We start from the raw sequence: 62891 nt of genomic DNA, 5'->3' as shown, positions 1-62891 counted from the left end.
AATACTGTAAATGTAGTGTAAAGCAACCCATTCTGTGTGTTTCTGGACGTGAGCTGCCTGTCTCCTTCCCAGGGTGCCTTTATTGTCTGATTGCCCTGTTGAAGTGTGACAGTGCACTCCTGCACTTTTCCCTCCGTTAAACATTTGTTCCCAAGAGAATATTTGAGGTCCGAAATGCTTTCCTGGCTGTTTTCACTGTGACATTCCCTTGCAAGCCTCTCAGCCCCGTTGTTGTTGGGATAACCCATGTGTCAGAACTAAGTGGACACCAGGTTAATCCCACAGAACCCGTTTTCAGGGTTTGTATCCCAGCTCCTCCCTCAAGGTTCACTTTCTGCAAATTAAAGTTAATGACATCTACAACAACATCAGGAGTTTATCAGACCCAATTCCCGTTGCATTTTCCCAGCTTCACTGGAATCTTTTTATGGTCCTGATTCAAAGAATGATGGTTTCCGTAGGTTTTCCATCAGGTTTCACTCTGAAACGGTCACATCACTATGAAGGGGTTAAGAGTTGAGAGGGTCTGAGCCATCTTTTCTTTCCCCTGATTGCTTGCTGTCTTTATTTGTCTGCACAAGCCTTGCTAATTAATCCCCAGTGTTGAGATCCTCCAGCACGGGAACTTTTGCCCAAAGCTGCCCTGGGAACTGCTCGGTGACAGCAATATCAGCCTCTCTGCTTTGCAAATGCTTTTGTTTCCCATTGCTGTTTTCACCCTGCAACAATACTGTAAGTTTACTTTAAACTTTCACTTGTAAGATGTTCCGGGACCAGTGAATTTCTGGTATTTATATTAGGATTATTTATATTTTTAATCATTAACATTCTCTCGCTCCCCCAGCACCTATAGCACACCAAGCCTTGTGAAAATGATTGGTCAAAAATCAGGAGCAAGGAATTTGCTGGGAAGTCGATTTGGGCTTAAAAGCAACAGACAGTCTGTTGGTGGGTGTAACTTGAGAGAGAAGGTGCCAGCTGCCCTAAAATCCCAGACAAATCAGGTCCCAGAGGGGCTGAATTCTGCCAGTTGCTGGTCTGGGACACGTTCTTTGAGTGGCAGCAGTTTGTCAGAGATACCCAGGGTTTGTAGTGTGGCCACAGATAAGGACTGAAGTGGCTCAGAGGAGCGATAACGTTAATATTTCCCCTTATCCCGAGGCTTCCTATCCCGAGGAGTGGCTTTGCTTCCTTCCCAGCCGGTTTATGTGTTCCTTGCCAACACAGCACACCACAGAGGGTGGAGGTTTGCATCTGCCTCCCCAGATTGCAGAGGGTACCAGCTTCAATTCCCCTGATATGCTGCAGAATGACACAAGGAAGGGATTTTTGTCATTATCCGAGGTTACATAATCGAGATTTTGCCTCGGTGTAGCAAAGTATTTAAATAGATGCTCAACTGGATACACAGTGGCATTTTGATGTCTTTTCGAGCCTTGCTGAATTTAGATACTTTGAGCTGTTAGGATTTGTAAAATAGATTTGTTTGTTGAATATAATACGTATTATAATAGAGGGGGGGAAATATCTATTGACTGGCAGCACAAAGCTGTCTCCAGTGAAAGCAGCTCACATATCCGCGTGGATTTAAATGCAAATAGACCCGGGTGACAATCTCCGTCTGACGAGGCTGTGTGTAAAAGGCTCCTCTGGCAAGGTGCCAGTGCCCGAACATTGCCGAGGCTCCTGCTCTGCTCTGAGCCGGGGGGGAAAAGTGGGATGGGAGGGCGATGAGGAAGAGGGGATTTAGGAGCGGTGGGAGGGCAAGAGAATGAAGCTAAAATAGAGATGCTTGTGCCAGGAGGACATCTCGAGTCACTGACCAGCCTGTCGGGATTTCCCGCGCTGTGAGAACAACAGGGAACAGCCAGGGAGAAAGTGTCCATCGGCGAGAGCCGGAGAGCCCGGCCCGGGGCGCCCTGGGGAGGTTTTCCAGCCGTTTCTTGCAGGCGTTTTCACGGACGGGATTTTTTTTAATTTTTTTTTTTTTTTTAATAGTTCCTCGCTGCAACAGTTTTGTGCAGTGACGAATCGGGCGCGTTGGTTTCCAGCTGCACCCCGGAGGCAGTTTATTTTCTATTTCTAGTCTGGACTGAGGGCTTTTAAATAGATACCGTTTACTGGGGTTTTTTTCTCGTGGAAGTGCGCAGGAAAGCGAGTGCTGATGGCTGTGAGATGCAGCAGAGGGCCGGCGGCGGGGTCCTGGGGCGCGGAGCCCCCGCAGCGCTGGGAGGGGGCCGGAGGTGCGGGATCTGTCCCCTTTGTTGTTCGCTCACACGCGGTTCGCCGCAGCCCCGCGCGCCCCCGGCGCCGCTCCTAACTCAGGAAGCTGGAGACGACCAATAGCCGCCCGGGGTTTTGCTCCAGGAGCGGAGGCGGGATGTTAATCCCTGAAATTTTGGATTCCGGGGCGAGCGGGAGCGCCCGGAGCGCGCCGCGCGTCCCGGCCCGCGCAGAGGACACGCGCGGTGTTTTGTCCGCTCCGGATGCCCGTAGCCGCCCGCCGGGGCCATGGCGGGACGGTCGGCGCCGCTTCGGGAGACACCGAGAGAACTACAACTCCCGGCGTGCTCCGCGCCGCCGCGCACGCGCTCCGCGCCATCTTGGCACCCGCTCTTCCGTCTCCTCGCTGTCGCGAGGCGGCGGAGACTACAACTCCCGGCGTGCCCCGCGGCGCGCCCGCATGCGCAGCGCGCCGCTGCGCCATCTTGGCTCGGGGAAGCGCCGCCGCCACCGCCACCAAACAAACCGGAGCGCGGCCCCGGGAACGGGAGCGGAGGGTCCTGCCGCCGCCGCGCCTCCCATGAGCCGGGCACGGCCGGCCAGGTGGGTCCCGCGCCCCGCAGTGCTCCGCCGCGGGGGCACGGGTAGCTGCGCTCCCCCGGACGGCGCGGACCCGCCGCCCCCCCGAGCCCGGGGCAGCGCCCCGTCCGCGCCCGGCGCGGGCAGCAGCGCCCGCTCCCCCCTCCCTCCCTCCCTCCCTGCATGCTTCCCCCGAGCCCGGCGGGGCACAGCGCCCAGGGGCCGGGGAGGGCGGGCGGGGAGTGCCCGGGAGGCGCCCTGGTGGGAGACCGACCCTCCCTCCCTCCACCCGTCCGTCCGTCCTTCCGTCCAGCCCCGCGCTCGGAGCCGCGGCGGCGGCGCCCGGGCTTTTGTTCCCGGTGCCACCACCCCCCGCCCCCCGCCGTGCCGAGCTCCCGGCTCCTCTTTTCCCCTCCGTTCCCTCCGGTGCGGCGGGAGGCGCTCCCGCCCCGCCGCCCCCGGTCCGCGATGCGCTGGGGCCGGGAGGCGCTCCCGCCGTCGGTCGGTCGGTCGGTCGGTCGGTCGGTGTTTTCTGGGGGAAAGGGGCTGGCGTTGGCGCGCGGAAAGCGGGGATTTTCACGGTGCTTTTGCCACGCTGCCGTATAATGGGCTGGTGCAAAATGCGTGCCCCGGGGGCAAGGGGAGCGTGCGGGAGAGTTCCCGCAGTAGGTGCTTGTGCATAACGAGAGGGAGGAGGCTGAGCGGCGATCCTGGGAAGAGCCTCGAGGAGGAGGCGGGGAACTCGGTAAAAAGGCTCGGGCGATGATCTGAGCGAGAGGGTGTAGGAAGTCCGTACCCTCGGGAAACTGCCGGATTCCTGCGGGCCATTGCAAAGGATGGAGCGAGCGTGTCCGGGAGTCGAGAGCGGGCTGAGAGGAGCCCGCGTTCATCGGCTTGGGAAATCGATACGTTACGGACTTGGGCTCACAGCGTTTCTGTTCCTTTTCCAGCGAGGCTGAGCTGTGTGGGAGCACGGACGCGAGGGAAGGATGCCTGTGGTGTGGCCAACCCTGCTGGACCTCAGCAGGGATGAGTGCAAGAGGATCCTGCGCAAACTGGGTACAGTAAGATGCAATTTGTGGCTCTGTGTGTTTGCCCTTCTGAGATTTGCCTGCCTACTGCTTCCATGGAATAATACATCTACAGGCGACTTGCAAGCAGTGTCCTGCATCTTCCACGAGTCATTGGTTTGACAGCCCTGGCTCAAAATGTTAAAGTGAGGTTTGGTAGATACTCTCAGCCCCAGTAAAGTGAGTGGAGGGGAGTGGTTTTGGTTTGGTCCAATCTCTCGTGGATGTCCTGGTTGCAGTGTTGCACTGCTGAGGGTTTTTTTTGCCACTGTTATCATGCAACAAGATGCTCTGTGAGAGGAGAGTCTTTGGGGTTCTTTTTTGTTTTGTTTCCCCCCTCCCCTTCCCCCAGTTCTGTGTTTAGACGCCTTTTTGTACCCAAAAAGTATATCGTGGAACCCTGGCTTAACTGGCCCTGTAGGACTGAGTTCAAGTGTTAAAGTTACTACTGTGAAGACTTAAAACGGGGGGGGGAAGAAATGGTGCTGGTTTGTGACCTGCAGTGACACACGTCAGGGCAGGGGGAGAACCGTGTCCTGGCTCAGCTGCCACAGCCACAGGAGCTCTTTGCATTGTTTCAAATGCAGCTCAGTGTCTGAGCCCCCTGCCCAAGGCATGGGTACTGGGACGTGGTTTTGTGCTCTGCCCTCGTGGGTCTGTGTGTATGAGGAGAGATGCTTTTGTATTTTGCAAAGTAATAAAAACGTTTGCTCTTTCCTCAAGCATCCTCTTTTGGCTGGCACAGGAGAGAGAATCCTTTGTTAGACCTTTGATCAGATCCAGAACAGTTGGTTTGAGTTCTTGGGGCTGAGTTTATTTAATTAAGGGGGTTTCTTGCCAGTTAAACGATGCATAATACTAGAAGGAAAGAAAAAAAGCCTTAGATTTCTTTTGAGATTTCACTCTGAGGACCATGATGTTGGAGATGATGTCAGGAAGAAAGCTGAGCTCCCTCTGACTTCCTGTGACCATCAAGTGACAGCTTTTCCTGTTCTCATTTTGCTTGAATGCTCAGAGATGATGTGCTGTTTCCTAGCTGTGCCAAGGTTCCCACACGTCGTGAAGCCATCCACTTGATGTTTTGAGAGTTGAGAGTTTATTTTCCCACCCTTTGCCCTTTTAATTTCATTCCTTGGGAATGTGGGATGTGTGTTCTGTTGAAAGGGTGGCACAGATGTCACACTCAGCCCTGCAATAAGATGGGCATCTCTTAAGGTGACAGCCCTGAGCCTCAAGCAAGGCTCCAGAAGTACAAAAACGAGGAGCAAGTGCAGGATGCCAAAGGCTTTGGGCTGGATGTGCACTCCTGAGTTTTGTGACCGGAGCTGTGCTGGCCGGGAGCGCGGAAAAACCCTCCCCCCGAGCTGCCGGGTGTGCTGGCACAGCCCTGCCCTGCAGCTGAGCCAAGCAGGGCTGCAGCTACACCTCCCTCACTGACATAACCTGGGCCCACGGGAAGGGGAAAAAAATTTAAAAAAAGAATCCCTTTTATTTTTGTTCTGCTGGCACGAGCCGTGTCCCCACGAGGGGGCCCTGCCAGCGGGGCAGGGCTGAGGCAGAGCAGAGCAGCTCTCCCTGCAGACAGGCTGCAGGGCCCTGACCCTCACATCCAGCAGCATCCATCTGCTTCCCAGAGCCCTGCTTTCCCAGCTCTCAGCACAGCATCCCACTGGGCTGATGGTTCAGCAGCAGCGGGGTTACTCCAGCAGGAGTCGAGTAGGTGAGGCTGGGACACATCCCGGGGTGTGTGGTACCTGCTGCTGCTCCTGGTTATCACTGAGCTGGGTGATGGTGGCACCTCCCGCTGGAAATAATGATATTTCTTTGGGAAACCTGTTTTGGCTGGGTTTTGATGTGTTCTGTGTTGGAAAGAGAGCGCCCCAGTTAGTGATTGCTGCACGGACACAAACTGGTTAACAGCTCTCTGTAATCTTCACTACCTTCCAAAAGACCAGAATGTGTATTTTTAAAGCTCTAGTGTAGAGGATCTCTATTTATAATGCAGAAGGGGAAAAAAAAAGTCTATCCTTGCTAAATAATTATATGGTTGTGGCTGAGAATTACTTTAAGTTGTTAACAGAGGAAAATCATTAGTATCTTAAATATTGTAACATGCTTGTCTAAATAAATGTTGATATTAGTAATAATCATTGCATTAATTAGCAAATGTTTTATAACTGAAGCTTCAAATGCCTCTGTAGGTCACTCAGCATCCCTGTGCAGGCTGCATAGTTAACCAGAGTGACTCTGCTTTGTGTTCTGGCTGCTTAAGCAGGACAGGAGAGCAGGACTTCTTTTCAGCACAATTCCCTGATTTGATTTGTAAATTAGCTCTTTGGAATCCTGCACTGAAAGCTTTTCAGAACAGCATCAGTCTTTTCTTTTGCAGCAAACTTCAGAGGTGTGAGGTTTTGGCCTGCACCTTTTATTCCTGGTTTTGGTTAGCTGGGGTGTGCTGTGGGGCTGGTTTGGGTTGGCTGCTGAAATGGACGTGTCAAATGAGAGGCATCCAAAAGAATTTGTATTTCTGGTTTAAAGCAGGAGTTTTGATGAACGTTTCCTTGAACTGTGTGAAGCTGAGAATAGCAAGTTATTCTTTGGCCAGTTAGCAGGCTCCATTATTTGCATTAGGTGTATCTTCACCCTGCTCAGCAGGACAAAATTCAGAAGTTTCAGTGCCTTTTGCTGTTGTATTTTTTAGAACACTAACGGCATGACATCACAGTTACCTGGAATTACAGATTTCCTGTAAATCAGAGTTGTATTTTCGTGAGTTAGTCTTTGTGATGGCTCTAAGTTTCGGAAGAGCTGGATTGTTTCTTTTGAGAGCAGGTTTAATTCAGTGTATTGCATTCTTTTCAGGTGCAAGCAGTTGCACAAATCAAGTAAATGGGCATAAAAGATTATGATGATCGTATTTAACAAACTAAAGCTGATGTTCTCCATGCTAATTAAGGAAAGGCATTACCAAAAATCAAGTTGCTCTTTTGATAGTGTGTTTCTTTTCCAGGCCAAGCTTTGCTATGGAATTTGTAATAATGATGCATGTTAAAAGATTTCCTTCTCCTGCTCCTAGAGAATTCTGAGCTACTCTCCAAACTGGGGGACGGTTTCTTGAAGCTTTTTGCCTGAACTGTCAGCTCAGAGAGAGCTTGACATATTCACTTGGGTTTATAAACCAGATAATCCTCTGTGATGAGAGAGTTGTTTCACAGAAATGCTTCATGCTGCAGAGTAATTGACTGAGAGAGCTCTAACTCATCAATCTCTTTTGAAAAGCGCTAAATAATTGGAAGACATGTTCCTCTTAATGATTTTGAAAATTAATAGAATGCTGTCAGTAATGAGGAAAACAGTGTGTGTGTTTTTTCCCCTGTGCTGTGAGCATTAAATAGAGCCACCCTTTGCTCTCTCCCCTCAGAGCTGGAGGCCTATGCAGGTGTCATCAGTGCCTTACGTGCGCAGGGAGACCTCACGAAGGAGAAGAAGGATCTTCTGGGAGAACTCTCCAAAGTGCTTAGGTAACCCTGACCTCTTTAAACCAAGAGCCACGGCCTGTTTTCTTTCCTTTGGTGCTTTGTGGCAGTGTTAGAGGACTGCAGCCAGCTCCTGAGTGTGTGCTGGCTTGGGGTTCTGTCGAGGTAGGGCTCCAAGGTCTTGGAGCGCAGGGTGCCTCAAGAACGAAAGCTGCGTGTTCTGGGTGAATTTTTCTGCCATATCCTTTAAATTTATTGCTCCCATTAGGAGGTTGGATTCTGGCTGTTTTGCAGGGGTACCCTGTAAGCAGTAATGTTCTTTTTGTTCCTCAGTAATGTTTTGGAGCAATAATACAGTTCACCCTTTCTCCCTGTGACCGCGAAAGTTAAGTGACAATCTCTTGAACGTAAACGCCCGCTCCCTTTCCTCTCCGAGGCAGATTAATCATAAGTTTAATTCCAGCTGGAGTTTTTAGATAAATGTTCGTGTCTCTCCCCCTGACTGAAATAAATGGCTGGCTTTCCACAGCATTTCCACGGAGCGGCACCGCGCCGAGGTTCGGCGGGCGGTGAATGATGAACGGCTGACCACCATCGCACACAAGTGAGTCACGGGGCCTTGGTGCCCTGATTGCCACAAGCACCCCTTGGAAAAACCCATTAGGCCTCAGCTGAACGATGGGACTCTGAAGATCGATGGTGGTTTTAAGAACAGTAGTTAAAACAGCGTGTGGGTGAGAGAATTGCTGTGTCAGGTCTACATCAAGGACTAGAAGCAGTTCTCTAGTACAGTTAGATTTTGGATCTGAGGCTATCCCATGCACTGTACAAGTACAATGTAAGACACAGTCTGGTGGCATGAAAAGCCTTCTGTAAGACAGACCAGAGGAAACAGAGAAGTTCCTAAGCAGGATGAACATGTTTGCCTTATTACTCACTTCTTGGTTTGCCTTTAGTTTTATTTTAATCCGTTTGGAAAGGTTATGTTAAGAGGGACTTAGCTACCTAGGAAAGACAAAGGGAGGGGAAAGAGGTGGAAGAGATGAGTGGAAAGCAGTGCATCAGCACAGAGGGGAGAAATGGTCAGAGTAGAAAGGACCTCTGAGAGGTGCAGGGGAGCAAGAGAACAAGTAATTATGTCCCTTTGAGAGTTACTTAACAATCTTTAAGAAAGGGGAAAAAATAGCGAAAAATAAGCATGTAGTTGTCAAATCAGGGTTCTTTTCCTGAGTCGGGTTTTCTTTTTAAGTTAGTAGTTCTGGTCTTAGCATTTTACAGATCATGCATAGTTTGCCCTGAGGTGTTGCACTTCAGTGAGATGTTATAATCCAGACAAAGTGCAGTTGTGAAGTGCTGCTTCTCTTTATCTTTCCTGTGGTAATTCCTTGTGAGTGATGGTTGGTAATACAGTATTTGATTTCTATCATTCTTCAACTCATTAGGAAGGCTGACTTTGCTAGCTTTACTATATGGAATGTTTGTGCTCTCTATTGTTTGGTTTTAAAATGTATTTTTACCTCAGCTCATGAAGCTCCTTTTGTGCTGCATGAATATGTATGAAGAATGCTGAAGCATATAGAGATTTAACAACAGAGCAGATCCTGTGTGTTTTACAAACTAATTTGTAGTAGTTTTTGCTGCAACTTGCTTGCAATATTTCATGTGAGAAGTTGTTCTTCAGAATATATTAATATATTAGATGGGTTGATTTGCTTAAGAACACTACAGCATTGGAAAACAATTTACCATTTTGGTTTTGCTGATTTGACAAATGACTCGTGTAAAATAGTCACAAACAGAAACACTTCTCCACTTAGGTAAGAACAGCATTTTTAACAAACATTCTAGTTTATGTGTAAGTACTAAGGCAAGAGCAAGTGGTAGCAGGAGACAGGTTTCTGCTTAGGAAGATGCTCAGGGTGTATTTTAATAATTTCATGTTCTGTCGCCTTGTTTGGGACTACTTTGATAAGTCTTGAACTCTCCTGTTCAGCCAAAACAAGATTAGCATTAGAAGCTGAGGGCTTTTCCCTGTACCACAGTCCATTTCAGGAGTCTTATGAAATCTGTTGGGTTTCTAGGTATTGCTATCCAGAAGCAGAGGGTACCAACTCTGCCTGAATAGTAGCAAACCTAATGAGGGAGTTTGGGTGTGATGCCCACACACTTCTGAGCCCTGAAAAACAAAACAGTAAGAGAAGAATCACCTCTTCAGTTTAATGTGGGAGGTTTTCTGTGTCAGCTGAGGGAGGTGAGGGCCCTCATGAAACAAAGGAAGTTGAGCGTTAGTGCTGGAGTATGTCCTGAACTGCCTTTTAGACTTTCACCGTTGTGGGGAGGGGGTAAAAAGGTACTTAAGTAAGAGTCCTGAGCATTCAGAAACTGGGCAGAGACTCACGGGATGTGCCTTTCTGTTCAGCATGTCTGGACCCAACAGCTCCTCGGAGTGGTCCATCGAGGGCCGTCGCCTGGTGCCGCTGATGCCGCGGCTGGTGCCGCAGACGGCCTTCACCGTCACCGCCAACGCCGTGGCCAACGCCGCCGTGCAGCACAACTCCTCCCTGCCCCTGCCTGCAGACACCGGCAGCAAGGAAGGTGAGGGACACGGGGGACACTGCTGTGACCCGGGGGAGCGTGGAGATAACACGGCAGAAATCGCTGTTAGAGATCAAAGGGGTTATTTCAAGGCCGGGTTGGACGGGGCTTGGAGCAACCTGGGCCAGTGGAAGGTGTCCCTGCCCGTGGCAGGGGGTGGGACTGGATGAGCCTTATTAAAGTTCCTTCCAGCCCAAACCCTTCTGATTCTATGGTTCTATGGGAAAAAAAAAAAAAAAATCCCAGATCTTTCTTATTAAATGTTATTCACAGAAAATATAAAAAAACCCTTTTTTTTAAAGATACCTTTCCAGTATTCTGCAGCATAAATCTGGCAGCTTTGTGTTGGTGAGCATACTAGCAACTGAGACAAAAAAATCCCAGTTTGTCAGGAAATGAGGGGAACATTCACCGATTAACTTCTTCAGCTCTGTAAGCTTTAAAAACTTGTACCCGTGGCTTAAGATTTGGTGGAGTTCTGTAAGTGATCCAAGGCACTTCAGAACACTTTGTTTTAAGAATGTAAGTAGATTTTGGTGGAAGTCAAGAAAATGTTGGTTTGGTTTTTTGTTTGGTTGGTTGGTTTTGTTGTTTTTCAGATCAGACATACCAAGGTAACACTTTAAAAGGTTGTTTTCTGCTTTCCCTGTGCCTTTGAAATAACGGTGGTACACATTCCAGCTGGCTTGGCTGAACAGGCCTGAATTGTGCTTTATGCAACTGGAACATGTGTAACACTTCTTGGAAACAGGCTGTTTCATCCTGCTTTTGTGAGATACTGGATCACTGTATTATTACATATAAGCAATGGTTTAAAAAAGCTGATTAGCGAAATCAATCTTCCTTACCAAAGGAATATTTTGGTTGTTTCAGCTGGTGTACTGTTGGGGAGAGGCAACAGCACTTTTCTATCAGTTACAAGTCTGGATATGGTCATTTACAGAAAAGCAGAAAGATCAAAGCATTGAATTAATGCTAAAATAAAAAAGAACAAATTATGAAGTAAAACATCAGATTAATACCAAAAAAGCTCACATTGGCAGCACAGATTTCTGGGGGTGGGAGGAGGAGGGAGGTTAGATTTCTGTGTTGTCTTTGAAGGCCATGAGCTCCGTGGCCATGCTTAGCTCAAGCTGGGGAGCATTCCACAGTGCCAGGATTGCAGAGGCAGGAGTGGGGGTAGTGACCCCGTGAGTCTCTGGCTTCCATTTCGGTTGTTAACACAGCGATAGGATAATGGGATTCTGCACTGCAGTTATATGGAAGGTGTCTTTTCTCCTCTTCAGTGGTGGTTTGCTATTCCTACACAAGTACCACTTCAACCCCAACATCCACCCCAGTTCCAAGTGGCAGTGTAGCACCAGTGAAGTCCCCCAGGCCCGCCAGCCCAGCCTCCAGTGTAGTCGTCTTGCCAAGTGGAAGTGCTGTGTACGTCAAAAGTAAGTGATCCCAGCACCTGCTGCACCAGAGGGAAGGAAAGGGACAGTCTGGGGGCTGGAGCACAGGCTGAGTTAAACACTTGGACCCTGGGCAAGTCGCTGAAGGCCTCTGTGCCTTCGTTTAGGTCAAAGAATGAATTTATTGCTGCCCTTTTCCCGAGAAATTGTGTTCGGGATGAACCCGCTGGCAGCAGAATGCTGCAGGGAGCAGTAATGCTGCAAGGACGACAAGAGGGGAAGAGATTTTGAAAATAAAATATAGAAATTGCTGTATATCAGTGGATTTCTATTCCATCTTGTTGAGAACTTGTCTTTAAGGTGGCTCTGCTGGTTGCTTCTGCAGAGGACTTCCCTCTTCACTCTGCTTAAATAATCCATAGTATTCACTTACTTGAGTTAGAAGAGGTCCCTCCTTTCCACTTTCGCAGTTGACACAGACCTTTTTTTTTTTTTTTAGGATGCAATTTGGCAGGCATTTATGTGCTTACATATTGACTATGTCTGGCCATTTTGTGATTGATTTGGAAGTCAGTCTCAGTGAGACTTGCCTTCCTGGGCAGCTGTGAAGGCTTCATATGAATTCCAACCAGATTCCCATCTTCATGTATTTAAATTTGGAAATAGAAAGAGTCTTTTTTTTGTGTCCTGTGTGTCCCCTTCTTTGTTTGGCTAATAAATCAACTAGTTCTAAAAGCAGAGTGCAGCCTCATGTGTATGCCCTCAGTGTGCGTAGTTTATTTTACTAATAATTAAAATGTTTCCTTTAGTCCTTATTTGCTATCTGTCAAAATGACAAAGAAAGATTAACAGCGAAGGTTATAAGTGGTATTTTTATGCTTGCTGTGGTTATCTTTAATATTTTTAAAATTATTTCAGTCTTTCTGCTCTATGTGTGCATTTGTATAAGCTGCTAGCCAGTCAGAAATGTCACACTGTACTTAAATATAATGTTACCTGCCCACCACCATCCTTAGTGGCTGTGTCAGCCCAGGGAACCCATTGCATTAAGGTTCTTCTGATTTATGCACTAATCACTTGGCTTCAGTTTAAAGATTCAGAGGAGAATGTTCTTAACATCTTAAAAATTTAATGTAGACCTCTATTGAATTATTACATGGTAATGAGTATCAAACCAGTCTAGACACATGATAGAGGGTTGATCATTTTTATTCTGCCTGTCCCTAGATTTCATTTTCCCCCACTTTGTGTGCTTCGTTTTGTTGTTTTGTTTTTAAGAGATCACGTGTCTGTCAGAGTATGTTACATCAGTCCCATTAGTTTTCACAAAGCTGCTCAGGAGCAAATTTGGGAGGTGTGAGTTGTAGTCCTGCCTTTGGCACTGGTGTGTGGGGTGCCCTCTCCCCAGCCAGAGCCTCACTGAGCCATTAACCCCTCCCTGCCTCTGCTTCCTCACCTGTCAGGGCTGACTTACAGTGGACCTGGGTTACCTTTGAGCTGAATGCCTGTGCTTGACCTTGTACAAATGCAATTTCTAACGTGACATGAAAGGAAAAACGTTCCTGCAGAACCCCAGCAGTGAAAACAGGGGATGAAATGAGCTGTACTTAACATAAAATAATGCTCTGCTAGTTTAATCTTACTTTCTTACTTCTTGGTTGGTTGGTTGGTGGGTTGTTTGGGGTTTTTTTTGTGGTTGAGGACCACAAATAAATAGTTCTCTCTTCTGTATTTCTTGATGCCCCAGCAAAATAACAGCTGTGTCCTAACATTCCAGCTGCTTGTGGACTTTGGATTCAGATGGATTCAGAGGTTCTGAAACTCCTGCACATGTTCAGTGTGATTAGTGCACTCACAGTTATAAGTTTGCATAGTGCACTCACTATGTAAGGAATACTTAAAAGCCTGTCCATGATAAACCCTGAAGTCATGTAACCAAACCTCTCCTGTGTGGAGGGAGATCACCACGAGGCTGGTGCAGTAAACTGTGGTTAGAGTTTCCTTGTGCTGCTGCAGCCACAACTGAGGGCTGGAGTTCAAAACCAGCTCCAAACGAAGCCTTTGCTTCTCTTCCCTGGGTCAGGGTCCCTCTGTGGGCACGGCTGCTGGCCTTGGGGAGGGACCTGCAGAGGAGCTGGGGCTCCTGCTGGCACAGGAGCACATTCCTCAGAAGTTACCTGCTGTGCTACTGGGCACTTCCTTGGCCACGTTAATTCCTGCATCTTCACTTTTTGAATGCTTGAGTATTTAGTGATTTTAATTAGAGATTGGCCATAATTAGACCTTGACCCTAATTAGAGGTTGGCTGCCAAGCCAGTTTGCTCCAGTTACCAGCAGCAAGGCTACTTTTTGCTGTGATGGGGCTCTTTGTCTTCAAGCCCCAGGCACGGGGAACAGGATCTTCAGTTGTCTTCTGCACAAGCAGGATTGCATCTCTTCAGCTTCTCTCTGGTTGTTTGGGTTTCTTTTTTTAAACAGCGTGACACTGGTTAACATAAATCTCAGAATCACTGCCTTCAATGCTACCCACCAGCTGTAAGAATTTGGTTATTAAATTGTGTCTTTCTGTAATCTAGACCAACTTATGAACCTCTTGCCTACTTTGGAAAGTTTTGTTTGGGTTTAAGATCCATTAATCACGCTTTTATCCTTTACTGAGCTGAATATTGCAGCAGATTTTTTTTATATGTGTGCAGTAGATGCTTGTGAGGCAGAAGGAACTCTTTTGAGCCTGGGCTTGGTTTGTTTTTCATGGCTGTGTTTTATATCCGTTTTACATCTGTTGCTCAAAATGCACCAAAGAAGGGAAAAGCTGATAAAGTGAGGTTAAATCCTCATAGTTAAACTGAAAAAAGGATCTCAAGGTGCTGTATTGAGGTGAAAGGGAGAAGGGTACTGTAGGGATAAGCATGGCATGGAAGTAGGTGCAAAGGCTGAAATCAAGAAGACTGTAGGAGGATAAACTTTGCAGTTGCTGCAAACAAAACCACCACCACCAGCAATGCAGTGACAAGTTTTGAATTGAAATGTGCATGGCATTGTGCCAACCCTAACCCCTCATCAGTCAAACTTCTGGAGGCAGAATGAAATCCCTGTGCTGGCTCTTGTGTTCTTTGAATCTGTCAACCTGAGTGAAGTAACCCAGTAACTGAGCAGCTGGGGTTTTGGGGAGGGTTTGCCTCTGGTTCCTGGCACTGTGAGTGTGGTCTGTGCCAGGGACTAAGAGCGTCTGAGGTGTGATCCAGCTCGGTTGTGACCGTGAGATGTAATTTACCCTCTGTTCCTTTTTATCTCACTTGCGAGAGGGTGTCAGACTCCAGGAGTGTGTGGTGTTTTGGGAAGCACTGGGAGCTGCAGGCAGGGGCAGTGTAATTGAGCAGAAGTGTTTCTTTTCCAGGTGTCAGCTGCTCGGACGACGATGAAAAGCCCCGCAAAAGGCGGCGAACGAATTCCTCCAGCTCTTCCCCTGTGCTCCTGAAAGAAGTCCCGAAGGCAGTGACTCCTGTCACTAAAACTATCACAGTGCCTGTAAGTGGCAGCCCCAAAATGAGTAACATAATGCAGAGCATTGCCAACTCCCTGCCACCACACATGTCGCCTGTGAAAATAACCTTCACGAAGCCCTCGACGCAGACGACAAACACCACAACACAGAAGGTATGTGGGGGGAGCTGCCAAATGTTCCTCTGTTCTGCTTCTGTCAATGAGTAAGATGTGATGTTTGACTCTTCCTTTCTGTGAACTGTCTGGCTGGTTTTTAAGGATTGCCCTTGGGATAAGGTAATCCCTCGTTAAACCGAACCGAGAGAAAACCGAGCTCTTGTGTGACTTTAGTTCAGCTGTGTGTGAAAGGACCTGGATTGACAGCCGTGGAGACTGAAGCCCTCTTTTTATCCACAGAACAGGTACAGCACAGGCAGCGGGAGTGCAAGCTTCCCCCAGACTGCCCCAGCCATGTGCCTCAACCCTGACCTGAAGGGACCACTTCTAGGGATGAGAGGGGATTCAGTCTCCATGCTCATTCAATTCTTGGCCTCTCTGGTGAGACTGCCAGCAAGGTTGCCAGTTAGTACCCCTTGTGGTGTTGGGTTTTGTGATATGGACACTAGTCCACTGAGAACTGGATCACATAGGCCACTGAACAGCCTTCAGATGGTAACAACTGTTGGTCAAAGGTAATCTTTCTTATTTCTATTTTCCTTATTTATAATTATTCTTTGCAGTAGTAGCATTCCAGGAGAGATGGCATGGGCTTTCCCTTGCCAAGCTTTTTATCTAGAGGCTAGTTTCCTTGGCTCTATAAAGCATATTCTTGGAGCTGATCAAAGACTGGGGGGCTTTATTTTCCTTTCAGTACTAGTGTGCCATTTCTCATTCTGCATTAACAGTGGTCAAAATCAGTTGCATTATTTCAGCTGAGTGTGCCCAGCTTCCACCACGGTGCAGTGTGTGGGAAAGGTTTTCCCTGTTGAAGTTGTGTACTAGACTCAGATTTTTACGTGCCTAATCTATGGCACGACTATTTTCCCATGCTTTAGGAAGCATTTCAGATGTGTCTGTTTTTCTGTTCTTAAGATGTAAAAAAAAAAAGATGAATGGCTCAGACCAAGTTCATTCTTGGCACAGTTATTAATTAAGGCAGACTTCAGGGAGGGGGGTGTCTCTGTGGAGTTAATTTGGCCTCGATGCTGACAGACTGATGGTAGGCTGGCCACTAACAAGCATTTTTTTCCAACTGTGAGAGACTGACTGTTGAGCTCAAACCTTCACATGGTGTTTGTTCTATTAGTCTTAATTGTTTTATGACTCTCTTTGGATTAGCAGGTTCCCATGTCCCGATTTTTGGAAACTTTAAAACCAAGTAAGATGAACTGAAGTAGTGTGCAATAAAGGTCTTGCTCTCTCTGGCCTTTTCCCACTCCAGGGCTCTTCGATGCTTTCGTTTGATTCACTGTTCTATAAGTGTCCTTAATCAAATTTCATAGAAATCCACGAGTGAGCACAAACCATCCAGTAAATGTCCTGCATTGAGTGCAGCAAATCCACAGCTGCTGCAGGGCTTAACCACCCGTCCTGCTGCTCGTTAGGCTCATCTTTTGTGCACAAACAATTGTTTTGCCTTAAATGTCTGTAGGGTTGGATTAAGTATGGGTGTTATATATCATGGTAATTAAAGACAGAGAGTATTAAATCTCCAAAAGAATGGGCTGTTGGTGTTTGCTGCAGTTGTGCCTCTGCCTGTTCTGACACGGGAATTTTAGGGTTTGCTGTGCACAGTATTATCTGACTCCTACTAATCTGCAGTGACAGGAAACTCAGTGCTGGTTTGGTGAGGCAGCCAGGGCAGAGTTTGTATCTGAACTTGTCACACTGCCCTCTTTTGTTGGATTTAGATGTGCCAAAACATGTCACTGGATCGGTTTGGTGGCAGAAGTCCCCTTCCGTAGTTTTCAGTGGAATGTCAGACTTGTTCCCTCGTATCCAGCAGCACATTTCCAAGCTCTCTGTGAGCTCTTGGATATGAATGAAGGCCCTCGTCTCTCCATGGCAGCTTTTTGAATTGCTTTGACGTTTTAGTAGGGTGAAGGCAGATTTGTGGTAACAGCTAATAATGTCACAGCTCTGGTTCCTGGATTGTCTGATAATAAAGTCCCCCGTCCAGGACACAGAAGGAATCCAGTTAGTGAAGTTCCTGGCAGTCAGAGCCTTTATTTTTCAGGAACTGGGTTTGGATGTCTGTCAAAATGGAGCTGACAGGACTAATTTCAGTGTATGTTGGGAATTAGTTTTTACTGTAACAATTACAGTCAACAACAAAAAAGCCAACTTGATTTTTTTTTTTGTGTGTGTGTGTGTGTGTGTTAAAAGCCAAGCAGTCTCTGCTGTAAAACATGTCATGCAGTTTTGGTAGCCAAGAGAGATTCTTTTGATCCTTTCAACGTATACGTGAGAAAACAGTATTTCAGAAGTATGAAAGTTGTGATTTGAGCTTTTACATTTTTATCTGAATTTTGTTTTCTGGATGCACTTCACACATGAAGTTCACTGAACTTTGTTCCGCTGTGTTAATTTTGAGAGATGAAATGGCACAGAGAGACCCAAACCTGCTTAGTCATGGTACAGCAGTCACTGCTGAGCTGCAGTGCTTTACAGGCCCTACTCCTTGCATGATTAAATCATGTGTCTTTAAGTGATAGTCTTGGACTGGTGGTTTTTCTCTGTCCCTGAAGGAAGAAAATGGTCTTCAGGACTTTGATTGTGCCCAGATTCATTCTATGTGTCTGTACTCAGGAGAGATGCTGAACTTGCCCTGTTGCACTGTGGTTTATATTCACACTGACCTGCCTTTTGTAACTGCAGGGTGTCCTTTGACTGTATTCCTGAGTTAGTTACCCTGGGTGGAATGGAGCTGACCCTGAGTCAGACACCTGGGAGGTGTTTCTGGTATTAACTGGCAGTGTAGGGAACAGGTAAAGCTCCAGAGCCACATTTTCCCCTGCAGTTCTCCCACCAGAACCAAGCTGTGCCACGTTCAGCTCCTCTGCGTGGTTGTGGCCTAAGAGCAGTTTGAGAAGGGGGTTTTAATTAAATCCAGGTTGGGCAGAAGGCGAGATTAAGACTGATGCAAAGAAATGTTCTCCCTGGAAGGTGCAGGCACTGCTCAGGTGTGGGCAGCCTGCTCCAGGGGACAGTGAGGTTTTGGGTTTCCTCAGATCAGGACATGAAAGGCTGAGCTGAGGAGCAGAGACCATAAAACTGAGGCCTGGGGCAAAAGGAGAGGCAGAGGCAGCCATAGCCACGTGGGGAAATTTGCTGCTCTTACTCCACCCACGTGGTTATTGCCTTTTATTTTTGTCCTCCGTTTTTCTTTAAACAAATTATAAACTGCTCAATCTTTTGCTTAAGTGTATTTTTGCTGCCATTATCATATTATTTCTTTATCAGGCGAGGTTTCAGTAGTCCCTGGGTAGCAGTGTAAGGCTTTGTGTGTGAGCTGACCCAGGTTTCTTTGCTCCTCCTGTACTGTTTTGTTCTGTCTGCTCTTGTTACATGGAATCATTAATAAGTTGATATTTTCAAGGTTTTAATAAACTAAATTTTTATTGGAACAATTGCATTATTAAAATAATTTCTCAATACTCTTGCATGGTAAACTGAAGATATGTTGTATTTCTGTGCTTTTTTTCTATTTTAACTGTGTAAGTACAAGAAGGTACATATAAGTGGAATAAAAGTTTTCTTTATGTAAACTGTCCCCATAGTCAATAATAAATAATAATAAAGGCTTAGTTTCCTAGGTCAGCTGCTTAAGGACAGACCTCTTCCAATCTTGTCGTGAATTCTCTGGTTTTCTATGTCAGATCAGATTCATAGAGTTGTAATTGTAACTTGCACTGGGGTGATGTTTATTTTCTTCAAACAAATGGTTTTCAGGCATATAAGGAAGAATTTCTAGTTCCTGAGAGCACTAATTAGAGCAGAAAATGTTTCAAACCTCAACCATTTTTCTTGCACTGATGAAATATTGTTTACAGCCTTGTGGGTCAAAAATATTTCCCATTACTGGCTCAGCAAGTGCTTGTTAATTGTTAAGGAGAAAAACCCCATCACCTATTCTCTCTCATTGCCATTTCTTGCTATTTGTGCAAGGTTTGGGAGAATGGTGCTTGAATCTTGCTGAACCTCCATTCAGTTCCACTGAAAATGGGCTTCAGGCTTCCTGGCTCAGTATAATGAAGTCAAGCAGTTCGTTTCTGTCTGTTTGCCTTCAGACATGAGATAATGCTATTTTAATTGCACAGTAATGGTTTTCCTTAGAAAAAAATCCTTCTAATTTTGAGGAAATGTTTACCACCACTTCTTTAAAATAATTGAAACTTTCTGTTGCCAGCAAATGTGATTATGACACTCTTAAATGCTCTTAATAATCACGTATCTCTAAAACTAAATACACAGGCGGGCCCATAACTGCAATCTTAATGCTCCTAAACGCGTGCGAAGGACAAATGAATTTCCTGTTGTTCTTTTTTCTTTCTTCTTTCAGGTGATAATAGTAACCACCTCTCCAAGCTCAACTTTCGTACCCAACATCCTGTCCAAGTCCCACAACTATGCAGCAGTCACCAAGCTGGTCCCCACGTCGGTGATCGCCTCGACGACGCAGAAGCCGCCGGTGGTGATCACGGCGGCCCAGCCCTCGGTGGGCAGCAGCAGCAGCAGCTGCCCCGCTGCCCCCTGCACTGCCAGCACCATTGCTGTCACTGCTGTCGTGTCCTCCACGCCCTCCGTGGTCATGTCCACCGTGGCACAAGGTATGGCCCTGACTCTGCCTTTCCAGGGGGTCTTACCTGAGGGATTGCGCTTTGGAGAAGGACGCTTCGGGCAGTGTCACCTGGTGTGTGATGGGTAAAGCACAGGAGATGGGAGAGGAGTCTGCTGATGGAACTAAGCCAAGAGACTCCACAAAAGTTCTTGCTGAACTCTTTTTCCTCTTTACTTCGACAGTTAGTGTGCAGATCCTCTTTTCAGGGAGAACGTGGTGGGGCGGTGTGACATAGTTTTTGATCATTAAAACGCTGTAGCCTCCAAATGACTGGCTTTGAGAACTCCACCTGCTGCATGGAAGTGGATGTTTCCAATATTTGAAGGTGATTGCTTCTCGTAAAAGCCTGGTTTACAAAAACATGCAAAGTTAACATCAAAGAAATACAACTTGAGTTTAACACGCCCAGATGACAATTATGAAAGGTAGAGAAGCGTTTACATCTCGTTATCTGTGTATTTTATCAGCACGTCAGTTCTAAAGTCCTTTATAATTAAGGCCTGAGTGGGCCTGATTAAAATTTCCAGGTTTCTGATTTCAAGTTGCAGCTGTGTGTGCCAGCTGGACTGTTCAGCTTCACAGCCACCAGCTAACCTTTGAAAGGGAAGCTGGGAGTGAATGAAGGGATCTTAATGAGCAGCACTTAAAAACCCCCCACCTGACAGTGACAAGTGTCACATCACAGTTTTTCCTGGCTCGTGTTTTCCATTCTTGTTCCACACTACAAAACTGGGTAACCATATCAAGGCTGAGGAGGTATTTTCCTTCCATATTGCTTCTATTAATATAATCAGATACTAATCCACAGAGCAGAAGGGCTTACAGCAGACTGTTGAAACCATTGATTTTTAGTTGGGTTTGCTTGTGGAAGAGACTTTAATTCTAAAATACAGTAGGTGGAGCATCTCTGTAACAGTTTTTTTCCAGCTGTCAGTGTCAGTGCAGAAGATGCTGGTGAAACATTTTGGGACATAAACTGATAATCCCTCCCAATGTAAAGAAAGTTAAACTCCCTTGCCTCCTGACGGAGCGGTTCTGCCACGTGGGAGCTTTGTTCCCTCGCAGATCCCCGTGCCTTTTCCAGCAGCAAAGCCAGTTGGAACACACAGTTATTCTGGGGGTGGCAGTGTCTGTCTTTGGCGATGCACTGCTCACTCTGCCCCGTCTGCTCTCCCGCAGGTGTGTCCACATCAGCCATCAAGGTGGCCTCCACCCGGCTGCCCTCCCCGAAGGCTCTGGTGGGCAGCCCCTCGCAGCTCCTGGCGCAGTTCCCCAAGCAGCACCCGCAGCCTCCCAAGCAGCAGCTGCACCAGGTCCCGCCGGCCCAGCAGCAGCAGCAGCAGCTGGTGCCCTCCTCGGGGGCCCAGCAGCAGCCCCAGCAGGCCCAGCTGCCCCCCGGCATCAAGCCCACCATTCAGATCAAGCAGGAATCAGGTAGTGGGGGCTGCTCTGGGGTCGTGTCGGTGAGCTGTGGCCGCGGGTCCTGCCCACGCTGTGCACGGGGAGCTGGATGATCTCTGAGCGCAGCGCTGGGCTCTGACCTGGGCAGGAGGAGATGTTTGCATGTGTGCAGCCAACGGTCACTGAAGAATTCGGTTCTTTCATTCTCCTTGTTTGGTTCAGGTGTTACAGACCATGTTTTGTCTCTAGGGGTTGAGAGGTATGTAAATGACTTCAAAAGTAATGTGATTGGCAGCCTGGAAGAGACCAGTTTGCTGAAGATCCAGGAGCTGTTCAACTGTATCAACTGGAAAAAGAAGTTAATCCATGTTTTAATTCTTTTCTTTGGTCCAGAAATCAAACCCTACTTTTGAGGTACTTGTCAAAACAAATACAATTAGATCTGGAAGTTGGACTGGATCCTTTTTGTAACACTGATTCATTCAGCTGACTTTGGGCAAGTCATGTAATCTTTCTTCCTTGGCTTTTCTCTGCAGTGGCATACAGTTCTTATCTCAGTAAGAAGTAATGCTTGCAAAGTTACCCACTTCTAAAGGAAGAAATGCTATAAAAGTGCAAAGTATTTTTATATACATATTAACATAAAATTAGTATTTTGTATTGATCATGTCAGTAAAATTACCATTTTATAGTCATACTGTTTAGATCCAAGAATTAATATAGACCATAGAAGGAAAAAATAAACAGAGCTACTTCTGTCCTTTGATAAAACTTCCTTAAGGATTCTAGGACCATTGCTTGAGGAAAAAATAGCTGCTAATGAAGGCAGATAAAAGGCTTCCATCCTCCCATCACTGAACAATATTTGATCAATAAGAGCTTCACTCCTTGTCTTCTCCCATGGGTTTAGGCTCAGTGTGCTTTTTAGTTAAAAGTTTCTTTAGAAATACCATTTTTTAAGCCCGGTTCCTTTTGGCTTCAAGGTAACCAATAAATCAAGAGGAAAGAGAACAGTTTACTTAAAATAACCTTCCCTAGCCAGTGTCACAGTTGCTTCCTTACAGTCACTGATGCTCCTTGTGCAAAAGGCTTTTTTTTAATTTGTTCAGGGTGGCAAAGTTTGTCTAGACTAATTAAGACCCATTAGGATTTACAGACTAAATTGTTGAAGAATTACTTCACTTTTAGATGGTTCATTATATATGAACCAATTCAGTCTTGACTGCAACCTGTTGGCTCCTGGGAAACATTCTTCTTTTTGAATCGTGGACCAGGAAAAGTTTAAAAATTACATCAAGCAAAGCAATGATGGTATGGAATCCTATGCCTCAGTGGGAGTAGCTAGGAATTGAAACAGGCACTTGAAAGGCAAAGATGATGGCTGCCTTGGTGTTTGCAAAACAAACAAAAAAACCCCAAACCCAAGCAAAGAAAACCCAGCCCCCAGAAATGAAATCATTCTTTTTCAGGATCAAGAATACATGGGCTCAGAACTGAAGCCTTGTGGGGCTACTTGCCCGCTGGGCCTTGGTCTGAGAAAGCATTTCAGAGAGTAACTTATCGTGCCTGTATTTTAACAGTGACTTTCTCCTTTCCTAGGTGTTAAAATAATCACTCAGCAGGTGCAGCCCAGTAAAATCCTTCCCAAACCAGTTACAGCGACCTTGCCCAGCAGTAGCAATTCACCCATTATGGTGGTTAGCAGTAATGGGACTATCATGACAACTAAACTGGGCACTACTCCCACTGGTAAGTTCTGGCTCTGAGAAGGGAAGGGAGGGTAAACCCAGGCATCCAGGTGACCAGGCATGGCTCAGTAGGGTTAAAAACCCCCACTTCTCTCTCCTGAGCAGGAAAGCACAACAGCACATTCACACTCCTGCTGTTATTTATTCTACGTCAGGATTTGTGCACTGAGGGCTCTTTTACTCCTCTTGTGATCTTTGAATTGCTACACAAAAATATCATTGTTCCTTCCCCACTGGGGTTTTTTAAAGGAAGTTTTCTTTCAGCTTCTGCAGATACTTTGCACTTCTGTAGCACGTTATATTCCAAAATTTACATTGATTTAACTCCAGCAGACAGGTCAGCATCATTCCTGTTTTACATATATGGGCTTTAAAAAACAGGTGACTTGCTCACAGTCCTGCAGTGAATTTATAGAAAGGCCAGTAAATTGACATTTCAACTCCCAGTGTTTTTCTGGGCATCTAATTGTATTTGTGTTTGTGATTGATTAAAGATCAGAAATAATGCAGGCTGTTCAGATTGTAAACTTGCATGAGGAAAACTTGAAAGGCAGTTTATCCTGGTTTTCAGAAAACTTATTTCCTGGTTTTTTTTTAGCATGGGTTGGGAATATTCCAGTAATAGAAATGTTAAGGTTGGAAAAGCCCTCTGAGATTACCAAGTCCGACCACTGACCCAACACCACCATGTTCCCATTAAACCCTGTCCCAAGGGCCACATCCACATGCCTTTGGAGCACTCCCAGGGGTGGGGATTCCAGCACTTCCCTGGGCAGCCTGTTCCAATGCCTGACCACCCTTTCCACGAGCAGTTTTTTCGTAGCATCCAACCTGAACCTGAACCTCCCCTGGTGCAACTTGAGGCCATCTCCTCTTGTCCTTAGCATAAACTAGGGGTTCGTGTTCTTTTTATGGCTTTTCAGGTACCTCACAGGTACATTCTTGAATTCATTTTAAAAAAATAGCAGTTTTGCAGTTTATTTAGTTGGTAAAACATGTATTGTGCACACGTCTTTCTCGCTATAACAAACTGTTTTGCTCTGTGATCTTTACCCGTTAAGTGTGCTATCTGCAGCAGTACAAGCAGAATGGAATTGCAGTGTTTGTGGAGCTGCTGACTTACGATTTTTGAGCAAGTTTCTTATGTGGACTCTGTTGTGTTTCCATCCAGAAAAGGACTGTTTCTGAAAAAACGGCATTTTTAGCGTGTTAGGTTTCTTTTGTGCTGCTGTGTGCTAAGTGCATAGAATCGCATCATCATGGTAAATTTTGTTTTTCTCTAAGAGTGTTATTTAGAGCAGTCATTGGTGCTCTTTGTAAACAGTCTGTCCTGTAAGAGGAGTGTCTTTCTTGATAGGGAGGGATGAGTTTTAGAAGTGCAATCAGGTGCCTGACTCTTGGGCTTCTAAGGGAGCACAAGGCAAAAACACTGGCAGAATCCAGACATCTATTGAGAATTACAGCCTTAGGCACAAGGACATGAATTAAAATAAGGCAGTCGTGGAACATTTGTTAAAATACTTCAGAAGACTGGGATGTTAATTTAAAGTTGGTATAAAAAAGCTACTAAAGAATCGCGAAGGGTGGCAACAGGCCGCAGTGTGGGATCTCTCTGAACAAATCTGATGGTTTTGTTGGGTTTTTTTTCCCTAAACTAACTTATTTTTCCACAAATGGCTGGCAGAGGATCGTGTTCTAACAGCGAACTTTCCCCTTCTCTCTTTCCAACAGGCACTCCAGCGACGTACACCCGGCCCACCGTGAGCCCGTCCCTGGGGGCTCGCATGGCTGGCACGCCAGGGGCTGCCACCTACGTCAAAACCACCAGTGGCAGCATCATCACCGTGGTCCCAAAGTCCCTGGCCACTCTGGGAGGGAAGATTATCAGCAGTAACATTGTCTCTGGTAGGCATACGAGTACCTTGATATTAAGACTTACTGCAGAAATAACTTTAGGCCTGCTCTGGTTGTCCGGTGGGTTCCGTGCTGAAATCATTGCTAGGAACTTTACTGGAGAATTCAGAAGAAAAATAGCTGAGCATGAAGAGGAAAGGAATAGGTAGAAGTTGTGAAGGTGAAGTGTTCTCAAGGATGGCAGCAGTTCTTATGTTTGTGAGGGAAGCCTGGGAGGAACAGGGAAATGTGGGGTGGGACTGCTGTGCTGTACAGTGGGCAGAAAGGTTAGAAAACACCATTGGCCCCAGTTTAAGGCATTTTATAATCTTGATGCTGCCCTTCTCTGTTCTGCTGCGTGTCCAAAGAACCAGAATAAAAATGAACTGTATATGTTAAGTTCAGCTGTGCAGTCTCCACCTTATTTGGTATTTTATCAGTGTCAGCCTGTCCTTCCTTCAGCCCACGTTCTAACTTAAGCTTTTCCTCCCAGCTTCGTGCAGACCCTGCTGCTTATTTTTGTTAGTCTGCTGACCAGCCTGGGTTCTCTGCCAGTTCCAGGCTGGCACAGGGTGCCCAGAGCAGCTGTGGCTGCCCCACATCTGGAAGTGTCCAAGGCCAGGTTGGACAGGGCTTGGAGCAACCTGGGCTAGTGGAAGGTGTCCCTGCCCATGGCAGGGGGTGGAACTGGATGATCTTAAAGGTTCCCTTCCAACCCAGACCATTCTGGGACTCTCCAGCCTCTAAAGATAGGGTTTCTTTAGGACCAGGTCCAAGCACACTTATACCAGTAACAATTTCTTAGCATATGTTTTGGACTTTAGCTTTGCTTAGCAAAGACCTGACCTGGCCCCTGCCAGCTCCAGTCCCTGGAAAGTGCTGCACAAGCTATCCAGGAAACCCACTGTGAGCTGGAATCTGGCAGAGGTACCTCAGTTTTTTCAGGTCTTGATTTCTACAAAATCATATATAGGGATGCTGCAGCAGTTCTTTGGGAGCAAGTGACTTTTTTTTAGCCTGTTGTGGGTATGATGAGTTGTTAAGATGATTTCTAGGTCTACTAGTGAATTTATACACAAGTGCAAGTATCATTCTCCTGAGCACCAGCTAATGTGGGGAAAGCTGTGACTGATCCTGATGAGGATAATAAGGATTCCCATTCCAGATGAGGCTGGCTTCTTGTGCTTGTCAGGTTTAAATACAGTGATTCCTCTGTAGCTCCCTGACTTCCACAGTGAAGGGGAATACACAAAATGGGATAACCTGCACACTGTTTCTTTTCCCGCAAAAATTTAGGAACCACAACCAAAATCACCACCATTCCAATGACATCCAAACCCAATGTGATTGTTGTGCAAAAGACTACTGGGAAAGGAACTACAATCCAAGGGCTTCCAGGCAAGAACGTTGTGACGACGCTGCTGAACGCGGGGGTAAGTGAGGCTCTGGCTGCCCCTGAGCCAGGTGAGCCGTGTGTGCTGCTGCATCCCTGCTGCCCAGGGCTCTCTGGAAAGCCCACTGCATGAGCTCCTTAACAGACCCAGCAGGCCTGGGTGTCAGGGCTGTTTGGGAGGCCACTGTGGGCCACAGGGTGGGATTCTGTGCTTAAAGCCAGCTGGGAATGTTTTCAGAGTTAAAGGAAAATAGAAATTTTTGAACTCGCCTTTTTTTCCCTTTGTGATGCTGAAGTGATGAAGTAGATGAACATTACTGGAATCTTCCCCTGTTTGTGCTCTAGTGAGGACCAGAGTCCTGGGTTATAAACTTGCATCCCCAACTGTTTATATTAAAGAGGCAGAAATAAATTGTGCCTTCCCAGCAGGGGAACCCCCTTTCAGTGTATGTGGTGTGTGACACTGTACCATCCTGTACCTGAGCATTGTACTGTCCTGAATTATTTTTTGGATAACCTGACACGTGTACTAAGAGTAAAATCCAGTTTCCAGCATCACCTGAGTTCACCTCTAAGTACTAGTAAATGAAAATAATGAATGTTCCTACATTGAACTGTGAGATTTAATGCATTTAATGTAACATTTTAAAGGCTGCTTAGTAGCAGAACTACAGAGGTTTTTTTCTAAACCTTTTAGGATTTATTTTTTTTTTTTAAATTTTGAACTTTCCTGATTTTCAGAATTCAAGATGTATTTTCAGACAAGTGGAAATCTTATTTTGTTACACAATAGGAACTAGGAGTATGGGAGGATATTTCTGAAACAAGTATGTTTTTTGGGATTTCCTCCTATTTGGTGGATATTGGTAGGAATATTAGGAGAACTGGCAACTAATGTTGTTACTCATTTGGTTTGTTACTCTGCAGAGCTTAAAAAAAGCACGTTCAGTGTCTTTGCTCTTAAGCTATCAGGAGTCTGTTCATATGTCAGCACTATTCCATAGTCAGATGATTCCTGTGGCACAGCTGTGAATCTGCATTTGTTGATGAAGTGAACTTTGTTTAAAAGAAGTCCATGTGTAATTAATGTCTTGGCCCTGAGGATAATACAAAAATCTATATTTAAATAATTCCCTTTTAGAATCTCAGTTCAAGTTTTGTAGATGTCTCCCCACAGTCAGTGTTAATAGAAATTAGAGGTTTTCAAAAACATTTGTGAAAGATTTGAGGAAAGTTCCAGCTCACGTAAACTCTTTGAAGCAACTTCAAAAAAACTTCTCAGTGTCTTTTAGTTACTCCTTTTTATTCACCCCTTCAGAGCTGTTCAGAAGGTAAAGTAATGGAGAAGGGGTTTTGGTAGCTTTTTCCGTTCAAAGCTGTAGGTTCTTTTGTTCTTGGTCTTCTGCTGTATTTTGTCTCAAGTAAGTCTAGTTGCAGCAGCAAGTTTATTTCATGGTACACACACTCATCTATAACTGTATTTTTTTTTTTAGAGAAGTGGGTCTCACTGAACAGTTTCATAAAGTTAACCTGTAAACTTTGGCTTCTCTACAGGGGGAGAAAACTATTCAGGCAGTGCCAGCAGGAGCAAAACCTGCTATCATCACTGCCACAAGACCCATCACAAAAATGATTGTTACACAGCCCAAAGGAATAGGGTCCACGGTCCAGCCAGCCACCAAAATCATCCCAACTAAAATTGTTTATGGGCAGCAAGGGAAAACGCAGGTACAGTGAGGACCCATTTCTGTCTTGGAATGTACCCCTCCATTTTAATGGGAAGTAAATCATTTTTCACTGTGTTGCCTCATTTGTTGCAGGATTAATACATGTCTGTGGGGAATGAGACTCAGTGGTGGAACGAGGTGGCCTTGATTCTGAGTTCTCGAGCAGCGTTTGCATTTGTTGGCTCTTTCTGGAGGCCTGAGCAAACCAAAAGGATTTGCTAAGCCTGTTCCAGAGCTGAAACTGCCTGGTCATGGCTCTCGGTGCCTCTTTAAGTCTGACAGATAATGGTTAGATCCTGGGAAGTAAAGATGCACAGTCTGGACATAGGTCATCCATTAAATCTGAGGTTTTATTGAAGTTTATTTTCTGCTCAGTGTCTGTTCAGGTTGTCCCTGCAACCTTGTGTGGTTGATGGGGCTGAATACACAGAGTCAGGCTCATTTCTGGGTGCTTTCAGTTTCAGCTTTTTCTCTGGCTGCACTTAGTGTTTAAAAGAATTAAACTTTTATCAGATATAACGTGTTGTGTGCCTGATAGTTCAGGACTGGATTTCCTGTGGAGGTGCTTGTCCTTCCCAGTGCAGTGCATGTCCCAGCTCACTTGCACAGCTTTCTCTTACCACACCAGAGTAGTATCTAGTCCTGAAAAATGACTCTTTAGTGGTTTATTTTGTTAAGACTTCAAATTACCGAGTGAGAAGTGCATTCTTGTGCATTGCCATTTACTTGGGCTTTGTGGTTTAATAATCAGTTGCTGAATTTAGAGGTAGATTTGTGAGTAATGTGGATGTTATGTAGGTGGTGCAGCCAGGTCTGTTGGTGGCACCCTGTGCTCTGATTGCTCAGACCCCTCTTCTCGAGTGCTCTGACTGTACACAAATGTATCTGTGTGATCAGGTCCTGATCAAACCAAAGCCAGTGACGTTCCAGGCCACGGTGGTGAGCGAGCAGACCAGGCAGCTGGTGACTGAGACGTTGCAGCAGGCATCCAGGGTGGCAGAGACAGGAACCCCAGCTCTGCCAGAGGTGAAGGAGGAACCACAGACCTACACCGACAGCAGCTCCTCGTCCACAGAGTCCTCCCAGAGCTCTCAAGGTGTGTTGGTGTCACAGAAAACCCCGAGGGGACTGTCCCCAAGGAGTCACATAACTCTGTGTCTCCTACCAGCACAGGTTTTCACCCAGCCTGTTACACCAAAATGCCGTTGTGCCCTTATTTTTTTGTTTATCTTTCTTCTGAGCTGCTTCCTGTGCACTGGCATTTCTCCTGAAAAGTGGACACAGCAATTCCTTGCTGGGCTCCAGCTTGTCACACAAGGCCCCCTGTTCCCTGTGTCTGGGGGTCTGCCAGGGGACAGGCAGTGTAGCAGGTTTTGGGGTTATTTTGGCAGTTCTGGTTTTCCCTGTGTGACAGCATCTCTGCTGCATGACTGACAGCTGCCACGGGACAGCACAGAGTCTGGTCCTTTTATAAATGCACATGCATGTGCACCAGGACATGGATCAGACATGCAGTCCCGATGGGAATGCTGCCCTGGCTTCAAGCCATGGCACAGGTGCAGCTCTGTGTGTGGAAGAGGAGCATAAATAATAGGGCATAAACAGCACCCAGCCTCTGGTTGGAAGTGACCAGAGGATGTGTCACTGCAGCAAATAAAAGCAAATGTCTCAGAGAATCCTTTGGACCTCTTCTGTATAATTCTGTGACTGTTGGTCTATACTGCCATTTTAAGTGAATTTTAAGAAGTTTTGAAGATATAAACAACTTATCAAAATTTAGGAGCCATTAATTCAGAATGCTGAATGCATGTTGATCACCTGAACTGCTAAAACCTTGTGAAAAAAACTAGTTCAATCCAAGGCAAATTCAACATACAAAGAAAAGAAACCTTCTGAACTTTGATTTTTGGAACAAAGTCTTTTGAAAAAAAACTAAGGTACAGGATTTTTTTTCTGGAAATCGTTCATAACATCAGCAGTGTTTTACTTCAAGAGTCAATTGTAATAGAAACTAGTGTGGCAGAATCAGAGTGTGCATCCTTGGCAGGGGGCAAAATTCTAATGAATAACTTAGTATAATTTTAAACTGCTTTAAAGCAAGAAGTCAGACAGGAGACCTCCAGCCCAAAATGGTTCTGGCACAGGTTGCCCAGAGAAGCTGTGGCTGCCCCATCCCTGGAAGTGTCCAAGGCCAGGTTGGACAGGTCCTGGAGAAACCTGAGCTGGTGGAAGGTGTCCCTGCCCATGGAAGGGGGTGGCACTGGATGAGGTTTAAGGTCCCTCCCAACCCAAACCATTCCATGACTCTGTGATGTGCCTTTGTTCTTTAACAAACAGATTCTCAGCCTGTGGTCCATGTGATTGCTTCAAGAAGTCAAGACTGGTCAGAACATGAAATTGCTGTGGACACAAGCCCTACAATAATTTACCAGGATGTATCCAGTGAATCTCAGTCAGCTACTTCCACAATAAAAGCTTTGCTGGAACTTCAGCAGACAACAGGTCTGAAAACCCATGAGATTGTCTAGGATAACTTCAAAGGTTATTTTTTGCTTAAGCAGCCCTTTGTAATAAGTTTTGTAATTGAAAAGCACCTCTCTTGAATCAGCTTGATTCCTTTCTTCTTATCCTGTATCAGAGTTTGTTTGCATGTATTTGGTGCATCTGTTCTCTGGTGTTCGTGATCTGTTTAATTAAACTGGTGCATTTACATTGGAGGTTTGTTTTATTATGGAGGTTTATGTGTTAGAGGCTGACTTAATGTTTTTCTGCTGAAGCAGTGAAGGAGAAGTTGGACTCGAAGCCAAGGCAGCCCACCATTGACCTGAGCCAGATGGCTGTCCCAATCCAGATGACTCAAGAAAAGAGGCATTCCCCAGAAAGTCCTTCAATTGCTGTTGTAGAGTCAGAATTAGTGGCTGAATATATCACAACTGGTAAGTGTGTGTCTAAGGCAGTGTGATGGGGGGTTTGCAGTTGAAGTCTGGGGACTTAATTTTGGAGTTTTCTCACAATAGGTTTCATTTCGTGTTTTCACTGTAGTTTTCTGTAGAGGAAATGAGTCTTGTCTTCCATTCTTGAGACCCTGTGAGGGGACAGAGATTGTATCTGCTTTGCTGGGCCATAAGGGAACATGTTTCTAACTGATACAAAGGGTTGTTGCTTTAAGACATCACGGTTGAATAGATTTTCTGGTCCCTGGATGAAGAAGACAGACTGTCCCACTTGTCTTAAAGGAAAATGTCCAGTAAGGACAAAGTGGAAGGTGAAGTTACAGGAACTGTATCCTGTTTTTTGTACATATTGAGAGGAGTCAGACATTGAGTTAAAACCCATTTAGTCCTGAGTTAAAGCCAGGTGTGCATTTAGCATGCTGATGTGGTCCCCAGTTTCTTCATTTGCTAGAAAGCTTTAAACTGATAAATTTGCACTTTAAATAATTCAAATTCTGGTTGGAATTCAGTGCTTAACTTTTTAAACTCCTGACTCCTCCTATCTGGACATCCATTTTGTGTAAGTCCTTGTCTCTCTGATGCTCCCCAACATTAGGTGTGAGCCACTTCATGAGAGGATCAAATTGCCTGTTTTCCATTTTAATTTCTCTAAGTCCACACTGTTGGTCTCCCTCCCTGCTTTCTTTGGAGAAGGAAAGCAGAAGCGTGTTGAAAATCCACATTGAATAGAGGAATAAATAAAACTTAATTGTACTGAATTGTTTAGGTACATATCTAACTCCAGTGGTTTTAGTGCTAAATGTCTAATCTGATATTTTGCTCTGTGCTTCCTCCCCTCGCTTCCATCCCTTGTACGGCCTAAATTTGTGTGAAACTGGAGCTGGGGAGGATGTTATTGTTATTCTTCTAAATAACACTTACTGTATCTGCTACGATTCTGAATGTTTGAGTCCTGCTCCCTCGGATCTCTCTTAAAACAAACTCCAAAGCACAACAAATAACTGCCTGCTAACTGGAGAGCACTTTTCCTTCCCTGGCACGGATGTTGTGCATTGAGCACATGGTCAAGGTTCCAGTTTTTGACAGGTCTTGCTGTGCAAGTTGATGTAAAATAGGGCCTTTGGCAGGCAGGATGGGGAGTTGCAGTCAGTGTCTTTGTCCTTTTCTGCAGCTTAGAAGCCACGCAAAGTACAAAAGCTGAGAACTTCCTGGAGATGTCACTGTTTGAAACACTGGGAGTTTTGTAAACATTGATTGGAAATCTGGGAATCTCCCAGAGGATTGCAGGCTGCTGTGGGCAGAGGAGCAGCAGGTTCTGCTGCAGCACAAAAGTGTTTATTTTGCTCTTAGATTTTTGTCCCTTCCCCCAGTTTCTGTGAACACTGCCAGGGAATGCAGGTCATTGAGTGTTTCTTCTTTTTTAATTTGTGCTTCTCTGGATTTACCCACAGAGCTGTATTCTCTGCTAAAAATTCAGCAGTAAGATAGTAAAGAGTCTGTAGTGTGGTGTGAAGTGTCCTGCGTGCCCCTGGACCACAGGATTAGGCACACTGCAGTCCCTGTGGGAGCTGGGATTCGGCGTGTGCTTCCTCCTGAGGTGAAGGGAGCACTTCACACGTCTCAGTGTCACCATTTCTTGTCTGTCTGCAGACTCAGGAAGACAACACTGTATTGGTTCACATTCGGAAGAATATCTACACAACCATATAGGTTAGAAACTTTACTTTTAAATTAAGTTTTCAATTGCTTAGGAACTGTTGGGAGGTGTCCAGGATGAATCTGGCACAGCATGCAGGCCGGTATTGATATAATCCATCTCCTTTCTTGGAGTGAGAAAGGAAAATTGCCATATTAATTCAAAATATGACCTTCCTTTTAACAATCAGGAAGGTCACTAGAAACTTTTTAATTTTAAGTTATGCTACAACTGAATTTACAACTTTTTGCTTCTTCTCCTTCAGTTATGAACTATTTTGTAACTAAGATATAAAGCAAATATTTGCCTATTAATATGGACAGGTATAAAGTGATTTGGATTCATATCAGTGACTGCAATATAGAATGGTTTGTTTGGGTTTTTTTCTCAGCAGCATGTAGTTTTTCTGTCGATCCCCTGTTTAATTACAGACCCACACCACAACTCTGTAACTCATGCTGGATCTGTTCTCAGAAGTGACACAGACCTGTGACAAGGTCATGTCGGATCAGCCTCGCTCATTTTCATAATTTCATAATTTCAAATATTTTCTACGTGTTAATCTTCCAGATTTAGCCTGTGCTCTGGAGGGTCTTTTGTGCAGTTTCCCAGTGGCAGAAATTCAGTGAGCAAGGCTTGCTGTTCTTAATTGCAGTCAATTGTGGAGGTGCTTTTACCAGCATAAAACCAGAATTAACTCGTGCTCTGCATGTTATGCTGGTGCTGTACAAAGAACCCAGCTGACAATGCAGCATAAGCAGAGTCGGTGTGTTGGGAGAGGGAGGCCAGAGGAGCTTTGGACCGAGCGTGGTGACTCAGGAAACAGAGAGCAAAGCAGCCCCCCAGGAGGTTTCTCAGAGTAGCTGTGCCCCTCGAGGCCGGAGCAAAGGGACCTTTCCCGCTCCTCCGTGCTGCCAGCTGAGGCTGGAGTGCCAGCTGAGGCTGGAGTGGCCTGGTGCAGCCCTGAGGAGGCTCTGGAGGAGTGGCACTGACCTCTTTGCTTGCAGTGAGCCATCGGCAGCCCCCGGCGCCGGCACAGCCCCCGCGGACCCTCCTGCAGCACGTGGCGCAGTCGCAGACGGCAACGCAGACCTCTGTGGTGGTGAAATCCATCCCCGCCTCCTCCACGGGCGCCATCACCCACATCATGCAGCAGGTTGGAGCCTTTCTTTTCCCAGCAGTCTGTACACAGCAGCAGGCTCTGTGAATTGTACAGGACCGGGGCTTGTTCTGGGTCGATGTGTCGTGTTGCTGCCACCAAAAATGTTCGGTGTACGGGCGAGTTAGTAACTGTAGGATTACCTTGATGGCCTGAAGGAAGGCAGGTTTAGATTAGATAGTGGGAAGAAATTCTTTACTACAAGGGTGGGGAGGCCCTGGCACAGGTTGCCCAGAGAAGCTGTGGCTGCCCCATCCCTGGAAGTGTTCAAGGCCAGGTTGGACAGGGCTTGGAGCAGCCTGGGCTAGTGGCAGGTGTCCCTGCCCATGGCAGGGGGTGGAATGGGATGAGTTTAAAGGTCCCTCCTAGCCCAAACCATTCTGTGACTGTGTTTTGGTGGTGAGGGTGGTGGTTGTGTTGCAGGGGCCTGGACTCTTCAGCTGATGGTGGCAGTGCAGGGGAGGAGGGCTGAGCAGAACCTGGGCAGTACCCAGAGCACACACTGTCCCTGCCGTCTGAGGGCTTCAGCTGGTGAAAAGGCAAACTTCTCTGAATCAGAAGTCAGATGGTATTTAGATCAGTACCATGAGGATCCCAAACACTTCAAACAAACACTGCAGCTTGTGGTGAAGTCTTACTGAAGCCACTCCTTTGCCTTTGGTCAGGACGTGCTCAACTCTGCAGTGCTTTAAGCTCTGGGCACTTCAGCTGTGCTGCAGAACAGTTCTGTGTTGGGGTTCCAAACCCCTGTCGGGGTGGATTTCCATGGGTGTTGGAGGAGACTGCTTCCTACTTGCTGAGGCCACCTTTATCCTGTGGTGTTCAAAGTGTAGAGTGTAGGTTGCTCACTCCCTCAAATCCCTCAGAAAATCAGATGTTTGTGTGACACCCAAGAAAAATTGCAGTTTGGAGAAAGGAAGGAGAAGGGAGGATCTCTGCTGAAACAAGGTAGACTGTAGGCCTATGGGGACCTGCAGAGGAAATCATGGATAAGATGACTAGGCTTTCAAAAGGCAGAGTAAAAATTGTGCAGAGAGACTCTGGTTTGAACATGGAGCTATTGGTTCAGCTGCCTACTACTCCCTGCTGCTTCATGTCCACCTGCCAGGCAACCCTGGGGGGCTTTGAACCTCAGCCTGACTCAAGTGAGGTGTACAAAACCCCCCTGAAGATTAGTGATGCAGTTAACGTTCTCACCTAGAGATGTACCACAGTTTAACATGATAAAATTAGCTATTTCTTGCATATGTATTGTGGAATCTCCATGTAATAGTATCTTTGTATGCACGAATTGGGAGCCTGTGATGGCAAAATAAGTTAAAGTACTCCATTTGAAACATCAAAAACTATTTCTAGATTGTGCATTCTTACATCTTCACTAACTTGCTCTAACTTCTTCTCCTTAAGGCCTTAAGCAGTCACACTGCATTTACGAAACACAGTGAACAACTTGGGACCGAGGAGGGAGAAGTGGAAGAGATGGACACCTTAGATCCTCAGACTGGCCTGTTTTACAGATCTGCCCTGACACAGTCCCAGGCACAAAAGCAGCAGAAACTGAGTCAGCCACAGCTGGAACAGACTCAACTGCAAGTGAAAACTCTGCAGTGCTTCCAGACCAAGCAGAAGCAGACAATCCACCTGCAGGCCGACCAGATCCAGCACAAACTCCCGCAAATGCCCCAGCTTTCCATAAGGCATCAAAAGCTAACCCCCCTGCAGCAGGAGCAAGCACAGAGCAAACCAGATGCACAGCACCCCCCCCACCACATGATGGCCAAAGAGAGGCAACTCCCCACCTTAGTGGCACAGCCACAGCAAACTGTAGTGCAGGTGCTGGCAGTAAAAACCACGCAGCAGCTGCCCAAACTGCAGCAGGCACCAACGGCACAAAAAATCTACGTGCAACCCCAGCCCCCCCCGAGCCCAGTGCAGCTCCCTGCCTCTTCAGACAAGCAGCCAGCGAGCCAGGTAACGGAATATTGATAGCATGCACGTCCTGCTGGTCAGGCAAAACCACCCAGCCAGCCCTGGGCTGTGTAGCAGTGTTTTGTCCTGGCACGAGAACTCCTCGTTCCGCTGGTGTCCATGGCCAGAAGGTTGGCACTAGGGAAGAGCAGCACATGTTACAGGGGAAAGATCCATAGAGCTCACAAACGTGTTTTGTTGGACAGTTCTTATTGATTTCAGCCACCACTGGTGCATGGAGTTCGTCCCGTTATTTTCTTTTAATTTGTAGGTGTGACACGTTACTAATTTCCATATTCCCATAGCACTTTTTATTTCTGTGGAAGTGAAGACTGCAGTCTCCTAAGGCTCTCCATTGTTCCTCTTCCTTTGTAGTTTACATCTTCCTGAAGTTATATGGCTTTCATGTACAGGAGTAATTTGATTTTCCTTGGGAGGGAAAAATGTAAAGACTGAGGAACATGGAAAAAAAAATGTATTTTAACTAACTCCAGAAAGGTACAATTTTAATTTTTTTTTTTTTTTGGCCCTTTCAGGAATACATGTGAAAACTAGAGGCTTTAGCAGACATCCCATGGGGCTGTAAATCCCAAAGGAAAATGAGGCTGCTGTGGTGTTATACTGCTACAATCCTTACCTAGCAGCCTAAGAAGCTGCTTTTCCCCAGGCTTCAATTAACTGTCGCCCTATCATTTCTAGTTCCTTTGTTAAAACACTGAGTTTCAACTGTCTTCCTAACAGCAAGTATGTTGTTCGTGCCACCCTGTCCTCGGAAATACTGGTTAGGTTTTCAATAAGAAAAGATTAACTGTGATATGCACAACAAAAATTTGATTTTCAGGTGCAACATCCAACTCTAATGCAAGGATCCACTGTTACAGAGCTAACTCTCGGGGGGTGCCAGGCTCCCGTGGTTGCAGAGGTAGCAGGTGGCAGTGGGGTGCCCCAGCTGGCACTGCCGGTTACCAGCCCTGTTTCCCATGCAGGCACCCCCGGAGGCAGCAGTAGCAGATATTTTGAGAGTGTCTGTGGTGGAAGCTCCCACTGATGCAAACATAGAGCACACGGTAGTGGATCCCCCAGACCAGGCCACGTCCACTAGTAAAGTCTCTAGTGAAGCAGAGTCGTCACCTTGTCCCCAGGTGCCTCGGGTGGCTGCTCTAGGGACGACGGCAACAACCTCCACCCCCCAGCCACAGCCCCGGACAGAGCCCAGCCCAGCCCCTCCTGCTGCCGCTCCCGCCGAGGCACAGGGAGTGCCCCCAACAAACCAGTTCGTGCACATTCAGAACCTCTCACAGAAGAAAGCTGAAGAGAGCTCCTCGGAGGTCGTCGTCCAGGTAAGGGGAGGGCAGAGCCAATGAGGCAGAGGGTTGAGCGGAGCAAACTCGTGGCTGATGGGGTGGCAGCCAGGGGATGATGTTTGAGTGGGTTTGGGTTCTTTTTCTACTCTTACACTTGTAATGGATTGCTACTTCAGAGTGTGTCGTTGTTCTTAAATTGGAGTTTCTCTAGCACTGCATCCTCAGTGTCTTCCTCCTTCTGTTAAAACAACCAAGCTCATCTCATTTTACAAAGTACTTTCATTTGAGATGGGTAAAAATGTGGCCTTCGACACCTAGTACAGGACTGTGTTCTAGAGTCTTTTGTAATTTCTATTAATGTTACCTCTGAGTATAAAATTAGTACAAAAAATGGCATGGTGGAGTTTTACTTACTGGGAAAGTTTAGCAAATAAGGTCTGAATTCAAAAGGGAGCTTTTTAACTTCACTTATGACCAGACTTACCACTTCTGAGATTAAATGATTGTTGATCTTCGGCCTATATGCCTTGAGTTATTGCTTAACTGATGCTTGATATTTTCATTGATTCTGCTGTCTTAAATATGATGTTTTATGTTGTAATAAGTTGTCTGAATGTCAACTAAAATACAGAATTCTTCTGAGTGGTATAATATGGATATAAGTAATAGCTGACACAGCCTATGCTCACACAAATGAGAGGTGGATTGAAATGGTTGTATTGTGTATCATTTGTGTTACAGTGAAAATGCTGCTGATGTGGGAAACAATTTGTGTACAGAGGTCTCAAATTTTTCGTGCTACTTTGTAAAATCTTCACTGGGGCTGACTAACTTCTCTGTGGTAGAAATCATCGTTTTTGTACTGTATCATAGTCCTCCTTTCCCTAAATAGGCAAAAGCAGATTTCTGTTTTACTTCAGACCTGTATGTTTTGAGAACCTGTCCTGTTTATCCACGTGGCACCCAATGAGCTCTTTCAAAAGGCAAATACTGCCCGGAATTTCAGTTGTATGAAGTTGTAGATTTCACTTCTAGAACCTGGGAAAGTATAAACAGAAATAAATAGATATAAATAATAACAATAGGTTAGAAATAAACAGCTGTGGTGTTTCCAGAGCCTCTGTGCTGCTGCAGCCCTGAGCAGGGCTGGAGCTTGTATTGAGTTTAGTACAGAAAACAGAGTTAGTCATCCCAGGGCACCTGGACAGTGCTCACACAGGATTCTTGGGGTGTCCTGTGCAGGGCCAGGAGTTGGACTCAGTGATCCTTGTGAGTCTCCTCTAACCCAGGACATCAGAATGGCTTGTCTGAAAAAGATAAGGACAAGATAAGGCTGAAGAAAGTATTCTCTCTGCTTTGGGTTTGGGGAGCGGTGGAGGATGGGCATTGGTTATGCTGTCACAGACCTTTAGGGAAGATCAAAGGCCAGGATCAGGGCCTGAAGAGGAAGATCATTCAAATTTTACCTTTCACAATCCAGTGAAAGGATGCTTTGAAGCCTTAGCTGGGGAAAACTGCCCTTGGAAACCAAATAACCTTTTTCCCCGAGTGCCTGTGCTCGCACAGACGCCTTTACCTGTCCAAACCGTTTGCTAAACTTGGATGTTTTCTTTCTTTCAGACTATCCCTCACTATTCCATCCCTTGTCACTCCAGCTCCAACGTGGTGGTGGAACCCAGCGGGCTCCTGGAGCTCAACAACTTCACCAGTCAGCGCCTGGATGACGAGGAGACGGCGATGGAGCAGGATGGGGACAGTGGCCCCGAGGATGGCCCCGAGCCCAGCCCCTCCCGGAGCTCTGCTGAGCAATCCTGAGCAACTGGGACGCTGGAGTGCACTTTAGAATGTCTTGGGATTCTGAGGATCCAAGATGCCCTCGTGTTGTGATGTCCTGGAGCACTTTGCCCGTTAGAGTTGTTCGTTGGACCCTCGGAGCATCGGTGTGTTTTAACAAGACGGCGTCGCAGAAGCTGCGTCTTCAGAACTGTTTCCAAAAGAAAATAAAAAAAAGAGAAGAAAAGATGTAGTTCCCAAGATTCAGTAAAGCTGTGACAGTGGAATGTACTCCTGCTCAAACACCACACTGCAGCAAACTCTGCAGCTCGAGCTCTGGAAGCCCTTCCCCAGATACTGAAACAGCTCCCAGGGAGAAGGGGTCGTCACTTTGCCGGGTCCTTTCCTTGAGAAAAACACCATCAAAAAAAAGGAGAGAAAACATTTAATAAATGCTTGTATTTTCAAACAGCATGTGAGAGAAGACTAGTGTCTCTGACAGTGCTGGAATTTTGGAATTGGTCAGCTTTCTTGCTCACTTAGAGATAAGATTTGGTTTGGGGTTTTTTTTTCGTAAGACTAAAAATATATTTTTTTTAAATTCTTGTTGGTGAATGTTTGGAAATAAGCAAAATCACTAACTGACAGAAAAGTGGATTTGCTGGTGGATTTTGTTTTCACGCTTTACAAGAAGTAGGGCGATGGTATATGAGGCATTTCTTTTGCCATAAGTGCACAAAATGCTCATCTACTCCAGTTAATCTTTGATTATTTATTAAAGTGAGGCCAAGTTGTTGAAAAAGTTCCTGTGAAACAGGCAGTTGTGTTAATTCTGATACAAACTGAGTGGGGGGGGTGTCTTTTGCTATAAATCAGTTTTTCAAAACTGGGGATAAGTGGTTCAACGTCTTTCCAAGTTGAACCTTGTGACTTTAGAAGTGATGTAAGGCTTTTAAAACTCTGTATTTTACTCTTACACGCTGTTCTTAAAGTTTAACCGTTTGGGGAGTTTAAAAGCTTAAATGGGCATACAGGGGCAGGTTTCCAAAATGAGCCTTATGCCTTGGCTCGTTGAAGCAATACATTGGGGCTTGTGACAGTTCCAGGTCACAGAGACAGGTTTGGGTTCAGAGGGGAGGAGAGAACCAGTTTTAATGCGTTCTGGTAATCAAGACTTTTTTTTTTTTTTTTTTCCAAATGTGTATAAAACCACGTTTTTAACTGTTTTGTATAGATTTCATTATAAATAACTAAGCATTTTACGAGTTTGCCATATCATTTAATTGTACATACGTCTGGAAGCCTAACTGCCCACGGTTTGGTGCTCAAGTACTACTGTAAGTAGATCTCATCCAAAGTCTAATACAGCTCTTTGCCTCAGTCTTTTTTTTTTTTTAAGCTGTGATTTTACTGTTGATATGGTAGTAAAGGTCAAATTCCAGCTGGAGTAACTCAAAGGAAAAAATACAAACCCTAAACCCCATTTATCTCACTTGTCCTGAGTATCCACCTGTGTTAGAACGCACAGTAACCCCTAGGTGGGGCTCTTGGTTTTCACCTAACCTCTGTCATCTTAGAAATTAAGTCACTGTGACTTTCATATACTTTTTTTTTCCCCTTCCGTTTTCTTATTCCATCAGCACTAGTTCCAAAATAAGGTAGTTTAATATGGTAGAGAAGTGTCCTGATAAATTCAACGTGCAAATACTGGAATAATGGGTTACAAAATAATGATTTCTGTGTTACCTTTATGTTGAAATGGGTGTTGGTTTGGTTTCTGCTGCCCAGGAAGGGTCTGTAGTTGTCCATCCCCAGCTGGGAGAAGCCCAAAGCAGGTGACACACGGTTCTTCTGGCTTGTATCAGATTTTCAGGGTCACCTGGGCTCTTGCAGGGCTTCAGGTGTCCCTGACAAATCCAGGACTGGAAGGCCATGAGAATATTAGAGAAAGTAAGATTTCTCTGAAGTGCTTATGCCCAGGAACATTCCTTGCATCCCAGTTTCAGTTCTGGTGAAGGTGTGTGTGCTCTCCCCAGCCAAAACCAGGTGCTAAGACATGGCCTGAGGTGAATTAACACCTGATGCTCTCACTCCACTGTGGAGTTCTGCTCCAGTTTATTCTGATATTTTGTGCCAGGCCTTTTTTACCTCTTTAGGAGTGCCTGGAGCAAAGATATGAACAACTGCAGTGAACTATTTGACAGTTCCTTGAAGGCACCAAAGCTTCTCCTGTTGGTGTGAGAAGTGACTGATTCCAGGTTGGCAGGTTGGAGCACGTGCTGGGGGTGTCTGGGGCTGGTGGCACAAATTTAGAAGAAGGGCCTTTGGTGATCAGTGTGTTCATTCTTGAGACTCCTCTCCTGCTGCTTTCCCAAACTGGAGCTGTGTTTTGGGTGTTCTCTTTATTGAATTTGTCTGCTTCAGCACTTCACCATATGAATACCTTTAATAATAAGGAATATACAAGAGGAGCTAATATTTAGGGCCAATATTTTAATTCTTTTCCCTAGTTACTTGATTTTTGATAATGACTGGAGGAAGGCATCCTTGGAGCATTTGGCCTTCTCCCCTTTCCATGAGCTCCAGGCATCACTGCCTTCTCCTTGCCCTGCCTGGCAGATGTGCAGCTTTTTCCAACCTGCCCCTGGGACACTGACTTCATCCTGCAGCCCTGAACCAGCCCCTCACAGCCCTATAAATATCCCTGAGCTGCTAAAAATACATCAGTGTGCAAGGTAACATTTCCATAGCCCATCCCCTGACAAGCTGCATCTTCATTCCTGAAATGAATCTGATTTCCCTCCTTGGAAGAGAACAAAGGGTAGGGATGGCGGTGATAATTTTTTGGTATCAGGAAGTTGGACAGAACACATGACTAAATAAATGGGATTTTTTAAAAAAAATCAAAACCTACCCAAGAACATTTAAAAAATTAAAACTCAGGGAAACTTAAGACCACGTGCCTTTGTTTCTAATGCATAAGTAGTTCCTGAAGTCTCAGGGTTTCCCAGGAGAATGTGGGTGTCATCCCCACAGGTGCACTGCAAAGGCAGGTGGTTTCAGCTGGGCACTGTTCAATCCAGAGGAGACTGATCATAATTTAAGGTAATGAACTAGAAAAATCACACTGCTTTGGGGTTCGTCTGTGCTGCAGAAAACTATTTTTAGGCTCTGTGTGTGTCTGTGCTGGGCTCAGGACTTTCTCCTTTCCTCAGGTTGGATGTAAACCATGAGGAAAGTTTGCCAACAGCCTGTGCAAAGTGTCCTTCCTTTGGGACTGAGTTTCTGGAGTGCTGTAAATGGGAAAATGGTGCCTGGGAACTTGCTCACTGTTTCTAGACAAAAGGGTCTTTGGATTATTTGGTGCAGGAAAGATATGGAGAAGTTTTTAAGCACTGTGGACTGAAGAGTAACCACATGGTCTGGAATCATCTTTGAAGCCCAGGACTGCCCACGGCAGGGGGTTGAAATGATGATCTCTGAGGTCCTTTCCAAGCCAAACCATTCAGTGGCTCTGTGCTGACTGTTAGAATTGTCCAACAAACACTGCTCCAGATCAGACCCTACTCAAAACTCCCTGTGACTTTAGTTTTGCCTAGTGCTTGGCCTCTTTTGAAAAGCAGGGGGTTTTCTAGTTATTTTTTTAATGGCATCTCAGTGTTTTTGTCAGCTTTCCATCTCTGACTTCCCTGGAGAGAGAGGGAAGTTCCTCACAAGAAGCTTCTCGGTGCCCAAGACCTGAATACAGCCAGGGGCTGGGAACGGCTCTTTGTGCCCACACGTGATCTCTGGGGCTGGCAGGAACCTCTGGAGATCATCTGGTCCAACCCTCTTGCTCCAGGCAGGGTCAGACTGCTCAGGGCCGTGTCCATCTGGGTTTTTGGAAATCTCCCATGATGGAAACTCAACCACCTGTTCCAGTGTTTGCCCACCCACACATTATTTTTTCTTTTTTCCTGGTCTGTGCTGTGTTTTCTGGGTTTTGCCCTTGGTTTGTTTTGGACATGAGATAGAAATACTATCTTGGTCTGAGAAGAGGTTGACAGCAGCATGAGAACAGGCCACAAGGAAGTAGCACAAATTTAGTCAGAACAAAGTGTTGTAGCTGCAGTGTTCCCAGAAATAGGGAGATTTGTTTTCCTCTCCCGACTTTTAACTGGTGTGTTGTCCCTGCAGCCACTTCTGGACTGCAGAGACACCAGGCACTAACAAAACATTCTGTCAGCTCTCACTTTCTAGGAGTCCTTCATGTTGAAAAAGTAAATTGCTTTGCCAAAATAATACAACTTGATTATAACGGGAGTGAGAAGAGGCGGCTGTGTGGGACAGACTGACCCTTCCAGGGGTGCCTCCTCTCCGACCCACGAGCCCCGGGGCTGTGTTTGTGTTCCGTGGGTGCTGAAGGACTGAGCTGAGTTGGGAATCAAAGGTGTGACCCCAGCCTGTGCCCCTCAAAAACACACAACTGCTGACGGAAAACACAAATCAAAGGGCAGGTGTCTGTGCTGGATGTCACCTGCATGGGGACATCTCCAGGGACGAGGCTTCTCCAGCTGTGCAGTGAGGAGGCATAAACAGCCCCGTGCAGATGTTCCACTGAACCTCAGCTGGAACAGCCCAAACTGCATCCCCCTGTGAGCAGCTTCCTGTGAACAACCAGAACACTTCTGCACTCCTGTTTGCTGCAGTTCGGGCTGTGCTGCTTCAGGATCTCCTGACTAAGGAAATAGCTCAAAAAAAAAAAAATCAAGTTACTGTCAGAAAACCCCAAAATTCTTGGATCCGATCGTGCTGTGTACCATGACATTATAAGTGTGAATCCTTCACTGTGAGAGGGAATTCTTCACTGTGGGGTTGGAACTGGGTGATCTTTAAGGTCCCTTCCAACCCAAATGATTCCGTGAGTCAGCCGGAATAGAAAAATTATGCTTTTTACCAGTCTGCTTTCAGTTCCTTATTCTGCTCTTCACGTGTCTCTCTGCTCTGCTTTTACAGGTGGACTTTTTAAATTAGACTTCTAAGCACAAAAACCTTTAGCTGAAGCAAGGGAGACAGTGCTGGACCCAGGTGACTGGAACATCACCCAGCAACGCTCCTTCTTGTGCCAGTACTGAACAGCCAGTCTAAAATCCACAAGGGAGTGCTTTTGTGGTGGGGAAAATGCGCTCAGATGGAGGGAAGCACAGCTGGAAAACTCTGGCTTCCTGGTGGAGAAGGATGCAGGAATCCTTTTCATGTAGCCTGTGGCAAAACCCCCCCATGAATGGCTGGAGTGACCCATATCTTGCCTCTCCTCGGGGCCATCCCACTGCTGTCCCTCCTGAGCTGACCAGCAGTGCTGTGCAGTGAGAGCTCTGCCTCAGCTTGGGCCAGATATGATGAGAATGGGGTTTTTTCCCCCGGTGGAAAACTGTTACAATAACAAGGTGATTTGGGAGGTGTGTTTGTGATGCTTGTGATGTGGCAGCTGGGGACAGGGTTCGGTGCTGAACACTCTGGTGCTGAGTTAACAGTTGGACTCGATGATCTTGGGGGTCTTTTTCCAGCCCTAATGATTCTGTGATTGGTGTTTCTCTTGTCCTCAGGCCTTTCCTCTCCAATTAACCCCGGCAGGTTGCTGAGCAGTTCCTCCCTTGGGGAAGGCAGGCCTTTGTGGTGAAGAGGCTGAGCAGGGCTGGCATCATCGTGGTCAGACAGTCTCTCTGACCCCAGGCTGAGAAACCACTTGCTCTGCTCTTTGCCTTGGCTCCCCCAGCCCTTGGCCATTCCCTGCTCCCCAGGGGAGCGTGAAGAGAAAATCCGTTTGGGATTCTGAGTTGCTTGGATACTGTGTGGACTGAGGGCGAAATAAAAATCATGTCAATAGAAAAATGCATCTTCTGGAGTCCCCCCCTCCCCAGTCTCCTGCCCCCCTCACCTAATTAACCAACTGCTGTGTCTTTCCTTGGGGCAGTTTTTGTCATCCCGAGCTGCTGCTCACCCCGTGTCCTCACTCAGCAGTTCTCCACAGGGCCCTGCAACTTCTGTCCCTAACTGGTGTGGCTTCCATTTGGCAAATCATCCCTCTTCCAGCACGATTCCTCCCTCCCCTGCAAGGTCCCTGGGTGGTGCCTGAAGGGCAGGACCCAGCTGCCATCCCCTTCCAGGGCTTTCCCCACACTGGCTGCTCCTCAGAAGAAGCCCGTGGTGTTGAGAATGAGGTGTGCTCATTCTTAGCCTTATTTTGCTATTAGATTACATGTTATTTATATATAGAGAGATTATCCATCTATCTGTAAGCTTTATTGCTTCCTTTGAGTCCAAGTTTACGAGTTAGGCTGAGGAATCCATGGAAGTCACAGCTGTGACTGTGCAGATGCAGCCATGCAGTGATGTCCAGGGTGTGTGAAGTGTTTGGCAGGGTCAGGCTGAGGTGTTTTGACTGGGTTTAAAGGGAACCTACATCCATCAATCCATGCTGCTGGCAGTAGAGCTGCACTAGTTGAAACCTGCTTTCGAGCTTTGGTTCTGGTTAATTAATTATGTGCTGAGATTTGTTTTTCAAATGAGAAGGAAATTACTTGTTTCCCCAGGTTTGCAGCACTTCTGGCAATTTTATATATACATAAATGCATATATATTTCAATGGTGGGTATCAGCTAATGGGTAGTTCATTGAAAACACGTGACAACAATTCCTTTCTTCTCCCCTGGCAGCAGAACTCACATGGCTCCACAACAATGATGCTGAGATGCTCTGAGGAGCATTCACAGCAACTGGACCTTATTAGCTGCTGCTAACACCCATTTTCCTCCCTCCTGGCCCCAGCACTAAGGCTGCACTTGCAAAGCCAGAGTCCTTCTTCCCTCGGGAGGAATACAGGGATACTGGGAACAGACACACATTCTGACTTCAGTTCCCAAGGAAAGGCAGCCCAGGTGCTGAGTTCATGTGCAAGACAGGGCAGCTGCTGTCATGTGCTGAGCTGTTTGCTGAGGGTGGCTGGGCAAGCCCTGAGTCTCATTGCAGGGATGGAGTTTTTTGGGCTGGAACTTGCTTCAGTGAGGGGGGCATATTTTGAGCTGCCTTTCCCTTTATTCCAAAACGATCTTCCTACTACGAAGAAAGTCCAGGGGTACCACTTCAGTGACTGTAACAGAACCGAGGGTCAGCCTGGATCGTTCTGAATTCTCAAAAGCCACTTTCCTCTTTTCCCATTCCCTGAGTTATGGCAGTACACATGGTGCCAGTACCTAGCATGTGCTCCCAGGATCCTGTCTGCACGGGCACAGCTCTCCCAGAGAGCCAGGCAGGGTCAGGGCATGGTCCTGAAGGGGCCATGTGGTTGTCAAGGCCTTGACTGTTACCACAACCATCCCTGTCAGTGCAAGGCAGCAAGAGGTGATGCTCCACAGAGCTGAGCACGTGTCCCACAGTGTGTTCCTCCTGGGTGGAGGTGATGAAGCAAAACTCAGCTGTTTGCTCAAATGGAGCTGCAAATCGTAATTCCTTCATACTGCAAAGCAAAATCTCACTTGAAAATCATGGGATCACAGAATGGTTCGGGTTGGAAGCAGCATTAAAGCCCATCTCATTCCCACCCCCTGCCATGGGCAGGGACACCTTCCACTGTCCCAGGTTGCTCCAACCTGGCCTTGGACACTTCCAGGGATGGGGCAGCCACAGCTTCTCTGGGCAGCCTGTGCTAGGGCCTCCCCGCCCTCACAGCCAAAGATTTCTTCCTAATATCCAATCTAAATCTACCCTCTTTCATCTTAAAGCTAAATCCATGTCACTTGGTTCTTTGTTTTAGGCTTTTAACGGTTAACTTCACATCTTAGCTGGTCTTCCTCATCCTCTTGCAGCTGATCATAAATACACTGCAGGGAATTCCATTTAGTAGATAACCTTTGTAGGGTGGCTTAGATGTGAACAGTATTTTATAGATTACAGATAAGACACACTCCCTGTCTAGGAGGCTTTGAAATCTGATGTAGTTGAGTCAAACATATGGAAGAACATGAGAAAATATTTCTTCACAAGGATTATCTGAGGTTGCCAGGGATTAGAAAAGAGGAGTGCTGCTTGGAGAGCTGAATTTTAAGCAGTGCTTTGAAGAAAAGAGGACATTTGGCAGATGAGCACAGGGAAAGGGCAAAGGCACAAGGCCAAGAATGTGAAGAGATAAAAGAAATTAGATGAGAAGATAGAGATAAGCCATTGCACTGTGGAATAATAGTCTGGATCTTGGTCCCAGCAGGGAGAGCCCCAGTTATGAAGGTCAGGGAGCAGTACAGGTAGAAAAGGAGAGGTCTTAGGACAGCTGTGTTTGTAACTTCAATTGTGTGATTGAGCACTGTGTGAGGGGTTGGTCTCCAAGAGGGAAGTGTGGACTTGGGAACGAAAGAAAAGGAGCGAGTGAAGTGCTGCAGCAAGGACAGGGAAGGAGGAAAAAGAGTCAAAGATCTGGGAGTTGAAGGTGGAGAGGTGGGATCTGGGAGGAAAACGTGTTCATTTCTGGGGAAAAAAAAAAAGTGTGTTTGAAATGCAGGTTCTGGTAGTGAGAGCTCCCTGTGGGTATGTCAGGATCGAGGGGGAAGAGAGGTCAAAGCCCAGTGCTGAGGTTCACTCGGGGGCTGTGTGGCAGCAGAAGCACAGATGAAATACTTCAGCAGAGAAGAGGGATAGAGGGAAACACAGAGGACCAAAAACCTGCCCGGACACAGGATGTGAGAAATGCCCTGGTTTAGCAATAGAAGTGCAGAGAGGATGAGTGTCTCCAGCAGCACAAACGGAACAGAGCAGAGCTACCAGGAGGTGGGTGGATGACAGACAAAAATAAGGAAACACATAAAGAAAGAGTTAGGAAGACAGCTTTTTTTTTTCCCCTTTTTTTTTTTTTCTGTCTGTGCTTGGTGCAACAATTCCCAGAAAAAAAAATGGGTGTAGAAAAATAACAGCCTTCCACGAGCCAAAATTTGATTATGAGTGGAAAAACAAACTCTTCTAACAGCAGCTGCTGTTTTATATGTGGGCCGTAAAGTACATAGTATTATGAAACTTGGAATAATATTTAGCAACTACAGTAATCTAGTTAATTTTTTAATATATTTTCTCTTACATCCTGTTTATAAGATGTCCCTGAGCATCTGCAATACTACAGAGATGTATTGTCACGACAAGGTGATTAGAGGAGATTGTTTGCTTGGGGTGGTGGTGATTAATTGGAGTTTGATTTACAGTCTAGAAAATAAGGGGAGCACGTTAACACTTTGGTTGATGGGTCCTCAGCTAGTCCAAGCTGACCTGGGTCATTTGAAGCCTAAACTCTGGTCTGCCTTTCTGTTCTTGGTTTTAATCAAAATCATGTCATTTTACAATACCTTGTAATTTATTTACCTATCTGGTCTATGGGTTTTTGGCATTATTTATACCGTGGTTTATTTCAGTGACGTTACCCAAAGCGTATAAATCAAGTCTGGAATTTGACTTGAGTGTTTCTAAAAAAACCTGGTGGTATTTTACCCTCAGAGGTTCTGAGCCCGGAAGTCTGAAGGGAGCAGGGAATCGGGAGAGGGAGTCAGGAGGGGGCTGGGTCCGAGTCCAGCGCAGATTTAGCAGGTTACAGAGTTTTCCTCAGCAACCATTCCCATGCAGGGATGTCCTAGAAGTCTGTGCCTGCCTGAGGAATCTCATGCTGCCTGTGGGATTTGGGGCCGGGCCAAGTGCTTGCAGGAGTGCCTGAGGGATTGCAGGATTCCCACGTGGGCAGGAGGGACAGACTCCCTTTCCCACCCACCTGAGCAGCTTCTTGGAGGCCGAGAGGGGCAGGTCACCAACGAGCTCAGCAGGGTGGGCACAGCTTGGAGCCACTTTCCAGGCTGGGGCAGCTGATCCTGTCACTTCTTGCAGCAAAAGCAGCAGAACCAGAGCGAGAGCAGAGGCTCAGTCCGGGTCTCACCCGAACACCTCGGTGTGGAGCAGGGACACCCTGCGTGGCCACAGCCTCCCTTCCACTCGTCCTGCACACAGACAAGAGGCTTCTTTCCCAAGACTGGCTTGGCTGCTTCCAGCAGCTCCAACTTTCTTCGGGAAGAAGGGCAGGGAGGGTGTGGGGGAGTGGGACCCCCACCCTGCTCCGTGTGTGCAGCAGTAGCAGGGAGTGTCTGTGCCAGCAGCCAAAGGACCTGTTCCCCTGGGCTGTGGGGGTGTGCAGGAGCCGGGCCAAAACCAACAACCCCAGAAACACAACAATTAGCACACGCACAATTAAACCTTCCTGCCTAAAATACCAGCTCAGAGCACGTATTTACCTACTCATGCTTCCTACTAAAAATAAACAGATTAAAGTCACAAACCTCCTGTGTGAGTAGGTGGGGGAAAAAACACCACATGTGAAGTGTAGCATGTGATATAAATTGCTCTGTGCAGCGTGCCCGGGCTCCCTTCCCACCTCACCCTCCTTGCAGCAGTTTGGATTGAGTCGCTGGACAATTCTTGCCAACAAATACCAGGACAGCGTGTCTGGTTTGTGTCTGTGTTGTTATCAATTATCCACAGCCACTGCAGCCATGTTTCCAGGCAGAAGTTATCAGAAATTCTTCCCTTTTTTTGTTTTTTTGGGGGGTTTTTGTGGTTTTTTTGTTTGCTTGTTTGTTTTCCAGTGTTTGTTTGCAGGAGGCCCCCGGGGCACCAGAGTAGGGCTCAGGTCCTAAGTCTGTAGTAAAATGTTGGCATTTCTGTGATTCTTTTCCCTGAAGCCACAAGCATTGTTCCTGGTAGGCTCAGGAAATTACTCTGGACACTCCCTTTCTTCTGGGTGTGAGTTGCACGTGAACTGTCCCACCCCAGAGCCCCGTTATTCCTGTCCCCTGAGCGTGCCTGGGTAACTCATCCCAAGGCTGTGCCCACACCAGCAAACTGGACTTGCCCATGACTGCCCTGCAGCACTGACACCAGCTGGCCCTGACAGCCCCTGGCCACACTGCTGAAGGCTATTTCTCACCAAAACATGGTGTCTGAGCATCCTGTGCTGTTTGCCAGGCTGTGCTTAGTGGCACTTGAGGAGAGGGCTGGTTCTGAGTCCTCGTGGTGTCTGGTTTACTGGAGAGATGATGCCTGAAAGCCTGGACTGGGTTGGGTATTAATTGCCACAAGGTATTTGCTTATCTTCCAGAGTTTTTTGACACTCTACAGTTTCTTCAGAAATTGGGCAGTCCCTTATATTGTTCTTATTGTCTAGAGAAAAGGCTCCATATTAGATTGGCCCACAATCCTTCAAAGTCCTTGAAACTTCATCAAGACCAAGCTGCATCTTCCCATCCTACTGCAAAATCCCTTTTCCTTCCACATTCTTTTTCGAGTATGGATTTGGGGAACAAGCTCGGGCATCCAGGCATTAACTCAGTGTCATCTTCTCTTGGATCCCTGCTTCACTGAGGATGTAAATTCTTCTGCTCTTTGTCCCCATGGACATTTTTAGAGATACTACCTTGGTGCACCCACACAACCTGCACAGAGCAGCAACTGCATGAAAGCCCACGTTGTGCACCACAAATTGTTGCTGTCAGTGTCCCCTGGATGAAGGTTATGGCTCTCTCCACTTGCCTTGAACATTTTGTGGTTGTTACATGCCCTTTTCTTAAAAACTCCATACAGGACCACTGTTAGATTTTATTTTTTTTTTAATGAGATGAGAAATTCTTTGTGGTTTATTTTGTCAGCAGCAAGAAAATAGGTAACAGATCTCTGAGTTGAAAACTAAAATGAAAAATCCATCATGCAGCAAAAAGAGCTTTGAATAATATCTTCCAGACTAACTCCAAGAAAGGCAAATAGATCCCCTGTTTCTTAAGTGACCCACAGCCCTGAACATCTGTCCCAAAATATTCAGGCTCCAGACTGCCAGCAAAAGAAGGACTGGAGGTTGAGGGCTTGACCTTCCTGAAGAAACTGTACGTGGCCAAAAAAGCCTTTGGCTGAAAGGCTGACTGGGGGATGGATGAAGGTTCACCCCAGAGCAGAAAGGGCTGCCAGTGGTTTGTTCAGATGTGACGTTTAAACTGGAGATTTATTGAGAGGGTTTTGTTTGTTTGTTTTGTTTTGCTGTTCCTTCTCTTTGCAAGGTTGAAACTCGTCCAGTAACACTCTGTCTCAGTGTTTTACGTGCACTGTCAGACACTTACAGAAACCGACCAAGCAAACAAACAAACAAGCAGACTAAGTTTAGACTCAGCCGGTTTGTAAAGACAGGAGGTGGACTGGGCATCATCTCTTGGCAAACTTTCAGCTGAGATGAAACAGAACAAAAACCAAAGAGCTGTTTTCCTTAGCTGCTGCCAGCATTTTTGTATTTCCACCAGCTTCACTGGGCACCAAGCGGACACCAAATTTGGAGAGTGTCATTTCCAGCACGGCGCAGGATGTGTGACTCCCCTGGGCAGGCCGTGTCTGTGGGGAGTGTTGGACCTCGTGGTCTTTAACTAAACACAGGTGAAGCTCTGAGTTTATTCATGAGGGCTGGGATTACTTCAGCTGTCATCACGGAACAGAAAGATAAACAGAGCTAATAAAGTAACAAGGCTTAAAAAACCCTCCCGAGGCTTCAGCCCATCCACAGCTTGCACAGAGATCCAACAGGAGCTGCACGTCCAGGGGGTGAGGAAGGACTGGCTCTGAAGGCAGTTTTGGGGCTTCCTAACAGTTCTGATGGGTGGGCAGAGCTCTCCCTCTGTATGTCTGAGTTAATGTCTGTCTGAAGGCATCTCTAAGTCTGCCCTGTAGCAGAGAGGTTGTCACTGAGCTCAGGATCAGGACCAACGAGCTCACAGTTGCAGTGACTGACTCTCCCCATGGTTTTAGGCTGTTTATTTAAACCCAAACTCTGTTTCCTGGTCCAGCCCAGATGTAACCAAGTGCAACCTGCACCTCTGCCCTTGTGAAATTTCCATTATTTATATCCAATGGGATTAACTTCGATACAGGACACAAACCTTGCTGTCTCCTAGGCTAAATTTTATAAACTCCATGCTTCCATTTATGCCTAATCCATCTCTCACACCTGATGAAGGGAATGGGTTTCCTTATCCAAAACCCATATGAAGTCCCCAGGAAGACTCACAGTATCTGTGATAATTGCCTCCATGAGATTAGACCAAGTTTATGCTCATTCCTGCTTTACAACAGTGGAGGGGACTTCAGTCTGCAAAACTCCCCAGCTGGCACCTCTTGTCCACATTAAAATTCAGAGTGAAGGCAAAGGTGCTGAGGAATAACAGCAAGATGATTGTTCCCTTAGTGTGATGCTTTTATCCTCTCACAGCAATGCTGGGAGGCACGAAAGCTGCTTTTCCAGGGAACTTGGGGTGGTTCACAGCTGGAGGGGATTGACTCACAGATAGAAACTGAAGGGTGTTTGGAGTCTGAAACAAAATAATAATAATAATAATAATAAAAGTAATTCCCTTTCTTGAGAGGGAAATGAATTTCTGGTCAGGCTGAGTCGAATAAGTGGGTTGGAATAATCATAAGATATGACTGTTAATTATATTAATCAGCGTATTGGGGCAAGCAGGAAACACTGGATCTGCTCCAGTGACATAAATGGGGGAAAACATTGCATCAGGGTTCCTGTTGAGCAGCAGAGGGACACAGTCAGTGATGTATCATCCTGCTGGCCTGATTTTCTAGGGGATTTGTCTGGGACAGCTGCTAAACTCAATTTTGCACAGCACAGGTAAAAAAAGACAGACCTTCTTTGTTACTCGAGTTGCCCCTGGACTCTGAGTCCCGTACTGGGCTGAATGTTCCGAGGCCGAACCCTGTCCTGTGTGACAGCCCTGGCTTTCCGGCAGCCCGGGTGTGCTCAGGGCTGCCCCAGCTGCGATGAGCTGCCGAGCACTCGTGGCCTGAGGAGGCTCAGCGGGATTTCAAACTCCCTCCCCCCCGGGTGTGACGGTGATTTCTGAGAAGGGCGGGACACGAAAACCCGCTCCTGCCCCTGTGCGTGGGCAGAGCTCCGTGCCAGCCTGAGCAGGACCCCCCCACCCGCGGGGCTGGAGGGGAGAAGCTCCCCCCGAGCCGCAGGGTGCCCTGCGGGCTGTGATGCGATGTTTCCCCAGCACCAAGGTCCCCACTGCACCGTCTGCTGCCACTTCTGCACTTCCTCTGCTCCGGCCCCGACGTCTCCTCTGCTTTCACTCCTACCTGGCGACCTTTGCACACTCAGAGCAGCTTTCATTTCAATCGCTTTTATCAGTGCTTGTTTTCTAACCCTGTCTGAGAACGTCTCGTGTCTGTGTCTGGTGGAAACTGGGTCCTCGTTCACCAGAAAGGGGCTGAAGTGTAATATTGCAGCATCACACACGATTAACTGCTGCTGAAGGTCACAGACTTACAGGTCTGAAGGCAATGAACACTTAAACTCTTCGCTCCTGAGGCTGTCAGGGGCGTTTGAAGCCTCGAGCGTGGAATGGATTCACGTTAAGCTTTGCAGAAAGGTCAGGTGTCTTAAGCTGCTGTTCCAAATTTGGCTGAAATTGAACATAAAGAAACAGGATTTCTGTCTGGGAGTTGTCTGCTGGTCGGTAATAAGCGGAACCAAACAGATAAGAGCCTACAGAGCCTAAAAAGATCAAACAAATGGCACTGGGACGTCCTGAGCTCTGTCCTTAGAGGTCCTTCACTGTCCCCCTTCAATCCGTGAGGGGACTGGACATCTGGGATGTGTCTGCAGCGAGCAGGAGTTTCTTCCTGAGATATTGTTGCTGCCAAGATAAATCATCTTGTGCAAGTCTTTGGAATAACGACAGTAAAATTGTTCCTTTTTACCACATTTCCCAGGGGAGTGCTCCCAGCACAAGGCCAGAGGAGAGCCAGTCACCTGAGGAAACCCTGGACGCTTCCACCCCGGAGTGGCCAAGACTGCTCAGAGCCAGCCCAGACACATTTTTGTTGCCCAAACTCAAACAAACTTGCAGCCAGGCTTTCGCCTGCTTCTCCTCTTTTCAGGAATGGTTTTCCACAACTTCCCAGCCAGCCTCGGGGAGCGGGGTGGTTCTGTGAGGCTCTGGGCGTGCTGGGGGGTTTAGGGGCAAGCACAGAGGTTCTGTGTCCCCCCAGCCCGCCCTGGACCAGCCCAGGCTGCATCCCCGTGGCCAGGTGTGTGTGCTGTGAGCCCTCTGCGTGCAGGACCCCGGGGCCGAGGAGGGTTTTGTTTCCTTTAGGGCTGTGCAGCGGGACCGTGGGCTCCCAGGGAGGGGACAGCGTGAGCTGCTTTAGCTGTTTTAAACCACACATTCCTTCCCTAAACTCTTTTCTTTAGAGTTTAATTTTTAAAATGGCCCGTGGGGCTTGGTGCCAAATACCCTCATCGCTCTTTTTGTGAAACCTTTACAGCTGGGGACTTTCCATGGGACAGGTTGTTTGGAAAAAGTGATGCAAATTGTAAATCGTGTCTGAATTTGACTTAAAATATCTAAGCTTTGGACAACATGTCATCTTGCTGAAGATAATACACATGCTCAGTGGGTGTCCTTTGAAAACTCACACCAGCTATAAAAGTCCCTTTTGTTTTTGAAAATTATTGTTAAAACGTATAGCTGATCCTAAAATGAGATAATTAAATTTATGCATCAGATAGTGTTAATTTGATAAATAATCAAAAGCACAAGTATTTGACAGTTCATGGCACTAGAACTTTTACATCCTGTAGATATTCAAGGGAAGAAAAGCCACAGAATTTTCTTTGTTTTTAAACCATGTTCTCAAATTAAGCCTTAAAACCTATATTTAGACACTTCAAGGCTGATAATATTTCAAAGGTGCCGAGCACCTCTGCTTTCCATCGACACAGAAAACTTCTTGACGCTTCTCTGAATGAGATCACGTTTCTCAGAAAACCTAAATATGGTTGTAGGCACACGGGTTTGACTCATTTACCTGAACATTTCACTCCGTAAAACTGCGTCCCCAAACTAAAGACGAACTAAACTGAGCCTCCCAACTGAAGCAAACCCCAGCACTTCAGGGGCTTTCACAGGACACGCATGGCAGTCATGATCCCTGACAGGGAAATGCGGGTTTACCAAGGAATTCCATCCCAAAAGTCGTGGCAGAGGCTCCTCCACTGCTGTTTTGAGCTCAGGAGTGCAGCAGTAACTGTGGGAGCAGAGGGTAATAACACAAACCATAAATTGCAGGGTATTTTGGGTCAGGTTTTCCACCCGTGGTGTTCCAAGCTTCCACACTCGGTGCAACGTGCTGTGGGACATGAAGGCTGATCCCCAGTGAAGGGCCTTCACTGTCCCTGGCAATGCCACTGCAGCAGAAAGCTGCCACGTTTCCTGGAGCCCACGGTGTGCTGAGTTCCTGTCACTGCAGAGGTGTAAATAGGATGAATATGATAACTATGATAAAGCCATCAGACCAGAGCACTGGTTAGACCTATGTGTTTATTATTTTATTTGTACCCTTTTATTTTATACTACCAGTTCAAGAAGAGCTTTTGGGCTTTGCTGCAGTTGCTAATTGGCTGCAATTAGCCCTGTCCTGGCCCAGCCCCAGAGGATGTGATTCCTCACACGTGGCCCTGGATGTCTGTGCAGGACCGAGTCAGCCCTGACTCCCCTCGCAGTCAGGACTGAGAAGGGGGCACTTTTGGGCTGTGATTCATCTGGTGTCCTTTAGGCACTGCCTTCCCAAGGAGGTGAATCGCCCCCCGGGAGTGTCCTCCCCGAGGAGAGCCCGGAGTGAGTCAAACCTGAGGCTGCTCTGGGTCAGACTGATCCCAGCCTTGCCTGTTTCCCATCTTTAAAAGGGGCCCACCTTCCCCCCTGGGACAATGTGGTCACTTGGTTGATGTTGGTGCTCTTTGCAGGGAGTAACTAACACCTCACAAACTGTGGTTTGCGCTGTCCAGGCCCTGGAGCGTTCAGGAGTGGTATGAAATGTGTTAGATGTGGTCATTTATTACTTAATTTGTGGTAGGGATAAGAAGCCTGAAGGGTGAAATATGAAGCCACAGGAATATACATGTAAGAGGTTTCAGTGCTATTTGAACTCTGATTTCATAAAACCATGGAAAGGTTTGGGTTGGAAAGGACCTTAGAGACCATCTAGTCACAAGTCCCTGCCATGGGCAGGGACACCTTCCACTACCCCAGGTTGCTCCAAGCCCTGTCCAACCTGCTCCCAGCAAAAAGTCACCTGGCCAGGACACCAGAAAGGTGAAATCCATACAGGTCAAGTCCCCGCAGAGGAGAAGGGCTGCATGTGAAGTACTGACCACAATAAAACGGTGACAAATCATTAAAAAGGGTTTGGTTGGCGTTTGCTTGTAGAGGGCTCATGAAAAAAAAAAAAAAAAGAAAGCTCTGAGGTCTTGCTGTGCTCTTTCACTGCCCAGGAATTTCCCCTCATGCAGCATCAGAGTCGTGACTAAGATTCTTTTCCGACCCGTCTGTGCCGTAATGGAGTGAATGAAAACAGTCTTGACTGTGTGGGGCAACAGTTGTTTGCACTGGGGCTTTGGGTTTTTTTTTCCTGGAACACGAAGGTGATCAGATTATGAATGGGGAGAAAAAAAATTACGTAAATAAACGAAGTACAAACACACACAACTCCCGAAACATCCCCAGGCTCAGGACTGCTACCTGTTGCTGTGGAATAGCTGGAGAGGGTGTCAGAAGAACTCACCCCTCTGCAGTGTCCCCAGCCTGCTGCTGGCAGTGCCTGCCTCTCCTGCTCGGGGCATCCTGATTTCTTGAGTGACCTCCAGCACAAAGGACCTCAGGAGCCTGATGGTCTCTGCCCCAGCCCCAAATGACAGCTAGAACAGGTGCCCAGTATTTATTACAGCTTATCTACCATAACCTACGTACTTTCAATACTTCTGAAGACAATTCTGCACCCGAATAGCTCACGTCACTGGGAACTCCTCGTGGATAATAGCATTTATTTTCCCAAAAAATGTAATTTTTATTTAGGTTCTGGTAGTGTCTGAAGACTTCATCTCTGACCAGGGCCGTGTGAGATGTTCTACAAACAGGGACTAAACAGGCATAACTGGCATAAGTGGTTAAAAATAGTGGGTGAAAGGATTATTCTTCTGTATCCTGTGTGGGAACTGAAGCACAGGAAAAAAAATCTCACAAGAAGGACACTGCCAGGAACTGAAACATGTCATCCAGATCCATATATGATTTTCTCAGAGCTCTAAGACATAGCAAATATATCAACTGTAGATGGAACCTGAACTTTTAGATCTGAAAAAGATTGAACAAGCATAACATGGAAAGAGGCCTGAGGTAAGAAAACCAGCTTATTTTTCATTATGAGCTAAAAAAAGAGAAGCCTATGTTGGTGTATGAAATTAGGAGAGATGGTTAAATTTATTTAAAGCTAATTGTGAGTACTTTATAGGCCTCAGCTGGTCCATCAGTACAGAAATGCAGACAAAGCCAGCACAAGAAATATGACAGTCAGATTTCAGTTGAAGCTCTGGGGAAAAGCATCTGGCTTGGTGTGCCTGTAACTCATCAGTCACCACTGGAGCAGCCCCCCCAAACTTTGTTGTGGTTGCAGTCACCAAAACCCTGAGTCCATGCTGGGTGTTCCAGGCTGATCAGAGCACAGGGGCACACGTTAAACCCCCTGCACTGCAAAGGGAATTTCAGCTCTTTGCTCACTGCCAATGGACCCTTTGAACAGGATGTGCTCTGGAAGCCCTGGAGCAGATGATCAGAAAGCACATAAAGTATTCCCTCCTGGCCTGAGCTTCTCACTGAAAACCCCAGTGCCCTTTTCCTGACGAGGTCAGTGCCCACAGCCCGGACTGCAGGGTCTGACTGTGCTGGAAAAAAGCCATTTCCTCTGGAGCATCCCCTGGGGAACACCCAGCACACCCAGTGCACCATGGCAAGGCTCTTCCAAAAAGTCCTTTCTCCAGTTATAAGAGCCTTTGAAGGGAGGAAGTGCCCTCTCAGCCTGACCAGGTATTCCAGAAGCCACATTCCAGGAGCTGTCCATAGCACGAGCCAAATATTTATTCAGAGCTCTGAAGTTTGCACTGCAGAGGACCAAGAAGGCATGCTGTTGTGGTGACCTTTCCAAACTCCCAGCAGACCACAGAGATGCTGTGTGTTCGCTCCAAAATGCGTTCAGTTACTGCAAGAAAAATTCGGTGTGCGAGTGAAAAAGCAAAGCTGGTGACCCTCTAGGAAGGAGATGTGGAACTCCCAGGAGGTTACCATGGCCACAGCGAGAACAAATGCTGAAGGATGCAATTTCTCAGTCCAAATGATCAGACAGATTGGGGGTATTTTCAGTTCTTTTTGCCCGTCTCGAGATGGGCCAGACAGCCAGGCTGAGAGCTGATGGATCCCGGAAATTTTAGCTACGTTGGACTTTGGATACCCAGCCTGGGTTTGCAAATGAGCAGTAAGAGGGGCTTTTGGCATGGAAGGCTTCTGGGAGATACAACTAGGTGTTGAAAACTCTGGCTACCTTGCCCCACACTTTTCTCTCTGACTGCAGGACACAGGGCCATTGTCAATATAATCCTATAATTTCTCTCCCTGAATAGTTCCCAGTTCTGGCTCCCTGATCATCAAGAGTACAGAGGAGCTAATTTATCTTTAGGACACATGTCCTTGGCACCACAGTGTAAAACCCCCTCTGGGGCTGCAGAGCCAGCAGCAATGGAAGAGGCAGCTGGATCACGTTCACCAAGAAGTAACTGCAGCACATTCCATAAAACACTGCCATTTGAGCAGCTCTGGCTGGGAAGTGGCAGCAGCAGGAGGAAGATCTGGGTGGAAGTGCCTGTCCAGAAACACGGAGCATCTCTGTGGCTCTTTGCACATCACCCACACTTCCAGGGGCTGTTCATCATTCCAGGCTGCCATGGAATCTTCCTGCACAGGAGGTGTGGAGATGAGTTCATCCCGAGCCCCGGGTGTGCAAAGCGGTGATTTTCTGTCTGGGGAGGGCTTGGAGAAAAGGACCTTTGCAAGGAACAGAGGAAGGAATGCCTGGAATGGTTGGCTGAGCCGTGTAGAGCCCAGGGCTGTGTGCCAAGAGACAGCAGATAGCCAGACCCCGTTTATAGCTCAGCCCCACCCAGCTGGAAAGCCACACGGGGCAAAGTGGCTGGAACAGCACAGATGGAAAATGCCAGGAGTCGTGGAGAGCAAGAACAGGGAGCAGGGAGAGCATCTGAAACAGCACTTGTGAGGGGGTTTTCTCCCAAGAGAAGGCAAAAGGTGCTCCAACAACCAAGTCTGGGCAAGTAGGAGTAAAACTTGGGAGTCCCCAGGGCAGGAGCCTGCAAGGGCTGGAAGCAGCAGCGTGCACACCTTGTGCCTCAAAGGCTGTTCCTGCAGAGCCACGAAGGGGAAGATGATCAGCTGTCCCCACCAGGAGCTGGTTTTGTTGTAGTTGTTTAACTCCTGGGGGAAGGAGGGGTTTGGGAAGGACCTGGTGGGAAGTCACAGAACAGGCTGTGACGATGCTCGTTCCCGTGGAGAGGCAGGAAATGCACCAGTGAGCACACACTGACAGCCACGGGGGCAGGGACTAACGTGTTGTCGGTGTCTGCAGGGCTGGCAGGAGGTGTTTAGATCAGGCTTTCTAAGGATGCAACACCTAAAGGCTCGGGGTAGTGAAGAGCATGTGAAGTCCAGGCTCCAGTACTGACTTGCTCCTGTAATGTAATGGCATAAACCCCTGCTTGGATGAAACCCCCAGTACCACTGTTTAACTGAATAGATTGGTTACTGGATTTAAAATTCCTGTCTCACAATCTTTTTAATTAATGGACAGCCAAAGAATGTATTTTACAGAGACTTAGAATAGGAAAGGCCTTTAAGGACCATGAATCTGTTTTTTGTTCATTGCAATATGCATTTGAAAGGGGATTTTTTTTTTTTTTCCTATGAGCAGGAACAAATTAGACGTGAAAAATACAGCAGAGTGCATGAAAAGGGAGAGCAGATAACACCACAAATGTGCTTGTGTGGTTAAAGCACCAGACTGAAGCTCAGAGGGTCAGATTTTGTTCCCAGCTCTGCCACAGAGCGGGATCACAATCTGTGATCTTGGCTGAGATGCTCTGAGAGATCTGGACTAAACACATTGGTAACTGTCTGTCCCTGTTGTGGTGGCCGTGGCAGACAGAACTGCTGCTCAGCACTGGAGCCTGGGGATGCTCCACTCTGCTGGGAGCCAAGGGTTTGATTAGACTTCATGTCAAAGCCCCAGAGAGGAGCCTTAGGTTGGTCCCTTCTGCTGCCTGATCCCGGAGAGAAGCTCTGAGCCTGAGCTGAACACATCCTGCCCCAGGGGCAGCCAGGTGACAATGTCTGTGTTTGGATGGCTGAGCCAGGATCTCCTTCCTGCTCCACTGGATCTAAGGAAGAGACTTGACTTGATACCCTGGCGTATCCAAGGCTTCTCTCGCTCTTTCCTAGGACACGAGCTGGCAAGATCCTTACTGGCATGGGGTGAGAAATGTTCTCTGAATGTCTCCCATTCGGATTTTTGAGGAGAGCTTTCTGGGTGGAAATTTTGGGCCTCCAAAAATTCGGGCCTCCAGAAAGCTTCACCTTGAAGCTTTTGCTCCTGTCAGGAGCAGGAGGGAAGTTTTCTTTCCGACAGCAACTTTCACACAGCCCATGATGGGCATTTCGGGGAAGCCACCACTGCCATTCCCAGCCCACAGGAAGCTCCGGTCGTTTGGCGGCTCCAGACAGGACTGAGAGACATAAACGGAGCAAGGGTGGGGCTGGGGAGGCCCCAGGGGACAGCCAGGAGCCCGTTCCCACGCGAGGATGGAGGGTGTGAGGCTGGTCCCAGCCCTCTGCTCAGGGTGAGCCAAGGGCATGTTCACAGGAGCCAAGGACATGAATGAGACTGGGTGGTTGGGAGAAGAGCCATTCCCAGAGATGGCATCAGTCACAAAGTCCTGATGGGACCAGCGTGCTGAGAACCTTGTAGGCTGCGAATCCCATACCAGTGATCCAGGCAGTGGGGCAGAGAACAAAAATGCCCCCAGATGCTAAGCTGAAGCATTAGTCATTCCATAGAAATGAGAGCTGAGAGGGCAGCAGCTGCCTTGGTCAGAGCTGTTTCACATTTGCATGGCCCCATATGAGAAATTTTGAATCAGAAATTCAGTGAAGCCAAGAGGGAATGAGACATGAAGCCACCCCAAGAGATAAAAGGGAGAATATTTCAGTATGTAAACAGCCCGAAATCTCCCTGGTAGCAGAGATGAATACTGACTTAGAGCAAGAGGACAATGGCCAGAGATGACACAGAGCAAGAGGAGCTGAAGCTAAATTAGTTTTGTCTAATCTGTCTGCTCTAGGTTTTACATGCAAGTGGATTGGAAGGTCAATGAATAGGCATTTCCTGGCTGAATCCTCTTTGTTCAGCCACTGCTGGTTTTAGTTTAGTGTAGAATTGACATTAATTACTTGCAGAGCGTCACAGATGTCTCACAGAACTGCAGGAAGCAAGGAATGGGATCAGAACTTGGGAAACTGGCATCCAACTGCTTCCTGCACTGTCCCACCCAGAGAGCTTTTGGCCAGACTGCTCAGCTGGCTCTGGGACTCTGCTCCTCTGCAACAGAGGTGAAAACATCACTTGATGACCTTAAGGCTGCCATTCCTAGAAACAATGTGTAATTATTCTCCATTCCACGGAGTGCCTGCTTGTAGAGACATTTATTGTGTCTGTCTCGGGTAATCTCTTATGAGGCTGAGCAGTCACAGGCTCTCCATACACTTCTGAAAAAAAACATTTCTCATTCTGATCCTTTTAAAACCTTTCTAATTCTGCTATATCCTTGAGGAGGAGCAAAGCTCAGAGAGGAAAGGAACTTTCGAGACTTGTATACTCTGTGGTTTCTTAAGTGACATCATCCTGTAGTTCTCTGTCCCTTCCCAAGTAATGACTTCCCCATAACAGCTTTTCCTGAACTTTTTTTTAGCCACAACTGAGTTTTCAGTGAACATTTTTGTAGAACTCCTTGACTGCTCCAGCAGTCAAGAACCTCCTGCCATGTCCTGGCTTACAGACCAAGAAAACGGTCTTCCTGCTAGGGAGGATTGAAACAAAAGGAGTGTCTAGTTCTAGCCCTCCTAAACTTCTTAAAACTCTCAGAAAAGCAAGCAAGAGAAAAACCAGACAACCACCCAGCCATCCACAACTATTTCCCATATAAACCCATCCATGCTCCTGCGTGGAACAGCTGGGAGCAGCTTGTTGGAGACTCCAGCTCGTGGTCAGCCCACCTTCCTTTCAGAGAGGGAACAACAGCTGAGAACAGGAGTGTCTCCAGAAGAGCCACCTCTGTTACCAGACAGCAAACAAGGGCAACAGTGGATAGGAAAGCTGCTTCCCCCTTGGAATGCCCTCTGCAGTCTGAATACCTGAATGTAAATGGAGCTGGCAAAGCTCATTCCAGGTATCACAACAGATTCATCTGTTACTGGTCTTTTTTGAGCAAAAGGGTCCAAAGGAAAAAAAAAACAACAATTTGGGGGGGTTTGGCCTGAAGATTGTGTGCAGTGATCCAGGGAAATTTCCCATTGCCATCCTCTCCCCAGGGTGTATGGTATGGAGAGCTCACTTCCAGCTGAGTCAGGGAGCAATGAACTTTATTCACCATTGCCACAGGAACCGCTTTGTCAACAAAAAGCTTGACTTGAATCACCTCAGACTGCACTACCACAGTCATGTCACGGGGCTGAGAATGTTTTTCAGCTTCAGGGCTACTCTTTGAACTTTGGAGGGTACCAGTCACCCCAGAGCAGTGGGGGTTGTGAGAGGATTTGAGGAGAACTGACCCCCCCACCCCCTTCTGATGAACCCCGGCAGATGCCAGGGCATGACTGCCCCATCCTGATGGGAAGACCAGCAGGCAGCTGGGTTATGTGAGACACACACGTGCCAAAGGAGGCAGAGCTCTGGCTGTGGTGGGGCTGTTCCAGGGTAGCTGCAAGTGCTATCAGAGGTGAAGAACACAAACCAGCCCCGAATCTGCCTTCTGAATGACTAATCAGGCTGGGCCTTGACTGAACATCAGATGGTGTCTCATCTGCAGCCAGACTCTACTGTCAGGCTCCACTGATGCTAAAAATTAACAGTGTGATGATCCCCTCCCCAGGGGAGAAACGGTTTCCAGTATAAAAGGTGCATCTCAAACTTTTGGAAATGCCGGCAGTTCC

At 46.9% G+C, this 62891-nt stretch overlaps 1 protein-coding gene across 10 annotated transcripts; it reads left to right on the top strand.

Moving 5' to 3' along the window:
* Window positions 1–2720: 2720 nt before the first annotated feature.
* EMSY (EMSY, BRCA2 interacting transcriptional repressor) lies at window positions 2721–39111 on the top strand. 10 transcript variants are annotated; one of them, XM_017836009.1, is made up of 21 exons: window positions 2721–2826; window positions 3753–3861; window positions 7294–7393; window positions 7878–7952; window positions 9768–9943; window positions 11230–11382; window positions 14738–14997; window positions 19385–19652; window positions 20843–21097; window positions 22664–22813; window positions 24544–24717; window positions 26002–26138; window positions 27653–27826; window positions 28723–28921; window positions 30163–30327; window positions 30606–30761; window positions 32430–32489; window positions 33483–33631; window positions 35042–35605; window positions 36589–36942; window positions 38527–39111. In XM_017836009.1, the coding sequence occupies exons 2-21, from the start codon at window positions 3792–3794 to the stop codon at window positions 38719–38721; spliced, it is 3834 nt and encodes a 1277-aa protein (XP_017691498.1). In that variant the 5' UTR covers window positions 2721–2826; window positions 3753–3791; the 3' UTR covers window positions 38722–39111. The 10 variants fall into 10 exon arrangements, with proteins under 10 accessions (XP_017691498.1, XP_017691503.1, XP_017691497.1 ...); XM_017836014.1 differs by having other exon boundaries at window positions 30603–30761; window positions 36745–36942; XM_017836008.1 differs by having other exon boundaries at window positions 30603–30761.
* The last annotated feature ends 23780 nt before the right edge of the window (window positions 39112–62891 follow it).

The sequence above is a fragment of the Lepidothrix coronata genome, unplaced genomic scaffold (assembly GCF_001604755.1).
Source record: "Lepidothrix coronata isolate B3197 unplaced genomic scaffold, Lepidothrix_coronata-1.0 Scaffold268, whole genome shotgun sequence".
Lineage (NCBI taxonomy): Eukaryota > Metazoa > Chordata > Aves > Passeriformes > Pipridae > Lepidothrix > Lepidothrix coronata.
Note: the sequence above shows the minus strand (reverse complement) of the source record. Positions and strands in the feature narration are given on the sequence as shown.

Coding starts and splice junctions, on each gene's coding strand:
- EMSY (XM_017836008.1), top strand. CDS start 3,792: ATGCCTGTGGTGTGGCCAACCCTGCTGGACCTCAGCAGGGATGAGTGC. Junction 7,394..7,877: donor GAACTCTCCAAAGTGCTTAG/GTAACCCTGACC, acceptor GGCTTTCCACAG/CATTTCCACGGAGCGGCACC. Junction 14,998..19,384: donor CAAACACCACAACACAGAAG/GTATGTGGGGGG, acceptor TTCTTCTTTCAG/GTGATAATAGTAACCACCTC.